Source organism: Rhinoderma darwinii, chromosome 1 (assembly GCF_050947455.1).
Source record: "Rhinoderma darwinii isolate aRhiDar2 chromosome 1, aRhiDar2.hap1, whole genome shotgun sequence".
Lineage (NCBI taxonomy): Eukaryota > Metazoa > Chordata > Amphibia > Anura > Rhinodermatidae > Rhinoderma > Rhinoderma darwinii.
The window spans coordinates 554,073,603-554,145,691 of record NC_134687.1 but is presented as its reverse complement, the minus strand read 5'-3'; the positions used below and the strand labels follow the sequence as shown (position 1 = coordinate 554,145,691).

Below are 72,089 nucleotides of genomic sequence, written 5' to 3'. Positions count from 1 at the left end.
GCACTGTACTAATGAGCGGCGGCAATGAAGACAGAACATGGCGGGCGCACTGCAAAACACGCCCATGTTCTGTCTTCAGTGCTTGAACCGCCGCTCATTAGTGCAGCGCTGGCCACATCCCCTCAGGCTGACCACCGCGCGTGCACTTACTGTCAGGAGCGGGGCAATGGCTGTAACACAGCCACAGTCCCGCTGTAACGGCGGAGATCAGAGAAACGTCTCATCTCCGCCGCTATTTCCCTGAATGCTGTGATCAAAGCTGAATGCAGCATTCAGGGGAAAATGAGAAGGGGGGATGCCATTTGGATCGCGTCACAGGGAATTCCTGTGACACGATCGAGGGCCACACCATATATGGGCAGACAGCCCAGGGTCCATTGAAGGCCCGCAGGGCTGGCCTACCAAATTTCCTGTTGTTAGGGCATGCTTAGGTATGTTCTAACTACTGCCTGTGTACTATCCGTACACAGGCTAATGTACTGGAATATAGATATATACCAGTACATTAAAGTTTAAAAATAATAAAGTAAAAAAAAAACAAAAGTAATGTTACATTTTAAAAAAAACACACACTACAATAAAACATTAAAATAAGTCTCGATACATAAAATATACATCCATTCAGTATCGTCGCGACCGTAATAAGACTTTTATAGCGTCGTTCATGTTTACGCTGTTATAAAATTAAATAAAAACTGCTTTCTTTCACTTATTAATGTGAGGCACGAGGTGTTATGAATTTTGTACCTCCATGTGCTTCACATTAATAGTAATTAACCCCATCATGTTCCTCACACATTAACCCAATGTTGTCCATTATGACTGAGGAACATAATGGGGTTAATTACTATTATTGTGAGGCACTTGGAGGTTAAAAATTCAGGCAGATTTAAACAAACTAAGTGTTTGGGCGTCCACTTGGCAAATGAAGTTTAATGTAGATAAATGTAAAGTTATGCACCTGGGTACGAACAACCTGCATGCATCATATGTCCAAGGGGGAGCTACACTGGCGGATTCACTTGTTGAGAAGGATCTGGGTGTACTTGTAAATCATAAACTCAATAACAGCATGCAATGTCAATCAGCTGCTTCAAAGGCCAGCAAGTCCATTAACCTCTGTACACATAGATCGAGACGCGTCGGTACGGACCTTGCTAAATAAACTGAATTTCCCTCAATTGTCAGACAGCGAAAGTGCATCCCTGTTAGCTCCCTTCACGCTGGAAGAATTGCAGACTAGTCTATCTAGCATCCCCTCAGGGAAATGTCCAGGGCCGGACGGCCTGCCCATTACGTATTACAAAAAATTCTGTAACATACTTCTCCCACAATTTCTAGAGGTTTGTAATTCTCTTCTAATTGGTGCTTCCCTCCTGCCGCAGGCTCTGGAAGCCTTCATTACTCTCATCCCTAAAGAAGGAAAGAGTCCTGACGATTGTGCAAGTTATAGACCGATTTCGTTGTTAAATACTGATGTGAAGTGGTGGGCCAAATTACTGGCTAGTAGGATAGCTAAATTCTTACCGAAATTGATAGAGGAGCAGGTGGGTTTTGTCCCGCGGCGGGAGGGGAAGAATAATATCTCTAGAGTTATCAATGCGATACACTTTGCACGAGGGAAGGGAGTGCCTCTTGTTTTACTGGGAACTGACGCCGAAAAAGCCTTCGATAGGGTCGACTGGAGGTTTATTCAGAGCGCCTTAGAAAAATTTAAGTTTCCCTTGCCCTTTATACGAGCTATATTCTCCCTATACTCAAAGCCCTCAGCCAAAATTAGAGTAAATGGATTGTTGTCCGCCCCTTTCTCCATAAAAAATGGTACCCGACAGGGTTGTCCTCTCTCCCCGGCTCTTTTTATTTTAGCACTGGAGCCACTGCTATTACATATTAGACAACATGAAGAGGTTAAGGGAGTGAAGGTTGGGGCTGTAGAGCATAAAATTGCAGCATTTGCAGACGACCTCCTTCTTTTCATCACTAACCCGTTGTCGGCCCTACCGCACATACGGACACTGTTCGATGAGTTTGGTTTTGTCTCCAATTTCAAAATAAATCTTAGCAAGTCGGAAGCGCTAAATATTAAGGTTTCCTCCCAGATCATCCTTAAATTGCAAAGTTGCACCCCTTTTAAGTGGCCCCCTAGGGCTATAAAATTCCTTGGGGTTATGATACCTGCTGACCGGAGGGAGCTTTTTAGTCTTAATTATAAGGTCCTCTTTGCCAAGATCCGGAAGCAATTGTTATCCATCAGTTTGCCATTTCTGTCGTGGTTTGGCAGAAAGAACTTACTCGCTACATACATACTCCCGCAGATTATGTATCTGTTGTGTGCTTTGCCAATAGCTGTTCCGAAGAGCTACTTTCGGAACTTCAAGTCCCTGTTCATTTCTTTCTTATGGGATTCTAAGCGACCCAGATTAGCATATTCCTTTCTGATACAAAAGAAGGAACAAGGGGGCATCTCCTTGCCCGACCTGGAAACGTATTTTATAGCTAACCACTTAGTCCGCTGGACGCAACTAGCAGATGGGGGCAATACCTCTTTATCTATGGTTATGGAAAGAACTCTTATGGGATCTGGGTTGCTTAGTTTGCTCTGGGTTCGATCTGCCTTGCACTCTCAAAAGGGGAATTTGAGCCCAGTTACTAGGGGGACGATTGAGGTGAGTCACAAGGCAAGAGCCTTAAACATGTCAGGAAAGCTCCTTTCTCCCCTTGCACCCTTGAGCGTCCTGCCCTCCTTTTTGGGTAGAACACCCGATAAAACAGCAGATTTTTGGCGACGTTTACACAAGGTACGAATATCAGAATTGAGGGGGCCGGACGGGCCACCCGATTTGCCCTCGGTTTTTTGGGGGCAGGATTTGAAGCAACCAAATGCGATACAACTGGCAGATTACACAGCTACCATTGCCATGTTTAAAGCTCAGTCAACACCTCTAACAGTAAATCCGACCTGGTTAGAAAACTGTATTTTATTGCCGGCCACCCCGGCTCAAGTTTTGTCTAAATTATATAAAGGCATTTTATTGGAGACGTCCTCTCAAAAGCCCCATTTTGTGAGAAAGTGGGAAAAGGAGTTGAGATTGGCTTTCTCCAAATCTGAAGTAGAGTTTATATTGAAAGCCGCCCAGGGGTTTTCTACATGTGTGCGCATGCAAGAAAATTCCTACAAACTTGTTACGCGCTGGTATCGAACCCCAGATTTCCTATCCTCTATTGGAATAGTCACTGATAACTCCTGTTAGAGGTGTCATGAGGGACCGGGCTCCTACCTTCACATTTGGTGGTCCTGCCCCAAAATGACAAGTTTTTGGAGGGGTGTTGAAAGAGTAATCAACGCCGTCTGCTCTACAAATATTAAACTGACTCCTGCACGGATATTGCTTTGGCTGCCCCTACCTGACTTCACTCCGTCTGTACATAATCTCCCGACTCACATGATCTCCGCGGCTAAATTACTGGTCCCTACCTTTTGGAGACAATCTAACCCGCCAATGGTGGAGCTATGGTTAGATAAAGTGCACCAGATTTGTAGATTGGAGGAATTGGCTGCCTGGGTAAATCACTAGAGGGAAAAATATCTAAAGATGTGGAACCCCTGGCTGGCCAGGGGGGAGGGGGGTTGCAAGCCCTATCGTGAACTGCTTGTCCGCTCATCTCTACGTGTAGATAATGTGATCTCTGTATTTTCAGACTGTTTGGGGAAGGGGCCTGATGTATCTGAGGGGAGAGTACATAGTGCATGTTAAACTATCTGAGTACAGTGAGTGCTTACTATATTGTCTTCATGAACCCACACATCTTGTTATTCATTTAGTGGTCTCTCAAGTTCTGTTTGCATCTTTTTGTCGAATGTAATATTGTAATACAGCTTAAGTGCGTGATACCGGATATTGCCATTTTCGTGTTTTCCCTGTGTTAGGTTTTCTCTTATCTCGAACCTGTATTGTGATGCATGTCAGCTCAGGAGATTTTGGGTTTAGCTGGTTTTGTGCGGATGATGTATCCTATGCGGTGCCTATACGGCAACATCTTCAGATTTATGTATTTACACCCAACATATGTATTTATGCTCTGTTACCTTATTGTACAACCTGTTACCTGACTTGCATTGATTGATGTCTTCCTGTGTATGTATTGTTATCTTGTTCAATAAAAAGAGATTTTGCAAAAAAAAAAAAACAATAGTAAAAAGAAAACATGGGGAAACAATAGTTGCAAAACATTTCTTTGAGGCAAAACATAAGGTCTACGACATAAAATGGTGCATTTTAGAGGAAATAACAGGCAATGATTATGAATCTATAAGAAGAAATCTCTTACAAAGAGAAGTATATTGCATACATACTATGAAAAGCATTAATCCAACAGGTATGAATGAAACATGCAATTTTGGAGTATATCTATCTATAATTCCCTTTTTTTCATCTAGAACATAAAATCTTGTAATAACATCGGTGCCTTATATTTTCTCTAGACTATTACATAGTCTTTAAAGGGAATGTGTCGCTAGAATTTTTTTTATTTTTTTTTAGTTAAACAGTTAGTATATAAATGATTACACATTGTTCGAATTTTTTTTAATTTTTTCACAAGTCAGGAAATATTATAAATTAGATTCTAATTTATAACATTTCCATGTGCTGGTCACTAGAGGGAGCAATTCCCAAAATTGCAGCATTGGCATGTGGTAAAGCAACCTTATTGCTTTATGCTGCAAAATTGGAGAAGACACACTCGCTCTAGTGTCCTCACACAATCCCCCCTCCTTTATCCTGGCTAGTGCCAGGAAAAAGGAGGGGGTTGAACGTTCAAACCTCCTACACTGTGTGCCGCCATTTTTTGAGTGAATGCACAGTGTAGGAGGATGCTGCTGCAGAATCAACTGTAGCCTCTGGTGCCGATGTGTCCTCGCTCGTCCGACACGATGCAGGACCTGGGGCAGGAAGTGACGTCACAGCGTGATCTCTCGAGAACACGCTGTGTGTCTGTGCACTGCCAGAAGCTGGGTGGTAACGAAGAGAAGTGGATGATGCTGATTTGTCAGCATCATACACTTCCATTCACAACGCCCAGCTAGTAAAAGAAGTAAAAACGCCCAGATGTACACACACAATACACGCCCAGTTGTACTTTAGACAGCCTCATTTGCATAAATATAAAAATGGTCATACTTGGCCAAAAATGCTCGTTTAAAAAAAAAAAAAAAAAAAAAACGTTACTGTAATCTACATTGCAGCGCCGATCTGCTGCAATAGGAGATAGGGGTTGCAAAATCTGGTGACAGAGCCTCTTTAAAGAAAAAAGCTGGGACTGCGATTTTTTTTTTTGAACAGCCTAAGGCTACATGCACACGTTGTATATTTTACTGCGGAAAATACGCAGCAAAACGGCAAATAATTAGCAAGAAAAAAAAACGCACCTGAGGTGCGTTTTTTACATTTTGATGCATAACTCGTGGCGTTTTCACGCTGTGTGTTTTGCTGCAATTTTCCTCTACACTAGGCAGTTAGAATTTGCAAGCAAAACCGCAAGATAAATTGACATGCTACAGATTTAAAAATCTTCACCGCAGTTCAATTTACGTGTGGGAAAACACCGCGGCGCGTACATGAGATTTTCTGGAATCTCATGGTCTATGCTGGTACTGTATTATGATGTGGTTTTACACCACGTAAAATGCATTGCGTGCATTCACCCTAATATTCCTTTTTCTTTACTTTCTCTAAAGGATTAACACAAACTGGATACATTTTGTTATTGGAATTTAATGTATAGTATTTCCAGCACATTCGCATTTAGGCGGAAAAAAAACTAGAATGATTTTGTGCTTTATTTGCTTTTTTTTAACGCACTGCTATTTTTTGAACACTACCATATAGACAACAATATGTATTATACAACTATCTATGTATGCGTATCTTGTTTGTAACATATATTAAAGAGGAAAAAAAAAGTAAAAATATTTCAGTGGCTCTCCAGTAAGCCCTCTCATTATTATAATATATATATATATATAATTTACTAAAGCTTGTCACTCTGGAATATAGAGCATGAAGAACATGGATATCCCCACAACACACGTTACGAAAAAAACTAGTCCAAAATAAAAACCTCACTTTGCTGACAATAATGTCCACCGCGTTCGTCTTCCTCCAGCTTATTTTCCCCCAAGTACTGAGGAAATGGCCGTCCAGCCAGGAATGTTGCTTTAAATTGTGAAGAGCATTTCCTTGCTTTTTACTTCATGTCTGTCCATGATGTTGTCAACTTCTGCTGAATTTCCTCTGATTGTTTAAGCCTATGTGCAAGAATGCAGATGTGCAATGGCATGATACTTGTGTGGAAGTGACGAGAATCAATGATCGCCACAACAATGAAATTCTCTGGGCTCAATTATGGTAAATCAGCGTGTGTCACCTCTATTTGCTGCGGTCACCACTCAGAGGAAGGAGCAGGCCAACTAGAAGGACACAGTGCTGCGGAAGAGACTTGTGATAGGAGATCATGCCATCATAGAAAAACAATGTTAATACTCAGCGGGGACAATGCGATTAGTCTGGTTATAAAGCAAAATACCAGTTGACGTTAAACACTTTACGTTTATGGAATGGACAATATCGATTTTACCTAGGGCCTTATACAGACGGCCCTAGTGCAACCTCTCAAAACAGACTTCTTGGCTCTATCGCAGACACCTGTCAAAAGCAATATAAAAATGGAGAGAGGAACCAAAGACAGTTCCCTCCTAAAACCACTCTAGATCAGGATCTCCTCAAACCAAATTTATGCGGAGACTCCCTAAAAAAAATGAATCGGAGAATGCCTTTGCACATGCTCAACTAATCCGACAAGAAAAAAAACCCATCAACGACTAGATAGCCAAACAACGTATGCACCGGTGAAGAGCACAGAAGGTGGACACGCTGAAAGGGGATAAGGAGCAGCACTAGGGGTAGAAATCTGCCACCCCATGAACGTAAACAGGGTCTCCGCAACCCCATTCATATGCAACTTCATTAATGGAGCTAATCTGAGTGCGGATCTGTGCCAGAAATCAGTGTCAGCCTCAGATATCTGCTGTAGGTCCTCTAGTAAATACATGTTTATTAATTACATGCTCTGACATCCTAATTAGGAATGGATTCGTGGGATAATCTCAAACAGTGTGTTTTAAGGTTGTGACATCAGCAGGGTTTATTGCTCAACTGTAATGGGCGACACCGTCTTATATTTTCACGAGAGTCTCATGTACACAAACCATTGGCCATATAACAGGTCATTCATATGCCATTCACCTTTAATCTGATGGGTAAGTAACGACTTGTAAATCTGTGCGGAGTTCATACTGCCACCTAGAGGCTGTTAGGAAACAAAAGTTCTGGCACTTAAAACTTGTAATTATATTTCACAGAATAGGATCACCTCAAAAAAGTGACACGCACGCACGCGGGCCTGATGCATAAAAGTCTAGTTCCTTTGTCCAATTTCTTTCTAAGATATGTTACCTAAATAAAGTCAAGGATTTCAGTGCACTATGACTTTACAGAATACTTGACAAACTCAAGTAGGAATATCAGGAGTCTAAAAAGTGGTAGGCGAAGCACCACACATACTTCCTAATGACTTTTTTTTTTATTTACATAGGACACCCCCTCCCCCAAAGAACACCATTTAAATCACAAGTAGTGCATATGAGCCCTTCAACACACCCCTAAACAATTACAGACCACCTAAACAACTACAGACTACCCTAGACAAATAAAGACCCCAAAAAGTATCAGTATACTTCTAATAGAACGTGTTAAATTACTATGTGCCCAAATATTGAATCCACACACACAGATATTAGGACTTTTGGGCCAAGTAGGTTTCAATGTTGCATAACATTCATAAACAATACCAGCCAATATATCCTGGTACAGTTGAGGAGATCAGCCTTCATTTCCCAGCAGTGCAAAACTATTTCAAACTGAGTTTAGGGATTTTCCTAGACATTAACTTTTTTCTTGAGCCATTCCGAAGTTACTTTGGCCTGGTGTTTAGGATTGGGTATTTCACACTTTATGATGTTTTTCCTGTGTCTACATTGTCCAGTAATAATGTGGACCAGGTTTGCCACTAACAAAACACGACTGCACCAATCGCTAGAGAGGAAAATTAAGGGTATATCCACATTTGGGCATACCTTTTAATTGAAAAGACCCCCTTTGATGTCCTGCTGCTCGTTCCCTAAGAAATCAGCGGTCATAAAGTGTACAATTTACCGACAGCACCACCACAGGTGACACTAAGCATTGAAATCAATGATCTGTCCGCGTAATCTATGTGCTGGGTCCCTTCGAGTGAGAGTCACTTTTTATAGCCACCCTCTGCTCTGGTTAATATCACTCTGATCCCAGTTGTTTACCCACTTAGATGCCGTAAAGGTAACATACATAGGTAGTGTATTGCACCAGCGATTGAACGATCGCTTGTTTAAGTCCCCTGGTTAAAATTTATAGTAATGTCCAAAAATAAATAAATATAAAAAGTAAAAACAAAAGCCAACCACATTTTTCTCCTAAAGTAATGTAAAAAAGTAAACAAATTGTTATCGGTAAAAGTAGTCCGTAAAAGTCCAAACTTTTACGATATAACAATTTATGCTACATGGTAAATGTCGTAAAATAAAATGACAAAATTGCTATTTTTTGTTCTCACTACCTCCCAAATATAATGGAATAAAAAAAAAAATGTATCAAAAAGTCCTATGTACCGCAAAATGGTACCATTAACCCCTTCCCGACATTTGCCGTATGGGTACGCCATGGAAAGTTATGACTTCCCGGAAATTGCCGTATCCATACGCCAAATGTTTGGCACCGGCTCAGAAGCTGAGCCGGTGCCATCATCGCCGGATCTCAGCTGTATCTTACAGCTGACATCCGGCTATAATGGCGGGGACCGAAATTAGCTTAGATCCCCGCCATTAACCCCTTAAGTGCAGCGCTCAAACGCGAGTGTTGCACTTAAGGTGTTTTCAGCTCATCGAAACCCCAGCAATAAAATTTCCGGGGTTCCTGTGGCTGCAATGGCAACCGGAGGCCTAATACTGGCCTCCCGCTCTGCCTTGCACGGAAGCCGGTCAAGATCCGCCCGGCGGCGGAGCCTGATCGGCTTCCATAGCCGCCGGCAAGATAGCGCCGGCTCAGGAGCTGATCCGGCGTCATCAGCGGTGGAAGTCAGCTACATTTTACAGCTGACCTCCACCTGTAACGGCAGGAACCTGAGCTAGCTCCGATCCCTGCCATTAACCCCTTCGATGCAGCAATCAAAAGCGATTGCTGCATCGTAGCGGTTACTGGCAGATCGCCAGCCCTGACAGGCAATCAGGACTGGCGACTGCTGCTATGGCAACAGGAGACACAATGGCCTCCTGCTCTGCCATTACAGAAGTCGATTAGGCCCCGCCGGGAGGCGAAGCCTAATCGGCTTGCTGTCAGTGAATGACTGACAGATCTAATACATTGCACTAGGTAGGTAGGGCAATGTATTAGAAAAAAAACATCAGACAGTTGGAACTTCAAGTCCCCTAGTGGGACTTGAAAAAAAGTGTGAAAAAAAGTGTAAAAAAAAGTGAAAAAAATAAAAGTTTGAAAACAATAAACGTTTCAAGTAATAAGGGAAAAAGGGCGATTGTGTTTTATTTTATCAAGTCCTTTATTATTGAAAAATAATAAACCATACGTATTTGGTATCGCTGCGACCGTAACGACCTGAGGTATCAAAATATTATATTATTTATTGCATGCGGTGAACAGCGTAAAAAAAAACCCGTAAAAAAACTATACCAGAGTTTGTTTTTTGGTCACTTTGCCCTACAAATATTGGAATAAAAAAGTGATCAAAAAGTCGCATGTACCCCAAAATGGTACCAATAATAACTACAGCTCTTAACACAAAAAAACAGCCCTCATACCACTACGTCTATGAAAAAATAAAATTAGTTATGGCTCCAATAAGTCAGGAAATAAAAAATATGCAGTTGTGCCGGCCAGAGGGGAACATTTCTTTTGTTTCAAGAGGTGATTTATCAAGGACCTAAAATTAGGGAACCAGGAAGGGGAGGGCCCAAACATATCTGCTGGAAGCGAGGGTGCCCGTATTATACCAGGACACTTCCCAGCAAAATTCCTCAAACTGCAAAGGTGCGGAGTGTGGACCAAAAGGGGCATAAGAAAAGACGCCATATATCAGTGCGACACCGGCCTGTGCAGAAAGGATCACACATCTATGGATTATTTTATTGTTTTTTTTACCCCATTATTATACCACCTGACTATGCCCCTGATGTACTCTGCCCATTTTACATTTACCCCCACATTATAAATGGAAACACCAGTAATACTCAAACAAAACTACTACCAAGCAAAATCCGCTCTCCAAAAGCCAAATGACGCTCTCTCCCCTCTGAACCCTACAGTGTGCCCAAACAGTCATTTTCTTCCACATATATGGCATCATCATACCCGGGAGAACCCTTTTAACAATTTTTGGGTTGTGTGTCTCCAGTGGCATAAGCTGGGCATGACATATTTGCCACTGAAATGTTATATCTAGGGAAAAATATAAAAAATTTATTTGCACCATCCGCAGGGCATTCATTTATGGAAAAGACCTGTGGGGTGAAAATGCTCACTACACCCCTTAATAAACGCCTTGAGGGGTGCAGTTTCCAAATGGGGTCACTTCTCAGGGGTTTCTTTTTATTATTTCACATCTGAGCCTCTGCAATTGTGAACCAATACTTTGTAAATCGCCAAATTAGGCCTCAATTTCGCATGGTACGCTTTCACTCCTGAGCCTGGTCGAATGTCCTGGCAACAGATTAGGGCCACATGTAGGGTGTTTCTAAAACTGGGAAACACCGCATAATAATTAGAGAGCTGTCTTGTTATGGTGGCACAAGCTGGGCACCACATATTGGCATATCTATGGAAAAAATCCCATTTTCACTCTGCAACATCGAGTGCACACTAATTTCTACACCACTAGGTAAATGCATTGAGGGGGTGTAGTTTCCAAAATGGGGTCACTTTTAGGGGGTTTCCACTGTTTTCGTCCCACCGACGCCCAGAAACCAATCCAGCAAAATCTGCACTCCAAATGGCGCTCCTTCCCTTCTGAGCCCTGCCCTGTGCCCAAACAGCGGTTTATGACCACATATGGGGTATTGACGTACTCGGGAGAAATTGCTTTACAAATGTTGGGTTCTTTTTTTTCTTTATTTGTTGAGAAAACGAAAAATTTTGCGCTAAAGCTACGACTTACTGAACCATTCCTGCTAAATGTGATCTCCAAAAAGCCAAATGGTGCTCCATCCCTTCTAAGCCCTGCCGTGTGTCCAAACAGCCGTTTATTATCACATGTGGGGTACTGTTTTACTCGGGAGAAATTGCTTTACAAATTTTGAGGTGCTTTATCTCCTTTAGTCCTTGTGGAAATGAGAAAAAATTAGCTAAACCTATATTTTCTTTGAAAAAAATTTAGATTTTAATTTTCACGGCCTACTTCCAATAATTTCTGTAAAAACCTGTGCGGTCAAAATGCTCACTATACCCCTAGATAATTTCCTTGAGGTGTGTAGTTTTTGGGGGGTTTCCACTGTTTTGGCACCGCAAGAGCCCTTCAAACCTGACATGGTGCCTAAAATATATTCTAATAAAAATAAGGCCCCAAAATCCTCTAGGTGCTCCTTTGCTTCTGAGGCCGGTGCTTCAGTCCAGTAGCACGGCCACATGTGGGATATTTCCTAAAACTGCAGAACCTGGGCAATAAATATTGAGTTGCATTTCTCTGGTAACATTTTGTTATAAAGAAAATTGGATAAAAAATTTATTTCTGCAAAAAAATATGAAATTTGTACATTTCACCCCTACTTTGCTTTAATTCCTGTGAAAAGTTTAAAGGGTTAAGAAACTTTCTAAATGCTGTTTTGAATACCTTGAGGGGTGAAGTTTTTAAAATGGGTTGACTTTTTTGGGGTTTCTAATATAGAAGGCCCTCAAAGCCACTTCACTACTGAACTGGCCCCTGTAAAAATAGCCTTTTCAAATTTTCTTGAAAATGTGAGAAATTGCTGCTAAAGTTCAAAGCCTTGTAACATCCTAGAAAAATAAAAGGATGTTCAAAAAACGATGCCAATCTAAAGTACACATATGGGGGATGTTAATTAGCAACAATTTTGTGTGGTATAACTGCCTGTCTTATAAGCAGATACATTTAAAGAGGCTCTGTCACCAGATTTTGCAAGCCCTATCTGCTATTGCAGCAGATCGGCGCTGCAATGTAGATTACAGTAACGTTTTTATTTTTAAAAAAACTAGCATTTTTGGCCAAGTTATGACCATTTTTGCATTTATGCAAATGAGGCTTGCAAAAGTACAATTGGGCGTGTTTACAGTAAAAGTACAACTGGGCGTGTATTATGTGTGTTACATCGGGGCGTGTTTACTACTTTTACTAGCTGGGCGTTCTGACGAGAAGTATCATCCACTTCTCTTCAGAACGCCCAGCTTCTGGCAGTGCAAAGACACAGCATGTTCTCGAGAGATCACGCTGTGACGTCACTCACTTCCTGCCCCAGGTCCTGCATCGTGTCGGCCACATCGGCACCAGAGGCTACAGTTGATTCTGCAGCAGCATCAGCGTTTGCAGGTAAGTAGCTACATCGACTTACCTGCTAACGCCGATGCTGCTGCAGAATCAACTGTAGCCTCTGGTGCCGATGTGTCCTCGCTCGTCCGACACGATGCAGGACCTGTGAGTGACGTCACAGCGTGATCTCTCGAGAACACGCTGTGTCTGCACTGCCAGAAGCTGGGCGTTCTGAAGAGAAGTGGATGATACTTCGTCACAACGCCCAGCTAGTAAAAGAAGTAAACACGCCCAGATGTACGCACATAATACACGCCCACTTGGACTTTTGCAAGCCTCATTTGCATAAATACAAATATGGTCATAACTTGGCCAAAAATGCTCGTTTTTTAAAAAATAAAAACGTTACTGTAATCTACATTGCAGCGCCGATCTGCTGCAATAGCAGATAGGGCTTGCAAAATCTGGTGACAGAGCCTCTTTAAGTTGAGAAAAATGAAAATTTTTGCAATTTTTCGCTACATTTTGGTGTTTTTCACAATTAAATACTGAACATATCAAGCAAATTTTGCCAGTAACATAAAGTCCAATGTATCACGAGAAAACAATCTCAGAATCGCTTTGATAGGTGAAAGCATTCCGAAGTTATTACCACAAAATGAAACATGTCAGATTTGAAAAATGAGGCTGTGTCAGGAAGGTCAAAAGTGGCCAAAGAGAGAAGGGGTTAAAAAATACAACCCGCTCCAAAAACAACAAGCCAGCAACAGAAAAAAAAACCCAACAACTTATGGGTCTCAGAATATGGCAACACAAAACAAATGTTTTTTTCTTTGTAAGAGTCATCATAAAAAAAAAAAAAAGAACTATATAACTTTGGTATTGGTAATGAAAATAACATGTGGGAAAGCTCCCGACGTACACGATAAATGTGTTCATTGGACTCCATTATCCTGACGGAGACCAAAAGTGTCCCTTTTGACCTCCGTCGAGCTGCTATACCTTTGTTTATGGAGGATGTAATAGAGTAGAAGACTTCGCTATTCCATCATGAGAGATCCCACAAAAAAAATTATATCACACGGTGAACGTGTTTTTTTTTTTTTTTTTAAACATTGGAGCCTATGAGTGACAGATGCCACTATATGGTATCCGTCACAGGTATACGTTAACTTATACCTCAGGGAGCTCTCGACATCACAGTCTAAATATGGACAGTGTTGTCAGGAGCAGTACAGGAGTCGCCGGGCTTTGCTTTGGGACTCAAGCGATAGGAGACTCCTGACGTCAGGACACATACGGACAGTGACGTCAAGCGTTTCCTAGCGCTGGAGTCCCCGAGCAGAGTATCAGCTAGCACTCTGCCTGGGCACATCAGTACTGCTCCTGACGTCACTGTTCATACATGGACATTGACTTCGGGACGTATTCCACTGTATGCCATACAGTGGAATACGTTTGGGTCTTTCGTTGGAGATATACGTCAGATGTCTTCCCAACCTATATCTCTGATGGAGTGCCTAAACATAATGTGAATGGGGCCCTACCTTTTAAGAAATTATTTGCACTCTCGTCAGTCTGAATGGGAATTTGTCAGCTAGAATTTTCCAAAATTCCTTAAAATTAATGGAATGGAAACACTTGCACCTCAATTCGAACATCTATTTTGGCACGTAAAAACTTACAATGTATGTGGAATGATCACGAAAAACCAATGAGAGCAACTGATTTTTTTTTACATGAAATATTATACATAATTGTTTCCCATTACTGCTTCATACAATATCTATAAACGTAGCATTCTGGATGTTTCCTGCTACAAAAAGTAGTCACCAAGTTCACGAGAAGACCGAATTCTCCACAGTAAGAGCATTGTAGCCCGGGCGTGACCTGGATGTCATCTCAGCCTGCTTTAGGCAAGCTATTTTGTCATATTCCATCATCCAAACAAGGAAAAGCTATGGAGTCGTGTGGCAGTGCCAGGCAATCACCTGCTATACACATCATGTGATAATACCAGGCTCCCTACCAACTGTGCATGAACGTCGTAGACAAACCAGCAGTATGCCACTCAAAATAACAGGCAGGAAACGGAATGGAAGCGGGCAAGGACCTTTACCTGCATTCATTACAAGTCAGCCATCCAACACAGAGTTCATGTAAAAATAAAGTTGCCTCAAATACTTTCTTTAAAAGGCTGTGACAGTTCAACCCCCAGAAATATGAAACCGGCTACATGGGATTTAAAACAATGCTGACATTTGCTTTGGATCAAACCATCCCATTAAAAATATATTAAAACATGGTATAAAAAAAATACATGTCCACTGGTAATAGCAGGATCATGAGGAGGATTGTACAGCCATCAAGTTCTTTTTCTCTGGAATACTTGTTGGTTTGGTCTCTCTGAAGATGGTTTCTTTTTTGCTGGCCATAGTGGCAAAGAGAGTGTCCATCATCCCCAAAACTTCTAGGAGTTCTTCCTGGTAACTGATTTCTCTCTCTAGTGTGTCTTGGAGCCTCAGAAATAATTTATCCACTACAGATGACTGGTTTATGACAGGAGAATATATGTCTAAAGAAGAAAAAGGAAAACAAAGTTTGGACACTGAACACGCATATAACTGCACCAATACTGTACCATGTCATCTTAGCCACACACATTTTTACCTCCAACAAAATCGGAAGAAAATAATTTCCATTCAGGAACTGGAAAATTTAGGGAATAACTAGTTTCCCATTTAAAGAACATGGCTCGGTTGTTCCTTTAATCTTTTTGATCCTTCTGCTTTCATTCGATTTGGTCAAATTGCAATCAAAACTAAGAATTATATAAAGAATTCTTCTATATGTGTCCAGGGAGATCAACCACCCCCTCCCTCCCCCGCACTATCTTGTGTCTGGCTGTAAAACAACTGGCTGCAGAAGGAGCCTCCCCCGACTAGATATTTAGAGATTCGATAAGACTACACAGCAGCGGTCCTCAATATTTTTAGGCTTGCGAGTCACTTTCGAATAAAATAGATGGTATTGAGCCACACTAAATATCAAAAGGTTAAAAAGTCTATTAAGCATGACAGAAGTGCAATGCTTCAAACCATATGGTTTTGACCCTTGTACAAGGTCCTAGAATTGCTTTGGAATCTTTGGTACAACTAGTGCATAATACCGTGTTTCCCCGATAGTAAGACACCCCCGATTGTAAGACGTATCGGGGGTTTCAGGGGGGTCGGCTAATATAAGCCGTACCCCGAAAGTAAGACATATGTCTTACTTTCGGGGAAACACGGGGGTATTGCCGCCTCCTGCCCACTTCCGCGCCGCCCCCCTCTCCATACGTCACCGCGCCGTCCCCTGCACTTGCTCCTGCTGCAACTGCCGGAATCGAAGCGCGCGCCGATTCCGGCAGTTTAACCCATTAAATGCCGCTGTCAATAGTGACAGCGGCATTTAATGTGTTTGACAGAGGGGGGAGCTCCCTCTGTCACCCGATCGGCGCCCCCGCAAACAAATCGCGGGTCGCCGTCGGGTTTCCATGACAGCCGGGGGTCTAACAAAGACCCCCAGGTCTGCCTTCAGCATCTGCCTGTTAGGCGATGCCGGAGGCATGACCTAATAGGTTGCCTGTCAGTTTTACACTGACAGGCAATAATGCTTCGGTATACTAAGTATACCAAAGCATTATATATGCGATCGGCACATCGCATAGTGAAGTCCCCTGGTGGGACTAAAAAAAAAAATGTAAAACAGTTAAATAAAGTTTGTGAAAAAAAAAATAAAAATCGACAATTTTTTTACAATATAAGACATACCCCGAAAGTAAGACATAGTGGGGCTTTTGGGGATAAAAAGAAAGTAAGACACTGTCTTACTTTCGGGGAAACACGGTAGTATCTGAAGCCAACAGCTGAAAAGTCACATGCATGGGGCCTGGGATACTCATGTGGCCCCTGAGCCGCTGGTTGTGGAGGATCGAACTACAGTATAAACCAGTGCTTCACAAAATGAGGCTTGGATCACTTGTAAGGTGCTCCTCCTGCTGTTAGTAACTTTCGCCAGAAGTGATCCTATGATGCACGGGCCTTTCTATGGCTGCATCAATTATCGTCTAGTAACAGAACGGACTCCTTTTGTGCGTGTTTTAACCCCTTCCTGAAATCTGACATATGCCAATGTCATAGCTGGGTAGATGATAAGTATGGAGAGGGCACACAGGCTGAGCTCGCTCCATACAATGCGAGTGTCGGCTGTATGTTACAGCTGACACTTTACTGTAACGAGCAGAATCGCGCTCGTTTAACCCATTAAATATGAAACGAAAACCCATCAATGGTGACCATGGCATTAAACACGTTAGAAAGAGGGGGCGACCCTCACGAATAGCTCATGCCTCCTGTGATATGATCGCGGGTTGCCGATGGTTGATATGGCAGCCTGGGGGCCTAATGAACAAAAAGTGATCAAAACCTTGCATGTAACCCAAAATGGTACCACTAAAAACTACAGATTGTCCCCACAAAAAATATGCCCTGATGCAGCTCATATTGATGGAAAAACAAGAATTTGGCTACACAATAAATTTTACTTTTGAAAGTTTGTTTTTTTCCTTGTAAAAGCAATAAAATATAGAAAAAATATATATAAATTTTGGTATCGCTGTAATCGTATTGACACACAGAATAAAGTTAACACGTCGTTTTAATTGCATGGTGAATGCTGTAAAAACAAAGTGCAAGAAACAGGTTGTTTTTTTTTCCATTTTCTTCCACACAAATAATTTTTCCCCACTTTCCCAGTAGATTATATGGTACAATAAATGGTGCCATGAAAAACTACAACTCGTCCCACAAAAATCAAGCCCTCATACGGCTATAGCGATGGAAAAATAAAAGCTTGGAAGGAGGGGAGGAAAAACTGAAATTGAAAATCTGAAAAATGGCTGCGGCGGAAAGGGGTCAATGTTGCACTGGATTCAGGAGACACGTTTTGACATACATTTTTTGCCATTGAGTCCGACCAATGTTGAGGCCCAGGTATCAGTGCGTTCTGACTGCGGAGGCCACAAAAGAAAAAGATTGAGAAGCCTGATACAAACAGTGTTAACGGTAGCTGCAAGCGGAATCTTTTGTCTGAATTGCCACTTACCAATCACTTTTTCTGCCACATTTAACAATATTGGAGCATATCGAGGTTCCACCATGTGCCTATTATAAAAATAAAGAGGTAATCAATTATATTAAATACATGAAACAGCTATATGTCCTGCAGAGAAAATACAACTATTTTCTATAATACAAGAGGCATTACATTAATAATTTAGCCTTGGCAATAATAAATGATATATGATGGCTATCTGCATAGCAGTACAGAAATATATGGCAAAATCCCAAAGCAGATGAGTATTTTGGCAGCATACAAGGACCATTTCTGGACAGACGACGAGCTTTAACCCCTTCCCGACATTTGCCGTACATGTACGTCATGGAAAGCATTGACTTCCCGCAAAATGCCGTACATTTACGTCAAATGTTTGGCACCGGCTCAGAAGCTGAGTCGGTGCCATCATCGTCGGATCTCAGCTGTATCTTCCAGCTGACATCCGACTGTAACGGCGGGGACCGAAATTAGCTTCGATCCCCGCCATTAACCCCTTAAGTGCAGCGCTGAAACGCGATCGCTGCACTTAAGGTGTTTGCAGCTCATCGGAGCCCCAGCAATAAAATTGTCGGGGTTCCGGTGGCTGCAATGGCAACCGGAGGCCTAATACTGGCCTCCCGGTCTGCCTAGCACCGAAGCCGGTCAAGATCCGCCCGGCGGCGGAGCCTGATCGGCTTCCGTAGCTGCCGGCAAGATGGCGCCGGGTCAGGAGCTGATCCGGCGTCATCAGCGGTGGAAGTCAGCTGTACTGTACAGCTGACATCCACCTGTAACGGCAGGAACCGGAGCTAGCTCCGATCCCTGCCATTAACCCCTTCGATGCAGCAATCGAAAGCGATTGCTGCATCGTAGCGGTTACTAGCAGATCGCCAGCCCTGAGAGGCAATCGGGACTGGCAACTGCTGTTATGGCAACAGGAGACACAATGGTCTCCTGCTCTGCCATTACGGAAGCCGATTTAGGCCCCGCCAGGAGGCGAAGCCTAATCGGCTTGCTGTCAGTGAATGACTGACAGATCTAATACATTGCACTACATAGGCAGTGCAATGTATTAGAAAAAAAAAAATCTGACCGTTGGACCTTCAAGTCCCCTAGTGGGACTTGAAGAAAAGTGTAAAAAAAAAGTATGAAAAAAGTGTAAAAAAAAGTGCAAAAAATAAAAGTTTGAAAACAATAAAAGTTTCAAGTAATCAAATAAAACACAATCCCCCTTTTACTTTTATCAAGTCCTTTATTATTGAAAAATAATAATAAACCATATGTATTTGGTATCGCCACGACCGTAACGACCTGAGGTATCAAAATATTATATTATTTATTGCACGCGGTGAACAGCGTAAAAAAAAAACGTAAAAAACTTTACCAGAGTTTGTTTTTTGGTCACTTTGCCCTACAAATATTAGAATAAAAAGTGATCAAAAAGTCGCACGTATCCAAAAATGGTACCTATAAAAACTATAGCTCGTCCCGCAAAAAACAAGCCCTCATACACCTCCGTCGACAAAAAAATAAAAAAGTTATGGTTCTCACAACTTGGCGACAGAAAAAATACATTCTTTTTACAAAAGTAATTTTATTGTGGAAAAAGTTGTAAAACATAAAAAAATGCTATAAATTAGGTATCGCCAGAATCGTACTTACCCACAGAATAAAGTTAACATGTAATTTATAACGCATGGTGAACGCTGTATAAAAAAACCGAAAAAAGCTGTGCCAGAATTGCGTTTTTTTGTTTACCTGGCATCCCAAAAAATAGGATAAAAGGTGATCATAAAGTCGCATGTACCCCAAAATGGTACCAATAATAACTACAGCTCGTCCCGCAACAAAAAAGCCCTCATACCGCTACGTCTATGAAAAATAAAATTAGTTATGGCTCCAATAAGTCAGGAAATAAAAAAATATGCAGTTGTGCCCTTCTGTTTCAAGAGGCGATTTATTAAGGACCTAAAATTAGGGAACCAGGAAGGGGAGAGCCCAAACATATCCGCTGGAAGCGACGGTGCCCGTATTATACCAGGACAACACTTTCTCAGCAAAATTTCCCAAACTACAAAAGGTGCGGAGTATGGACCAAAAGGGGGATAAGAAATGACACCATTTATCAGTGCGACACTGGCCTGTGCGGAAAGGATTGCTTCACAGCGTAACACACATCTATGGATTATTCTTTTTTTTTTATACCACCTGACTATGCCCCTTATATACTCCGCCCCGCTTACATGTACCCCCACATTATAAAACACCAGCAATACTCAAACAAATATAGTACCAAGCAAAATCCGCTCTCCAAAAGCCAAATGGTGCTCCCTCGGCTCTGAACCCTACAGCGTCCCGAAACAGCAGTTTCCTTCAACATATATGGCATCGTCATACCCGGGAGAACCCTTTTAACATTTTTTGGGGTGTGTGTCTCCAGCGTCATAAGCTGGGCACGACATATTTGCCACTGAATGGCATATCTAGGGAAAAATATAAATTTTTAATTTGCACCATCCGCAGCGCATTCATTTATGGAAAAGACCTGTGGGGTGAAAATGCTCACTACACCCCTTAATAAATGCCTTGAGGGGTGCTGTTCCATAATGGGGTCACTTATCAGGGGTTTCTTTTTATTATTTCACATCTGAGCCTCTGCAGTTGTGAACCAATACTTTGTAAATCGCCAAATTAGGCCTCCACTCCGCATGGTACTCTTCACTTCTGAGCCCTGTCATATGTCCAGACAAAAGATTAGGGCCACATGTAGGGTGTTTCTAAAACCGGGAAACACCGCATAATAATTAGAGAGCTGTCTTGTTATGGTGGCACAAGCCGGGCACCACATATTGGCATATCTATGGAAAAAAAATCCAATTTTCACGCTGCAACATCGAGTGAACACTAATTTCTACAAAACACCTGCAGGGTTAAAATGCTTACTACACCCCTAGGTAAATGCATTGAGGGGTGTAGTTTCCAAAATGGGGTCACTTCTGGGGGGTTTCCACTGTTTTGGGCCCACAGGTGCCCAGAAACCAATCCAGCAACATCTGCACTCCAAATGGCGGTCCTTCCCTTCTGAGCCCTGCCGTTTGCCCAAACAGCAGTTTATGACCACATATGGGGTATTGCCGTACTCGGGAGAAATTGCTTTACAAATGTTGGGTTCTTTTTTTTCCTTTATTTGTTGAGAAAATGAAAAAATTTGCGCTAAAGCTACGTCTTATTGAAGAAAAAGGACTGTTTTTATTTTCACTGCCTAATTCTAATAAATTCTATGAAACATCTGTGGCGTCAAAATGCTCACTACGCCCCTAGATGAATTCCTCAAGAGGTGTAGTTTCCTAAATGGAGTCCCTTTTTGGGCGTTTTCATTGTTTTGTCCCCTCAGGGGCTTTGCAAATGTGACCTGGCCTCCGCAAATCATTCCTTCTAAATGTGATCTCAAAAAGCCAAATAGTGCTCTTTCCCTTCTAAGCCCTGCCGTGTGTCCAAACAGCCGTTTATTACCACTTGTGGGATATTGTTTTACTCGGGAGAAATTGCTTTACAAATTTTGTGCTGCTTTTTCTCCTTCAGTCCTTCTGGAAATGAGAAAAAATTAGCTAAACCTAGATTTTTTTTGAAAAAATGTAGATTATTATTTTCAGGGCCTACTTCCAATAATTTCTGCAAAAAAACTGTGGGGTTAAATCGCTCACTATACCCCTAGATAATTTCCTCAATGGGTGTAGTCTCCAAAATGGGGTCACTTGTGGGGGGTTTCCACTGTTTTGTCCCCTCAGGGGCTTTGTAAATGTGACATGGCCTCCGCAAACCATTCCTGCTAAATGTGAACTCCAAAAGCCAAATAGCGCTCTTTTCCTTCTCAGCCACGCTGTGTCTCCAAACAACCGTTTATTACCACATGTGGGGTATTGTTTTACTCGGGAGAAATTGCTTTACAAATTTTGTGGTGCTTTTTCTCCTTCAGTCCTTGTGGAAATTATAAAAAATTAGCTAAACCTACATTTTCTTTAAAAAAATTTAGATCGTCATTTTCAGGGCCTACTTCCAATAATTTATGCAAAACACCTGTTGCGTCAAAACATTCACTATACCCCTAGATAATTTCCTCAATGGGTGTAGTTTCCAAAATGGGGTCACTTGTGGGGGGGGTTTCCACAGTTTTATCCCCTCAGGGGCTTTGTAAATGTGACATGGCCTCTGCAAACCATTCCTGCTAAATTTGAGTTCCAAAAGCCAAATGGCGCTCTTTCCCTTCTCAGCCTCGCCGTGTGTCCAAACAGTCGTTTATTACCACATGTGGGGTATTGTTTTACTCGGGAGAAATTTTTCTCCTTTAGTCCTTGTGGAAATGAGAAAAAAATCGCTAAAGCTACATTTTCTTTGAAGAAATGTTGATTTTAATTTTCAGGGCCTACTTCCAATAATTTCTGTAAAAAACCTGTGCGGTCAAAATGCTCACTACACCCCTAGATAATTTCCTTGAGGTGTCTAGTTTCCCAGATGGGGTCACTTTTGGGGGATTTTTACTGTTTTGTCACTGCAAGAGCCCTTCAAACCGGACATGGTGCCTAAAATATATTCTAACAAAAATAAGGCCCCAAAATCCACTAGGTGCTCCTTTGCTTCTGAGGCCGGTGCTTCAGTCCAGTAGCACGCGAGAGCCACATGTGGGGTATTTCCTAAAACTGCAGAAACTGGGCAACAAATATGGAGTTGCATTTCTCTGGTAAAACCTTCTGTGTTATAAAAAAAATTGTATTAAAAATTTATTTCTGCAGAAAAATATGAAATTTGTAAATTTCACCTCTACTTTGCTTTAATTCCTGTGAAATGTGTAAAGGGTTAAGACATTTTCTAACTGCTGTTTTGAATACTTTGAGGGGTGAAGTTTTTAAAATGGGGTGACTTTTTGGGGGTTTCTAATATATAAGGCCCTCAAAACCACTTCACAACTGAACTGGCCCCTGTAAAAATAGCCTTTTGAAATTTTCTTGAAAATGTGAGAAATTGCTGCTAAAGTTCTAAGCCTTGTGAGGTCATAGAAAAATAAAAGGATGTTCAAAAAACAATGCCAATCTAAAGTAGACATATGGGGGATGTTAATTAGCAACAATTTTGTGTGGTATAACTGCCTGTCTTACAAGCAGATACATTTAAATTGAGAAAAATGCTAATTTTTGCAATTTTTCGCTAATTTTTGGTGTTTTTCACAATTAAATACTGAACATATCGAGCAAATTTTGCCAGTAACATAAAGTCCAATGTGTCACGAGAAAACAATCTCAGAATCGCTTGGATAGGTGAAAGCATTCCGGAGTTATTACCACATAAAGTGACACATGTCAGATTTGAAAAATGAGGCCCTGTTAGGAAGGTCAAAAGTGGCTAAAGAGGGAAGGGGTTAATTGCAATGGCGTACACATCAACAATGATCAACAAGCGAGCCACGTGAACAGCAAATAAAGTGACACGGATACTACTTACTTGATGAGGAAGGTGAGTATTACGCACAGTTGTTTCTCATCCCTCCCTGCTAGGGCGTTTTTAAGCGTTCCTCGTCGTTCAATTTCATGCATAACCGCCACAGTCAATTCTGGGGTTGAGGTTCTAACCGAAGTCTAAGACATAGGCAAACCAGATCAATTACATAATATATTAGAGTGACACTATAGGACAGGGGGCCATGCTACAAAAAAATACATAAGAGTGACTTTGTTCATGGCAGCTAATCAGATTTCAGCTGTCAGACTGCGATGAAAGTTGTGGAATTAATCACCTGATCTGACAACCTCCGCTTTCAGCAGAATGAAGGAGCGATGGCATTTGGCTGGACTGTGCTTTGCATGCGCTACACCCGCTGCGGCACTAACAAGAACGTCGTGGCCCCTGCATTTTGTTGATTAGTGGGGGTCAGAAACCCACCAATCAGACGTTGATGGCCTGTACTAAACTGCAGCTGCGAGGTAAACACTAAAAACCTCCACATTCCCTGGAGAAGGCCCACTATCCAGGTGCCTAGTGCCCAGGCTTCGCAGCACACACATGTACACCCCTTCTGGCCCCAGTTGGGCATAAGTGATCTAGGGCAATGTGCATATGAGGAATATCAGATATGCAGCATCAAGCATGTTCTGTATTCTAGAATGAACCAAACTTGCAGTAGGTACAGCAACATTACGATATAAAATGATAGCAGTCCAGCAAGCCGTGGAGGCCCGAAACACAGGTCATTCATCTGTCAAAGGAGCATAAGAAGACTATGGTCGCATAATTTAGTCATATAGTCAAGCAGATGTATATTCCCATTAGCAGCTTGTGGTCTCTTACCTCTAGCACAGCATCAAGGGCTGCAGAAACCTGGAAACCTCTGAGCAGCTTGTCATATTTCCTTAAGTGCTGGATTACTGGTTTACTGACAACAAAGTCATCCTGTAGAGAACGAGAGATAATCCAAAGAAAACTATTAGATCTCCGAAAGTAGCAAAGCATTAAACAGCAGTACTCTACTAGTCGTACAAACGGAAAGTGTCAGCTTTGTGTACATAGCCCGACCACCACCACCTTTCCTACGCTGGAGGATCATGACGTGTATTACCTGTTTAGGCATGTAGTCCTTCCCTTTCACAAACATCCGGTATCTTGGACGTCTCTTGGCTACTGGTTGATTTGATTTCTTTTCCTCAGGCTTCCGATGTTTTACATTCAAGACTCCATTGGTCATTCCCACGACAATCATCTCATCATCAGGCTGAAAAGAATAAAAATTCAGTCAATATCGTTAAAGCGCAAAGTTTTCTAAAATATTTGCGGGTTCAATATAGAATATCCTACATATCTAGCCGCTTCCCGAAATCATAGAAGTCATCAGATATTATAGGCTCTATTTGATGGTAAGAGGGCTCCATACTCGTGTTTCCTATGGCTATGCCCAGCTGCTCACATGGACAAGCACATTTAAGCGTGCCCCTAATGACACCAATAGTAAAACTAGAGACCCTTGACATATGGGAAATTACTAGTATACAAATCATACTTACAGCCAATGCCAGGCTTAAGATTGAAGCTGCATAATCAAAACTATGGACAACTTTGTAGTTCATCGTGCTGTAGACCTTCACATGTCTGTTAAGGGAAAACATACATTATAATCGGATTATTGTGTAGTAAATAGCCAAAGAGGCAGTCATCTGTGATACACGTTACTCTAAGGCTGGATTCACACGAGGTCATTACGTCCGTAACTGACGGACGTATTTCGGCCGCAAGTCCCGGACCGAACGCAGTGCAGAGAGCCGGGCTCCTAGCATCATAGTTATGTACGACGCTAAGAGTCCCTGCCTTGCTGCCGGACAACTGTCCCGTACTGAAAACATGATTACAGTACGGGACAGTTGTCCAGCAGCGAGGCAGGGACTCCAAGCATCGTACATAAGTATGATGCTAGGAGCCCGGCTCCCTGCACTGCGTTCGGTCCGGGACTTGCGGCCGAAATACGTCCGTCAATTACGGACGTAATGACCTCGTGTGAATCCAGCCTAACTCTACAATCACTAGTAATGAACAAAGATTACTTAGGCTTGTTGCTTAACCCTTTCATTGCTGAAGACGAATGGCTACAGCTTAGATCTTGGTATCCTATAAAGGAAAGAACCTTAGCTTTTGAATGACACCAGGATAAAGTGGGGGAGCAGGATAAAGAGTGTGTGTTGCAAATGATCGCAGGAAGTAAAAAAAAACGATACGACGATCTCTAGCCCTGTACAGCCTTCCAGTGACCTCAGGGGTGTGACACTGGAACTTTTGTACATGTCATCATCCCTCTTACCAGGTTATTTTTTTACTTTATATTAAAAGGCGCTATCCAAGTTGTTAAAATCTTTCCAAATAGCTGCTAATTTCCTAAAATAAAAAAAAATATTCAGCGCTCATCTACTTTTTCCCCAAGCGATCCAGCGCGGACGCTCCTCCCTGTGTTTGCTAACATTCACTCAGCATGTGACCGCTGCAGACAATCAGCCATGTGTTTTATTCCTGGCATAAACGCTTATCATTGGGCGCCATGATGCCAGAAACGTCACCGCTGAAGACTCGGATTGGACCGCAGGAGCATCAGCACTGGATCGCTGTTGGAAAGAAAAGGCGAGTACTGATTTCTGATGTTTTCTTATTTTAGGACATTTGCAGCTGTTTGTAAAGAATTTTAACAACTTGGATAAACCCTTTAAAGGGGTGAGAAGAGGAGTAATTGAACACAAATCCCCTGCTTCACCTAATCAGAACATTTGTCAACCCCCTGACTGACGTTTAGTGGTATCTGGGGATAATCGGATATTTTTGGTCTATTCAGTTCTGGTGATTTATGAAGATATCGGCTTGTAGAAATAGGCATGAGCGACATGTATAAACTCTGCACATACTGAACGTTTACTTTCAGGAGGTGTTTTATATGTCTAAGGCTTCAAAGTTTTAACCACAAACATGAATTTTGTTTCAAAACATTACACTTTGATGCAAAGATGAATGAAAGCATCCATGAGTGTAAAGTGTTGTGTAGCATTTTTACAATTTCCAGGTGTTTACTTTCCAATAATATAGGATTATGGAAGAGGGGTGTATAATACGATTTATTTTATTTCACAATTTAGGTGTTGTGTGTGTGTCAAAATTGTGAAAACTGTGCCGAAGCCCATGGCCGAAAAAGGGTTAAAGTCTTTTTTTGTTTTTAATTGATGGCCCATCAATGCGCGGAACCCTATTAAACAGCAAAACTATATAAGCTGCAGTACCAAACCCAGCCACAGTCGTAAGAATGTTGCTGTGCCTGGATAAATAATGAATTCTCCTGATTGTGGGGGTCATGGAAGTGGGACGCCCACAGATCACTCATCGATGGCCTATCCTAAGGAAAGGCAATCAATGGAAAATTCCTGAAATCCCCTGTAAAGGCGTGCTTCACTTGATATGAACAGACTTTTCAGCATAAAAAAAAACAAATTCACGTATGACTATTGCAGAACACCCAGTGCACAGGTGCTTTCTAGTCTATATCATGCTATGGCAGGAGCACAGGAAACGGAGTGCATGTGGACAGACATCAAATTTTAAAGGTGTTTTAAAAAAAACTTTCACTTTGAAACTTACCTGTCTAATGATCCAGACAGCAGTCTCTGACCAGAGCTACTAAGGCACAGACTAGTAACTGTTTTGTGATGATTTTTTAATGATACCAATAACTGCCCTCCTTTCAGTAAGTCCCACACTTTCACATATCTACCACCTAAAGGATAAAGAAAAGAAATTATATATATATATATATATATGGTGTTGTAACTGTTACAAAATTTCAATATTAAAAAAAGAACTCCAACATTATTATTTTTTGCCGATATAGTGCAGCATAGGCTGCCATTAAAGATAATGTAGAGGCTCCTGTCTATCCATTGTGTATACCGGTTTTATTTAATGTGCCATTTATAGCTTATCTGCCATCTGGATTTCTTCTTCTCCTCTGCTATCATTCCTCTAATTCAGCCTACATTTCCCATGATGCCTCTGGCTTTGTAGAAGCAGAGAGGGCAGTCTCATCACACCGCACTTGCTCTGCTCGGAGTCCTATCTAAGCGCAGCAAGTGATAGATCAGTGGCATAGAACTTCTGTCCTCTAATTGCATAGTCTCAATGTATCCTAAGTGATGCAGCTTCAGCCTGTCTCCTGCTTGTGTCAGTTTTTACACAGAGGCAGTGAGGAGCGGAATCTCATAGTAATACACTAGACTCTCTACACACAGCACTTACAAATAGTATAGACCATGTGAGTCAGGGGAGTTTTAGAACACTGCAGCTAATCATTGTACAGACTCACCTATTAAAATCACTGCACTCCTGCTCCTGTAGATAGGGCAGAAATAACCTCTTCAGCAGCACTATATGCAAGGACATACAGATGAACAAGGAGGGTGGAGTTAGGTGTCTAGGGGAGGGTTCTCAGCTGTGAGGAGGGATTTGATAGGTGATGTAACCCTGCAGTTCACAGGAATTCATCTACACAGGGGAGAATAACCACCTGTCTACACATGAAAGCATGGGCTATTCTGGTTGAGATCACATGACACAGCTGCCCATAATAAAAGGGTTTAAAATGTATAGATGCAACAGAGATGGGAAGAAAAATGACACTGCTAGAATATTACTGGCAAGTAAAAAAAAAAAAATTAGCTGGGTGTCTGCAAGTGCCAATGTACTAAAATCTATAGCCAAGTTGTAAACTGGCTACAGCTGAAAAGTATACTGCAAAAAAATAAAAAACGAGATGCAAAGTATAAACTGTATTGCCTATGGATTGGCATCTCTATTATTGACTTTCATTGTAGAGAAATACATTATATATATTTATTTTTTGTTGACATAAAACATGTAAATCCTACAATAAACCGTACATACTCTTGACATACACTAAATGGGCAAAAGTATTGAGATACCTATGGGAGCTTTTATGACATTTTCTAAATCCATAGGCATTACAATGGAGTTTCTTCCCCTCTTTGCAGCTAAAAAATGTTTCCACTTTTCTGGGAAGGTTCTCAACAAGATCTTGGAGTGTGTCTGGGGGAATTTTTGCCAGTTCATCCAGAAGAACATTTGTGAGGTCAGACACTAATATTGGACGAGAGAGAATTTTACACAACCTCCATTCTAGTTTATTCCAATGGTGTTGGATGGGGTTGAGGTCAGGTCTCTGTGTGGCCCAGTCAGGTTCTTCCACACCAAACTCACCCAAGCATGTCTTTATTGGCCTTACTTTATGCACTGGGAACAAAACATAAAAGAGCCTTCCCCAAACGTTTTTCACAAAGTTGGAAGCTACAATTGTCCAAAATGTCTTGGTAATCTGAAGCATTAAGATTTCCCTTTACTGGAACTAAGGGTCTTAGGCCAACCCCTGAAAAACAACCCCATAGCATAATCCCTCCTCTACCAAACTCTACAGTTGGCACAATGTAGTCAGGCAGGTAACGTCCTCCTGGCATTCCCCAAACTCCGACTCGTCCATCAGACTGCCAGATAGAGAAGCGTGATTCATCACTCCACAGAACACGTTTCCACTGCTCCAGAGTCCAGTGGCAGCATGCTTTACACCACTCCATCAAACACTTGGCGTTGTGCTTGGTGATTTTTTGCACAGATTTTAATCACTCGGCGTCCCTGCTCTGTAACTTTTCGTGGTCTCTACTTCATGGCTAAGTTGCTCTGGTTCCTAAATGCTTCTACTTTGCAATAATACCCCTCCCAGTTGACTGTGGAATATCTAGGAGGGAAGAAATTTCACAAACTACCGTTGTAAAAAGTCAAACGTAGAGGGGTAGAAAAAGGGGAGAAGTGGAAATGGCACTCCTCTAAAGATAATATTGTAGGAGTACAACACATCGATAGTTTGGGTTGTTTGCAAGTTACTCAGCTAGTAAGGTTGTGCAATTATAGGTACAATGCTACTGCTTAGCATCTGAGTCAGAAGACTTGTCAGGAAGCCGGCTGCCACCCACTGCTGTCCCTTGGAAGATAGGATCCTTGGTTCCGGGGAAGAGTAGTCATTCAAGAAGAGGCAGAAAAATCGGTGCAGCGATCTGGTCACGGCACCTGGCAGGTAAGTATTCAATGCGTTGCTTTTCATAAAATTGTATTTATATTATAGTAGGACTACGCGTTTCAGGACTGAACCAGTGCCTTCATCAGATGAACCTGATGAAGGGACCGGTTCAGTCCAGAAACAGGTAGTCCTTCTATACAAGAATTATAATTTAATGAAAAGCAACGCATCAGATCGTGGCACAGTCTTTTCTGCCCTTTCTTGAATAGTTACAATGGTGTCCTCTTATTACAGTACCACGCTGGAATTCAGTGAGCTCTTTACAAACATTTGTGAAAGAATTGGTCATTCTAAAGGCGACGTGCTGGATTTTATATGCTTGTGGCAATGGGACTGAATGAAACACCTGAATTCATAGATTAAGAGGTGTGTCCCAATCCTTTTGTCCATATAATCTATGTCTGTACAATAGAAGCCTACGGGTAAGTCGCAATATACGTCTGATGTGGTAAGAGGATTTAGCGAAAACTTACAGAAAACGTTGCAATTGCTGGGCAATTACAGGGTCGGAACAAAGACACTAGCCACATATTTGGGTTTTCAAAGTGTCTACATTTACTTCCTCCTGCTTGGTGCTCCGATTTCTTACCTGAATCCATGAGTTAAGCTTCAAGGAACAGTATAGGGAGTATACTGCGAAACAGAATCAGTCTGCACTATAGTAAGTACAGTTACAAGTCAGTGAGCAATGACCAATATACCATTTATGCCCATATAGCATTGTACTTGTTGCAAAACAGTTATCAGTTAGTCACTTCAAAATCACAGGTAAAATTAATGCCGAGAGCAGGCCAGTATTATTAACCCCTTAATGGTCAGGCCTTTTCGCGTGTTAATGACCAAGGATTATTTTTTGTTTTTTCACTGTCTCATTCCAAGCATAACTTTTTTTTTAATTCTGTTGACCTAGCCGCCGTATAAGGGCTTGTTTTTTGCAGGACGAGTTGTATTTTTCAATTGCACCACCTTTGGATGCATATAATATATTGATTAACTTTTATTAACCTTATTTTAGGAGGGAATTGAAAATAAGCAGCTATTCCAGCATAGTTTTTCACATTTTAAATTCATGCCTTTCACTATGCGGCGTAAATAACATGTTACCTATATTCTATGGGTCGGCACGATTACGGGGATACCAAAATATATAAAAAGGTTTTATATGTTTTCCTATGTTTGCACATACGTATAACTGCCGCTGATCTTGTGGGTACAGTGGCAGTACCCACGAGATCAGAGCGACAGAACTAGCTCCTGCTTTAGATGGATATATCCGTCCTACGTCAATAAGGGGTAAAGCAGCCTGACTGTAAACCACATAAGATGTGACCTCCATACCTGCAGAGACAAGAAGCCCCCCAGAAGGGAAGAGCAGGACACTTTCTACTGGCTGTTCATGTTCCATGGTCATCACACTCTTTTCTGTTCGAACATCAAAAACCTTCACAGTATGATCATAGGAGCCTGTAATAAAAAAACACCAACCACTCAAATGACCGGTACAGGTAATAAAGTGTTTACATTTTTATTTTAATTTTTAAGTTACCATATAAAACTACACATGCCAAAAAAACAGCCCCCCATCTTATGTGGGGACCACGTAGAGCAAGGCAGTTTTCACACAGCTGTAAACCGGGTGCAACGCTTGGACCTTTCGTGGCTCTACTGAACGATACTCAGATCACCATAGGGTGCTATACTCATCAGAGTCTCATTCAGTAGAGCTTCGAAAGGCCTGGACAATGCACCCATAAAACCGACACTAAAATGTGCCGGTATCACAGATGTAAAACCAGCCTTACGGGGAAAAAAACCGGCAGACTGTTTGTGAATTACTTCTGCTGGTCCCCTCGTTCGGGACAACATGGAGGTAAATCACTGTAATGTCACTCCACTGTATTGACAAAAGAGGAGCGGTGGTGAGACACAGGAGAGCCACTGCAGTGAAAAAGTGGACTACTAGTAATACAAATATAATAAAGGAAAGAGTGTCTTTTTTTTTCCTTTTTTGAACCGTGGCCACATGCGATTTGAAACCCTTTTCTAAGTTTATGTTGGCGGTTTACTTTGATGGTCTCCAACATATTGGAAAATGTTGCCGGTCTCTGCTTTTACTGCTCTATTTTGCCCCATGCACACGACCGTAAAATCGACTGTAATTACAGGCCCATTCCTTCCTATGGCCGACGGACACCTTCCCGTATATTTTCAGGAAGGTGTCCGTGCCGTAGAAACTCGCCGAAAAAATAGGACACGTTTTATTTTACGGACCGTGCTCTGCAACTTTATAATGGTAGCACGGCCCGTAAAAACGGCCGGCTGTCCGCAGCCGGCCGTGCCCGTAATTACGGGTTGTAATTATGGGCACGGTCATGTGCATGGAACCTTACTCAAATTGCTCCCTACTGTCTAAACGTAGAGAGGCTGTTGCTGTGACGTGTTGACAGCTCCATTGAGAAAACCACCCATGCAAATGAAATAGCTGTCGACCGAATACACATCTCGCCTGCCTCCCCCATAAACATGTACACTAGAATCAGCCACAAAAAGCCACAGCCAGATACCTCTAACAGAGTCCTATCTCCCAGGAGAACAAAAATCCAACCTGCCAAATTCCTCTTTGCCCCTTTGGCAGTCGTGTTGCCCCCATACATATTATGTCATTGGCCGATCCTTACAAAATTGGTGTGCTTGGTCACCATTTATCTAATGTGTCTGGCCAGCTTTAAGACAATGCTTTTATTCTTTAGATATTGCTGCGGAGATCAGATGGAAGGCAGAAAGTCAGGTTATGGAATAGGTAGAATTGCTAATAAACAAGCATCATAGTAACTTTAGCTGGATGCAACTTTCCAGCAAGGAACAATCACCCTTCTTTACAGAACCCTGAAAGCCATCAGATCAAGAGAATAAGCTTTCAATATTCAGACACACTCAGTTGACTGATGCCAGACTTTACTGGGTTTTAGGAAATATCTAAAATTTCTCTCAGTTATCAGGAAGACAAGCAATATAGTACGAAAATAGATTAATCAAAAAGACATTTCTAAGACTAGGTGGTAAAATAGCAGAGAATCGGAAATCCGGCATACCTGTGACAAACAGATCGTCATTGAGTTTACTTGCACAGCCGCAGCGCACGTAGTCTGTATGCTCTTTGTAGGTAGAGATTTCTGTGCCATTTGGGATGTCCCAGATTTTGGACGCATAGTCATCCGAGCCCGACACAATCCGAAACTTATCTGCAGTGAAGTCCACAAAGCGCACTGCTCTAAGGGAACACAGGCAATATTGTATGGTAAAGATACAGCGAACAGGGTTATGAACAGCATTATATTACCAAGTTGTAAGCTTAGCTGCCAACATTTATACAGACATTTCCCATCAACAAAACCTTATTTCAGAAACATACTCAGAACCTCCAATCCCTTTAATCAATAGGTCAACATTAAAATGGTTATAGAAGATTAGAATAAAATAATAATTTTCCCCCCAGAAACAGCAAAACTCCTGTGCATTGGCTCTGTCTGGTATTGCAACAGTTATTTAAATGTGACCAAGCTGCAGTACCATACAAAGCAATTTAAGAAGAGGGGCACTGTTTAGCAGTAACATTACCCTGTGTCAGCACATCATCGCTGCAGCAGGAAATAGAGACGGGGGACAGGTGAGAAGAGTTTTATTATATTTGTATAGCAATGTGACCTGTTTAACCCCTTTCCACAAATGGGCGTTACTGTACGTCCTTTTTAGTGGTGCGTTCCCGCAAATGGGCGTACAGTAATGCCCATTTACAGCCGACATCCCACTGAAACAGCGGCGATCACAGTTATCTCCGATTGCCGCCGTTTAACCCCTTAAATGCCACTGTCAATAGCGACATATAACGACACAGAGGGAGGGGGCTCCCTCTGCACCTCCGCAAAAAAATTGTGGATTGCCGATGGTTGCCAGGTACGGAAGCCTATTAGGTCCTGCCCAAGGCAGGATGTAATAGGCTTAACTGCCAGTTGTAAAATGACAGTTACAATACACTGCACTACACAAGTATATACAGAAGTAGTGCAGTGTATTGTACAGGGGATCAGAAGATCAGATCTTCAAGTCCCTAAGTATGTGTAAAAAAAATAAGTGAAAAAAAAAGTAAAAAAAAAAAAAAAAAAAAAAAAAAAAGGTTTTAGATAAGTTTTACGTAATAAAAACAACAATCTCCCTGTTTCCCTGATCAAGCCCTTTATAATTAGAAAAAAAATAAATAAATAAAAAAAATAAAATAATAAACTATACATAATAATAGGTATCGCCGCGTTCTCATCGGCCTGTCCTATAAAATATATCATTCATCCCGCACGGTGAATACCGTAAAAAATAAAAATAAAAAACAATGGCAGAATTTCCTTTTTTGGTCACATAGTTTCCCAAAAAAAATGGAATAAAACGTGATCAAAAAGTCACAAGTACCCCAAAACGATACCAATATAAACTACAGTTTGTCACGCAAAAAACAAGCCCTCACACAGCTCCGTCGACAAAAACACGGCAGTTTATGACCACATATGGGGTATTACTGTACTCTGGAGAACCCGGTTAACAATTTATAGGGTGTGTGTCTGAAGTGGCAAAATCTGGGCACAACACATTGGGCACTGAAATAGCATATCTGTGGAAAATTGCAATTTTCAATCTGCAACATTTACGGTGTACTCATTTCTGCAAAACTTTTGGGGTCAAGATGCTCACAATTCTAGATGAATTCCTTGAGAAGTGAAGTTTCCTAAAACGGAGTCACTTTTCGGGGGTTTTCACTGTACTAGTACCTCAGCGCAAAGCAACATGGCACCAAAACCCATTTTTGTAAAATCTCCACTCCAAAAACGAAGTTGCGCTTTTTTGTTTGGACCCTTGACATATGTCCAAATAGCAGTTTACAACAACATATGGGGTATTTCCCTACTTATGAGAAATTGTGCAACACATTTTGGGGTGTCTTTTCTCCTGTATTCCGTGTGGAAATTAAAAATTATGAGCTAAATCTACATGTTATTGGGGGAAAAATAAATTCATTTTCATGGCCCAATTCTAATAAAATATATAAAGCACCTGAGGGATCAAAATGCTCACTACACCTCTAATTTAATTATTTGAGGGGTATAGTCTCCAAAATGGGATCACACCTTCGGAATTTCTATTGTACTGGTACTTCAGGGTCTCTGCAAATGCAACATGGCCCCAGAAACTAATTCAGCAAAATCAGAAATCCAAAATCCAAATGGAGCTCCTTCCCTTCTGAGCCCTGCCTTGGGTCCAAATAGCAGTTTATTACCACATATGGGGTATTGCCGTAATCAGGAGAAATTGCTTTTCAAATGTTGAGGTGCTTTTTATCCTTTAGTCCTTATGAAAATTATGTGTTTCTTTCAGAAAAAAAAAAAAAAAAAAAAGTCGATTTTTATCTTCACAGACGAATTCAAATAAATTCAGCAAAAAAACCTGTGGGGTCAAAATGCTAACTATACCACTAGAAAAATTCCTTGAGGGACGGCTTCCAAAATGGGATCACTTTTAGAGGGTTTCCACTGTTTAGGTCCCTCAGTGCGTTGCAAACATGACATGGCACCGAAAACCATATCAGTAAAATCAGCGCTCCAAAATCCAAATGGTGCTCCTTCCCTTCTGAGCACTGCAGTGTGTCCAAACAGCAGTTTATTACCACATATGGGGTATATCCGTAATTGGGAGAAATTGCTTTACAAATGTTGGGTTGCTTTTACTCCTTTATTCCTTGCGAAAATTCTGTTTTTCCAGAAAAAAAAAAGAGATTTTCATTTTCACAGACTAATTCAAATAAATTTAGCAAAAAACCTGTAGGGTCACAATGCTAACTATACCCCTAGATAAATTCCCTGAGGGGTGTATTTTCAAAAATGGGGTCACTTTGGGGGGTTTCCATTGATTTGGCACTACAAGACCTCTTCAAACCTGACATGGTGCCTAAAACATATTCTAATAAAAAGGAGGCCCCAAAATCCACTAGGTGCTCCTTTGCTTCTGAGGCGGGTGTTTCAGTCCATTAGGACACTAGAGCCACATGTGGGATATTTCTCAGGTAAAACGTTGTGTTACAGGAAAAAATGTTTTACAAATGAATTTTGGCAAAAAAAAAAATTACATTTGTAAATTTCACCTCTACTTTGCTTTAATTCCGGTGGAACGCCTAAAAGGGTTAAAACACTTTCTAAATACTGTTTTGAATACTTTGAGGGTTCAGTTTTCAAAATGGGCTATTTTATGGAGGTTTCTAATATATGTGCCCCTCAAAGCCAATTCAGAACTGAGCTGGTCCCTGAAAATATAGCCTTTTGAAATTTCCTTAAAAATGTGAGTAATTGCTGCTAAAGTTCGAAGCCTTGTAACGTCCTAGAAAAATAAAAGGATGTTAAAAAAAACTATGCAAACAAAAAGTAGACATATGGGGGATGTTAATTAGTAACTATTTTGGGTGGTATTACTATCGGTTTTACAAGTAGATACACTTAAAATTAGAAAAATCATAATTTCTTCAAATCTTCTCTAAATTTTGGCGTTTTTCACAAATAAGCAATGAATTTATCGACCAAATTTTTCCACCAACATAAAGTGCAATATGTCACAAGAAAACAGTCTCCGAATCGCTTGGATAGGTAAAAGAATACCAAAGTTATTACCACATAAAGTGACATTTCACATTTTAAAAAATGGGGCTGGTCCTGAAGGGGTTAAATAATAATTCTTTATGTGATGGACAACCCTTAACCCTTTCGCTGACAGGGCATTTAGTTTTTCTTACACTTTTGACATGCATAAATAAAACCTGAATTATAAAATACAATTTTAAAAAAAAATCCTACCCATATATTTTCTGATGGAAGACACCTGGCACATTGTGAAAAAAAAAATACCAAAGTGTATTATTTAAAAAATAAAAAAGCAGCATAAAAACTCATGTTTGTGACTAAATGTCTGACCTAAGCAGAGCCTTAACCTGGCCATACAGAATAGATGTAGGTCGGCTGAACCTGACGATTTTGGTTGGACCGCCTGACCATCTAATGTGTATAGTGGTGTCCCAACTCTCCCCTGACATCTGCCCAATCCCTCTGTTCATAAGGAGATAAGCCGCTGTCTTTCTCCCTTCTCTTCCCTTATACACCGTCATGCTCGGCTGAGCGTGCAAGTGTTTTTAATGGAGTCGTTAGGAACAGCTGTTGGCCGAATGATCATTCGGCTGACAGAGATCCAAAACGTGTGGCCAGATTTAGACACACAACTCCCAAAAATAAAGGTTCAAGACGTGCACAGTTCATACGTGCCACTTATGCCTTGGGATACATGTCCATACGTTCATAAAATAATCAAAACGGAAGATAACAAAATTTCCATGATCCAGATGCCGGTAAACATCTGAGTCACAGAGTTGACAAATGGTCTTATTAGGCACAGGGAGAGATTACATTCTTACCCCTTTAGTAGGGTGACCACTGGGGTCACTGGAAAGCTGTACAGGGTGAAAGGCGACAGTATCAGTCTGTGGTCTGTCCTCCTGCTTGCAGCTTCCCCCATGTAAATCACACGCACCCATTGATTTCAATGGAGCCGTTCACACGTCTGAGTTTTCACGCAGTGCGAGTCTGTTGCGTGAAACTCACTGCATGTCCTATATTGGTGCGCTTTCACGCACCTACGCGCCCATTGAAGTCAATGGGTGCGTGAAAGCCACGCACATCCGTGTGCGGTGCGGGATTTGCAAATCAATTTGATTGAAAAAAAAATAAAAAAATAGATGTGCTTTGCAAGTGTGTGAATAACGCATGCCACTAGAAAAGCACACTAATGCATAAAGCAACACACAGGGACCAGATTCACACGCGTTTTTCACACGCGTGAATATGATACGCTCGTGTGAATGGGGCCTAAAACTTCTCCTTCTCCCTAAATATTGCACCTAGATTCAAGATATGTTACAATTCAGATGCCTCGTGCGCTAGTTAATTGCCAGTGATTTGGTTTTGACTATAGTGCAAAGTTTTACCAATACTATGACATCCCTGGTGCCACTAGTGCACAATAGTACTCAGGGCTGCCACCTGCTGGGGAGCCACATTGAGGTGCTGTAAACTACGGTCGACATAAGGGACACTTACTTGCTATGCCCGATGAATTGTCTCAAGGCAGCCCTTCCATTGATATCAAACAGCTGCACCACACTATCTTCACAGCCAGCAGCAAGCAACTTTCCATCAGCTCTGTATGTGCCACAATAAGCTGTATCTTTAAAGCGGGAATAGGTTTTGATAGGCTCCTGAGAATACCGGCCATATATGTGGATCTGAAGGAGAAAAAACAAATACGTATAGGACTGATGAGGATAAAAGGTTCCACACTAGAATTTTGTTGGTACTTTAGAAAAAAATAATTCTCTTTGTCTGCACCCACCAATGGGGAAAGATAAGGAGCTTCATTATGGAGTTCAATTAGAGCTGGATTAAGAATTATGCAGCGAGCGCTCCATACTCGTCGCTGCCTCCAGCCAAAATGTTATCATCTTTTCAAGGGGTATTTCAGCCAAAAATCTCTTATTCCTGAAAGGTGGCGGTCCTGCGAATCAGAGGTGGGGTCCCAACCGGTTATCCATAAATGTCTATAGGAATACCTTATTAAAAGAGACACTCCAGTGATTTTTTTTTTTTTTTTTACTTTTGACCCTCTTTTGTAAATTACACCCGGTAAAAGGTAGGGCAGGTGCTTACCAGGCGCTTTGTTGTCGAACCATTCCAGCCGCAATTATGTCCAGCGGCTGCATTGTGACCGGCCAATTCCTACAGCGTCTGCTGTGTGGAACGGAAGTCACTTTCACTATGTATTCCTATGAGACACTCAATGTGAGTCTCATAGGAATACATAGTGGAAGAGACTTCCGGTTGACACAGCAGACGCTGTAGGAATCGGTGGGTCACAGTGTGACAAGTCAGAAGTTTTGATTGGTGGGGGTCCGAGCACGGAGACCCCCACCAATCAATAAAATTAAGAGGCAGAAGTGCTCGTGTGAACACTCAGCCACTTCGTTTCTGTTCGGCTTTTTCCGGAAAGCTGACGTATCAGAGTAGAGGCTCCTATTGAGCCCGTACATCGATACATTGATTTCCAGAAAAAGCCAAACAAAAACAGTCTCTGACCGATTGGTGGGGGGGGGTCTCAGTGCTCGGACCACCGACAATCAAAACTTCTGACATGTCACTATGACAAGTCTAAACGTTCAACAAATCTACTGTTACCATTTAAGGAAAGCATGGAGCTCCAATTCCTGTAAAGCTATGTTAGGAATTGATGTTCATAGTGGTAGGTACACTTTAAGATCATTGAATGCGCTGCGGTATGTGAAGGCATGTTGTGGAATTTTATGCCATTTGTGAATCAAGGTTTGTTAAAACGTCATTCCCTTCATTTGAACTGTACTTAATTGCAGAATTTCACAACAAATATGTAATACCGAAGTTCCGAAAATAATATGCGATGTGTGAATCCAGCCTGGGTTGGGGGGGGGAAATCAGGAGAAAGAGCTCCAACATATAAAATCACCAGAATTAAAATAAAGTCAATAAAGTAACATCAGTGTGAGGAGGGGGTCTCCTCAGTGACAGATATTAAAAAAGAAGCCATAGTTAAAACTAAAAAACAATTTTAATCTTTTTCTAACAAACAATATTCTTGTAAATAGGAGTCGAGGCTTTTGATAAAGGGCTGGGTGCCTTTGGCTCTAAACATTTTTTTTTAGCACATTTAAGTGACATTCTATGAAATATAAGATGGTAAACCCCTTTAACTAGACTAACCAATTATCAGTACAACTCCACCGATTTCTACTTACCCTGGTCGAGGCCGTGACTGCATAATTACATGGCTGAACAGGTGAAAAGTCGACATTTGTTACAGCACCAAATTCCTTAATCTGAACAGGAGTCTAATAAAGACAAAAAAAAAATATGGAAAACCCACGCAACATAACCAATTGATCACACCATAAGGCTCGTCCTAGCCGAGAACTCGATTAAAAGTATTCCAGAATAAAAAGCGATCCTCTGGTCCCGGGACATTTTAAATGTGATGGTGTATATGGAGTAATGTTACCTGGTGCCCTCTAGTTGCACCCCTATGCAGTGGATCCGCCATTTTAGGGTCCCCTCTGTGAGGTCCAAAAATGGCTGCAGTGCTTCTTTGACTAGGAGTCTGAGACACTCCCATTTTTCTCAGATTGGCCAGAGCTCCTCACGTGAGCAGTTCGGTTTAATCTGTGAACAGAGGGAGTGTCTTAGACTTAATCTGTGAAGCGCTCTGGCCATTTTGAGACAACACAGAGGGGACCCTATAACGGCGAATCCACGGCAGAGGGGCACAACTGGAGGGCACCAGAAAATATTACTCCATATACCCAATCACATTTATAATTTTATCCTGAGACTGGAGGGTCACTAAGGAATTCGTCCGTACTCCCAAAGTTTCACTTACCTGAACGGCACCATCCATGCGATCCCCGCTGTGCTTAAAGAGTCTCTGTCACCACATTATAAGTGGCCTATCTTGTACATAATGTGATCGGCGCTGTAATGTAGATTACAGCAGTGTTTTTTTATTTAGAAAAACAATCATTTTTGACGGAGTTATGACCTATTTTAGCTTTATGCTAATGAGTTTCTCAATGGACAACTGGGCGGGTTTTACTTTTTGACCAAGTGGGCGTTGTACAGGAGTGTATGACGCTGACCAATCAGCATCATGCACTCCTCTCCATTCATTTACACAGCAGCATTGTGTTCTTACTAAAACATGATGTGCAGCCACATACACAAACAATAATCAATCAAGTGTCCTGACAATGAATATACATAACCTACAGCCAGGACGTGATGTGTATTCAGAATCCTGACCACTTCTCTGCACTTCTCTGTGATTTACAGCATAGCAGGGGTAGTCTCGCGAGATTACGCTGTAAGCTGTCATTTGTAGCGAGATCTCGCTGTGCTGTAGTCTCACACAGACTCTACAGAAGTGGTCAGGATTCTGAATACACATCCCGTCCTGGCTGGAGGTAATGTATATTCATTGTCAGGACACTGCAGTAACGTTATAGTGTGTTTATGTGGCAGCACAACGCCCACTTAGTCAAAAAGTAAAACACATCCAGTTGTCCATTGAGAAACTCATTAGCATAAAGCTAATATAGGTCATAACTCCGTCAAAAATTATCGTTTTTCTAAATAAAAAACAATTTTTTTCATTTTCACAAAGGATAAAGGAGAAAAAGCCGCCCAAAATTTGTAACGCAATCTCTCCAGAGTACGACAATACCCCACATGTGGTAACTGATTTTTTTTTTAAATAGAAATTAATTAACCTTTGCAGGACTTATCCTTTTCCATTTTAGTTTTTCACTCCCCGCCTTCCAAACGTCATAACTTTATTTTTCCGACAGTAGAGCGGCGTGAGGGCTTATTTTTTGCGGGAAGATTTGTAGTTTCTATTGACACCATTTAAAGTGCCATATAATGTACTGGGAAACTGAAAATAAAATTCTCTGCGGGGTGAAATTGGAAAAAAAAAACTGATTCCTCCATTGTTTTTTGGGTTTCGTTTTTACAGCTTTCACCATGCGGTAAAAATGACAATTTAACTTTATTCTGCGGGTCAATACGATTACGGTGATACCAAATGTATAGTTTTTTTTATATTTTACTACTTTTACAAAGAAAAAACGAATTTACTAAAAAAAAAAAAAAATAGTTTTGTATCAACACATTCTGAGAGCCATAACTTTTTCTTTTTTGGTTGATTGAGCGGTCTGAGGGCTTATTTTTGGTGGGACGAGCTGTGGTTTTTATTGGTACCATTTTTGGGTACATACAACTTTTTGATCACTTTTTATTACATATTTAGTGCGAAGGCGACCAAAAAAACAGTGATTTTGGTGGTTTAAATGCTTTATTTCTTATGGCGTTCATAATGCGCTAAAAATTACAGTTTTACTTTACTCTGCGGGTCGGTACGATTACGGCGATACCATATGTATATAGTTTTTTTTTATATTTTGCAGCGTTTGCACAATAAAATCACTTGTTTATAAAATAATAAATTTTCTGTGTCACCAAATTCTGAGAGGCATAACTTTTTTATTTTTCAGTCAAGAAAGCCGTGTTCATAAGGCTGGGTTCACACAGAGTTTTTTGCAGGCGGAAAATCTGCCTCAAAATTCCATTTGGAACTTTGAGGCAGATTTTGCTCTGTCTGCAAGCCGATTCTCGCTGCATTTTTCGCATGCGGTCGTTGAGCGCCGCAGGCAAAAAACGCCACGAAATACGCTTTCTCTGCCTCCCATTGATGTCAATGTGAGGTCAGAGATGTAAACGGCCGAAGTTTGTGCATGTTGCTTCTTTTTCCCGTGAGACGGTTTTTCCGCTGGCGGGGAAAAAACGCCTCTGCCTCCCATTGAAAACAATGGGAGGCATTTTCAGCTTTTTTTTTTTTTAACACGTTTTCCGACGCGGTTTCCGCATAAAGAAAAAAAACTCTGTGTGAACTGGCCCTAAGGGACGGGTTGTAGTTTTTATTGGTACTATTTTGCAGTACATGGAATTTTTTGATCACTTTTTATTCTATATCTTGGGAGGGGTGGTGACCCCAAAAAAATAGTGATTCTGGCATTGTGTTTTTTTTTGCGGTGTTCACCGTGCGGAGAAATAACAGTTTTATAGTTTGGGTCGTTACGAACGCAGCGATACTAAATATGTGTACTGTTTAATGTTTTCACTTTTTTACATTAAGAGACTTATTATAGGGGAAAAAAAATCTTATTTTTTTTACCTGCAGCTCTGATCGCTGCTAGAATACATTACACTATCTAGGTAGTGTAATGTGTTCCAGCTGTCAGTGTGATGTCACAGTCACTCTGACAGTAAGTCTACGTGGACCAGCCAGAGGCTGATCCTCATAGGCTTGCATACATGGCAGACCCGGAGGCCGTTGTCTGGCTTCCGGATGCCATCACAAGCATCAGCAACCCCCACAATTGCATGGGGGCTGCTGATGTGCTACAAACCCCCTACATGCGGAGATAGCAATCGAGCACCGCATTTAACAGGTTAATTGCCGAAATCAGCGGCGATGAGCCGCTGAACAGCAACAGTGGAGTGTCAGCTGTCGGGGACCTCCCGGTTCCCAATGTACACTGTCACCAACAGTGTGCATCGGGAACAACACAGTGACTTCCTGTCACTCTTGACAGGAAGTCTATCAGGAGGCTGGTCCTGATAGGCTTCCGTACATGGCAGACACGGAGGCCATTACTTGGCCTCCGGTCGCCATGCTAGCCATCTGCAAACCTCACGATTTCATTGTGAGGTCTGCCGATGTGCTAGAATCCCCTAAAATGCGGCGATTGCAATCGACCGCCGCATTTAAGGGGTTAATTGTTGATATCCACTGATCAGCAACAGTGGAGTGTCAGCTGTCGGGGACAGCGGACGTCCCGGCACTGACAGTGTGCACCGGGAACCGCGCAGTAACTGTACGTCCTCGTGCGCGAAGACACTGGCCACAAGGAAGTATAGTTGCGTCATGGTGCGCCTAAGGGTTAAAAGGTAAGTGAAACACTGGGAGCCAGAAAGGACTCCAGAGCAGTGGCTGAATTGCCCACTTAGGATATTTTATACAGTAAAGTGTGAAATCCAGCACGTAATATGTTGCAGACTTTTGGTGCAGAATTTATCTGAGCGTGGCCTGAACAAACTTTTACACGGGAGCGACTGAACGAGCGTTCAATTGAACACTTGTTCCCGATCATTGCCCTGGGTAAACAGGTCAAAGATCAGTCGATCATTGGGATCTTTTACGCGGTTAAAAAAAAAAAATGTTGCTAGTTGGCAGTACATCTTCCTGTGTAAACAGGGGACGCGCTGCCTAAATGATGCAAATGTTTGGGAACAAACGATCATAGTAACAATCGTTCGTTGCCATAGTAATGATTGCTCCATTTGAATGGAGATAACAAGCGCGACTAGCAAGCTGTATCTTCGATTGGCGCTTGTTTAAAGGTAGTAAACACGGCCGAATATCTGCCCGTGTAAAACCACCTTTAGATTTTAACCCGTTAGTGACCGCCAATACGCCTTTTCACGGCGGTCACTAACGGGCTTTATTCTGATACATAAGCCTTTTCACGGCACTGCATCAGAGTAAACAGAGCAGGGAGCCGTTAATCCTCCCTGCTCTCGGCTTAACAGAGGTAGCGGAGGGCTGGGGGTATCCCTGCTCGAACGGATGAGATCGATATCAGTATCGATCTCACCCGTTTAACCCCTCAGATGCGGCGCTCAATAGCGAACGCCACATCGGAGTTGTTTTGGAGAGTGGGAGGGCGCTCCCTCTCTCTCCCACCGACACCCAGCGATAAGATCGCCGAGTGTGTCTCCAATGGCAGCCGGGGGCCTAATAAAGGCCCCCAGGACTGCCTGCAGTGAATGCCTGCGAGGTCATGCTAGAGGCATGACCTAGCAGATGCCTGTCCGTTTTAAACGGACAGGCAGTAATACACTGCAATACAGAAGTATTGCAGTGTATTATAATAGCGATCGGAGGATCGCATATTAAAGTCCCCTAGTGGAACTAGTAAAAAACAAGGTTAATAAAGTTAACTTTTTCCCCTTCCAAAATGTTTTATTATTAAAAAAACAAAATAAAGTAAAAACGTTACACATATTTGGTATCGCCGCGTCCGTAACGACCCTGACTATAAAGCTATTACATTATTTAACCGGCACGGTGAACGCCGTAAAAAATAAAATAAAAAAACAATGGAAAAACTGCTGTTTTCTGTGAAGGTCATAGGTTACACTTCTGGGTCCCAGCCAATTACATAACGCACAAAATGCTCTAGAATTAAAAAAAAGTAAAGATACAATTTTAAATAAAAGCGTTCTAGTATAAGGGACCAGGAAGATTTTTATGCCAAATCCTAAATAAACAATTTGGATGGACAGAGAGACCGTTCTGATATCTGTATATCCCTCCCAAGGGTGGCAATAAAAGTAAATGGCACTCACAAATGAGGCATTTATAGTTCCACTCCTGGTACTCCAACATATCAGTAGAATTGGGGTCTCCTGCACTCCCGGGAAGAGAAGACAAGGTGGCTGCACATGCATGCAACTGTCTCCATTGTAGTTTATGGGAGTTACAGAAACAGCAGAGCAGGTCATACATCCCATAAACTACAAAGGAGAGAGCAACATGAATGCAGAGCCACCTCCCCACCTTGTTTCCTTCCTTCTGGAGTGACATTATGGTAGATCTTGTGGATGGGAATACCCCTTTTAAAACAAATGGTCATGGTCTGCAGCAGCCATAACACAGTAACCGCTTTACCTGGATTGCCCCTTTACTCTGCTTAAAATACAATTCATACAGCCTTCAGTAGGATGAGGCTGTCAAAAGACATCTGTGTCTGCCTGGACAAGCATATACACATATAGTTAAAAAGATCTAAAAAGAAAGTACGAGTAAGCCTCTGAAAGTTACCTTGTAACGTCTCCAGTACAGCGTATCCTGTGTGATCTTCTCCCCAAGTTTAGGGTAGGATGGGATGGGAACAGGCTTGTAACCAGACATCTTCCTTTCTTAAGGTATTCCCAAGGTAACAGTTCTGGTCTTTTCCCCCTGAACACCTGGAGAATGTATAGAATTGGGAAAAGTAATAAAATACTTTCCGGGCATAACATTAATTGAAACAAGTGCAAAAAAAAAAGGACTTAATCCTATATACTACTTTGTTAATTGACATCTAAAGTTTGAATGGAGCGCATTCAAAAAGACCAAACAATCATTATCTCCCATCAGCCACACTGGGCTTCACAAAAGGAGACCCAGCGAGATTGCTGGATTGCCGGGGCAAGGATAGGTAAGTATTGCTTTTTTGTTTTATTTATTTCATTTGCAGCGCCTAAGGCTTCGTTCACATCTGCGCTAGGGCTCCGTTCCGACAGAAAGATGTGAACGAAGCCTAAGAAAATATTTTCACTTCCCAGATAACCCCTTTAACCCCTTCCCGACTTTTGACTTACAGAGCGAGCCCACTCTATACAATGCAGGTGTCGACTGTATGTTAAACCCGTTAAATGCCGCGGTCAATAGCGACCGCGGCATTTAACGGGTTTAAAGGACGAGTGTCACGAAAAAAAAAAATTCGGTATCAATTTGCATTTAGTGTTTTATTATAAAATCTTTTTTTATTTATGTGTGTGTTTGTGTTTTACTTTTTTTATATTTTTTAACTTTCTTTATGGGGGCTGCCATTTTTTTTTCCTTCATCTCTGTATGTGTCGATTAACGACAAATACAGTGATGGAATACGGCACATACATCCCCATAGAGAATGCGAACGGGAGCCGTTCCATGCACTATAGCGTACGCCGTCTGTGTGGGAGCGGCGCATGCGCCGCTCCCACACAGACCAAAAGTCAGGTCTTCGCTAGAGCGAAATCCGGCGCCATGTTCATGTCGACCGAAAGCCGCGGCCGGACTGTGAGATGACGACTTCCAGTCGCGGCTTCCGGACTTGTGTTCTGAAGCAAGCACGAGGAGTAGAGGGAGCAGACCGGAGCGGACGAACCGGAGGGAGCGGCGGCGGCAGGAGCAGGTAAGTGATTTCTATGTATGTTCGTGTTTTACTGTGTGTTTACTACTGTATGTTAACCTACTACACTGTGTGTTAGCTCAAAAAATGGCGACACAGTGTGGGAAGTTAGACCGTTCAATCCCCTCGTTTCTCCCGGCACTAGCCAGGATAAAGGAGGGGGGGATTCTGAGAGCTCACTAGAGCGAGTGAGCATTCCCAAATTTTGCAGCATAAAGCAATGTGGTTGCTTTACCACATGCAATGCTGCAATTTTGGGAATTGCTCCATCTAGTGACCAGCGCTGGGAAATATTATAAATTAGAATTTATAATATTTCCTGAGTCGTGAAAAAATTTGAACAGTGTTTAATCATTTATACACTGTTTAACTAAAAAATAAATAAAAACATTTTCTAGCGACACATTCCCTTTAACATACAGCCAATAGCGACCGCGGCATTTAAATCGTTAGAAAGAGGTGGGGTGAACCCCTCTAGCAGCTCATCACGCCGCCCGCAATGCAATCACAGGGTGGCGATGGCTGCTATGGCAGCCTGGAGGCCTAATGAAGGCCCCCAGGTATGCAATCTTTGTGCTCCTATAAGCGATGCCTCCGGCAGGGCTTAATAGAAGCATGTCAGAAAGACAATATACCGCAATACATTAGTATCGCAGTATATAATGCAAGCAATCCAACGATCGCTGGTTGAAGTCCCACAGGGGGATTTATAAAAAAATAAATAAAATTATTCGTAAAATAAAGTTGTTTTTTTTACGTAAAAAAAATAAATAAAAAATATTAAAAGTTCAGAAAAAACCCTTTTCCCATTTTTCCCCTAAAGCAATATAATTTATTTTTTTTAAATTGGTATCGCCGCATCCGTAAAAGTCTAAACTATTACAATATATCATTATTTCACCCGCATGGTGTACACCGTAAAAAAATAAAAATAAAATGTAAACACCAGAATCTCTATTTTTTGGTCACCTCATCTCACACAAAAAATTGAATAAAAAGTGATCAAAACGTCGCATGTACCCCAAAACTGTATCATAAAAACTACAGCTTATCCCGCAAAAAATAAGCCCTCAAACCACTTAAATCGACGGAAAAATAATAAAAAAAATATTGCTCTCAGAATTTTGCAACACAAAATTAATTCTTTTTTCCTTGTAAAAGTAGTAAAACAGAAAAAAACTATATATATTTGGTATCGCCGTAATCGTATCGATCCACAGAATAATGTAAACACGTTTTAATTGCACAGTAAATTCCGTAAAAACGAAGCGAAAAAAAACAATGGAGGAATCTGTTTTTTTAATTTTCTACCCCACAAATAATTTTTTTCCCGTTTCCTAGTACATTATATGGCACAATAAATGGCGCTACGTAAAATTACAACTCGACTAGTAAAAATCAAGCCCTCATAGGACTATATCGATGAAAAAATGAAAAGGTTATGGCTTTTGGAAGGTGGGGAGGAAAAAATGAAAACGAAAATCTGAAAATGGTTTACGACGGGAACGGGTTAATGACCTATTCAGACAAGCGATGTTCACGTCCGTGTGCTGTTCGAACGCATAAATGACAGCACGCAGACTAAACCCTTACCCATTAAAGACAATCGGCTCATTCACATATCCGATGTTCCGCACGGACCATCAGGCTGTGCAGAGAAAAATCGCTGCGTGCACTAGTTTGGTCCAACTCTGAGCGCAGTCCGTTTTTCACTGACGGATTGCTAGAAGATGCTGAAAAAAAAAGTGTCAGTTTTTATTGAAGGACGTGAAAAAACGATGATCACTGATGCTACACGGACGATAAAAAATTATACACGGAACGCACTGACACAATACTGAATTATTACAACGCTCGTCTGGGAAAACTCCTGAAGTCACTATGCATGGAATAACGCTATTCCATCCTTAAAAAAAAACGAAAAACAAACAAACAAAAAAACGACGCATACCAGTCGAACGCGGACCAAAAGAACACTTTTTTTGGTCTCTGTCTGGATAATGGAGCCCTATGAACGCTTTTATCGTGTAGGTCGGAAGCTTTCCCGACTGACATGATAAACGCAGGGCAATAACGTAATGTCAATAGGACCTAAGCCCCACTGTATAAACAAGCGCTCCTACTCTCCATATAGGGAGGAATAGGTACGAGAAAAAAACTAAAAAAAAGTACTGTACATAGAAAAATTTGTGGCAACCAATCAAATTACTTCTCTCATTTTCTAACCTATTCTGTAAAAATGAAGCCTGGCATCTGATTTTGCAGGGGAATCATATTAGTTTGAACTAGATCTTATACAAGAGGTGTTCTTGTGAATGTTGGCTGCATGACCGGCAAAACGACAAGTCCGGTGCACAACAGAGACAAACAGAAACCACGGGCACCGGATCCGTCACCATTGAAATAAATGGTGATGGAAACGGAAACCTCTGGGCTCCGTCGGTGTCAGTTTGTGTCTGTTAGGGGGGCCCCATTTGACGGAACGGGACCCCAACGCAGATGTGAACGAAGCCATACAGGGAGTGGTTATGCCCAGTTGTCAATTTATTCATACATTTCTAGGAGGAGTAACGGCACAACGCAGAGTTTAAAAAATAAAAAAAAAAACTTGCTCCAGAATTGTTATTTCATTGGGGAATCCAAGTATTTACTAAAATAGACATGTCAGGAGAGGTGACTGGTCCGCTTTACAGGGGTTGTCCCCAGATAGACATTTATAACCTATCCACGGGATATGTGACAAACGTCTGATCGCTGCGGGCCTCGCCGATCACTAGAACAGAGGTCCCGATCCCGCAGTGAGGAGGAGCTTGAATGGAGCGGCGGTCGAGCAGGTCTCATGTCTATGGGGCTGGCGGAAACAGCCAAATGTTGTACTCCGCTGTCCCGGTCAGTCCTCTAGGCTGTGAATGGTGGGGAAGAACTCATGCATGACCACCGATTAAAGGCAAACTCAGGACTGTGATGGTGCAGTGAGGATCCCAGTCCTAGTGATAGGTAGGGGTCCCAGCCATCAGACATTTGTGATCTACCCTGTGAATAGGATATAAGTGATGATCTTGGGACAGACCCTATAACATATCACTTGAAGGATCAATAGTGTATGGCAGCCAGGAATCGTACAGCTGCTGCACCACGTGACCACACGGCAATACAGGAGATATTACAGAATCGCCCGCATATATCAGGCCACGTCCGGGACTAGAAGACAATGTATTACCAATAATAACAACAACGATCCCGACCAATCCTGCAAATACAGAAGTACCGGTAGCTCCCTTCACATACCCCAGTGCCTCTCCGCCAGCATACACGTCCCGTCTCCCTCACCACCGGGTAGTCACGTTGCCGGAATCACACATGTGAGCGGCCATCTTGCCTCATGACGTACTTCCGGGAAGGTCGCGATGGTAATACGTCATTGCCTAGGGCTGGATGGGGCGGCAGGAGTTCTGTGTACGAAGAGGTGCAATACTCCTACTCCCCAGAAGCAGGGCGGACAGATGGCACAGCCCGCACACTTACAGCGCCCCTAGGAACAGGAGTACAGCAGAAGGAGAACGTGATGGCCGGGTGTCGAGTCTCGATGACGTAAGACAGGAAGTGACGAAGAACAACACTATAACAATAGCAGACAGCTAAGGTAAGTGATGGGGATATAAGATATTATCACCTGTGTGTGGCTGCCATTGAGTAGCACTGCGGCATTTTTTTTTATCACACGTCTGCCTGTGAATTGCGCCAGTTCCTCATACTTCACCTGTGATTGGGGATTGTTTTGTCTCTCCTGATATTACACGTCTGATGTGGACTGCACTGAATCCTGCTGGTCTGTAATTACTATCATACTGCTAGCTGATGCACCAGACATGAAGACAACGACTTTGGCTTCATTCACACACTTCAGGTGGAGTCAGTTTCCTACACCGAATGCCAAATGCCCTGTGTTCTTAAAGAGGAAATCTAATCAAAATGACACTCACGTCGGAATCTAATATATGAGCGTCACGTCGGAATCTGATATGTGAGCGTCACGTCGGAATCTGATATGTGAGCGTCACGTCGGAATCTGATATGTGAGCGTCACGTCGGAATCTAATATGTGAGAGTCACGTCGGAATCTAATATGTGAGAGTCACGTCGGAATCTGATATATGAGCGTCACGTCGGAATCTGATATATGAGCGTCACGTCGGAATCTGATATATGAGCGTCACGTCGGAATCTGATATATGAGCGTCACGTCGGAATCTGATATGTGAGCGTCACGTCGGAATCTGATATATGAGCGTCACGTCGGAATCTGATATATGAGCGTCACGTCGGAATCTGATATATGAGCGTCACGTCGGAATCTGATATATGAGCGTCACGTCGGAATCTGATATGTGAGCGTCACGTCGGAATCTGATATGTGAGCGTCACGTCGGAATCTGATATATGAGCGTCACGTCGGAATCTGATATGTGAGCGTCACGTCGGAATCTAATATGTGAGAGTCACGTCGGAATCTAATATGTGAGAGTCACGTCGGAATCTAATATGTGAGAGTCACGTCGGAATCTAATATGTGAGAGTCACGTCGGAATCTAATATGTGAGAGTCACGTCGGAATCTAATATGTGAGAGTCACGTCGGAATCTAATATGTGAGAGTCACGTCGGAATCTAATATGTGAGAGTCACGTCGGAATCTAATATACGAGCGTCACGTCGGAATCTAATATACGAGGGTCACGCCGGAATCTAATATACGAGGGTCACGTCGGAATCTAATATACGAGGGTCACGCCGGAATCTAATATACGAGGGTCACGCCGGAATCTAATATACGAGGGTCACGTCGGAATCTAATATATGAGGGTCACGCCGGAATCTAATATACGAGGGTCACGTCGGAATCTAATATACGAGGGTCACGTCGGAATCTAATATACGAGGGTCACGTCGGAATCTAATATACGAGGGTCACGTCGGAATCTAATATACGAGGGTCACGTCGGAATCTAATATACGAGGGTCACGTCGGAATCTAATATATGGTCGGTGATCTTGGACCAGCACTGATTTCTATACAGCACTCAAACCCCTTTAATGCTTTTCAGAGATTTCTGCTACTGCAAATGTGACTGCACATTATAAACAAGCAGCCATGATCGTGGCTGTACACAGATCAGCCATAACGTTACAACCACTGACTGGTGACGGGAATGACATTGGTTGTCTTGTTAGGTTGGATTCACATGGGGCAGACATTTCTTCAACTGAAAATTCATTCCATTATCTGGTGTTGTTTCGGCAGTATTCACGTTACCACAAGTTTTAGTCATATGAATGCAACCAGTTTCAGTCGCAGAAATCTCTGCAACAAAATCTGCCGCGTGCGACTGCACTCTTACAATGGCGGTCATGGGGTGGCATATGTTAGGCGCCAAGTGAACAGTCAGTTCTTGAAGTTGATGTGTTGAAAGCAGAAAAAAAAATGGCAAATGTAAATAAAGATGGGAGAGGCAAGCGAAGGCTAGCCCGCCTGGCCCGATCTTGCAGAAGAGCTACTGTAGCACAAATTGCTGAAAAAGTTAATACTGGCTATGATAGGAAGGTGTCAGGACACACGTGTGCGTCAAAGTAGGTCTGGGTGATTATGACCTAAATCAAAATCACGATTAATTGAACAGGTAACCTCGATTACAATGAATAAAATATTTTAGGCCACACCCCTTTGCATGCCACGCTCCCTATTTGCATGCCATGCCATTTAATTAATATAGATCCCCTGAGCCTGCTGTATACTACTGTATATAATATACCCCCCTGACACTGCCTCCACAGTATAATGCCCCCATAGCTGCCCCCCACGCAGTATAATGTCACCATACAGTTTCAATAGTGCCGAACAAAAATAATAAAATATATACTCCTCTAACCCCGTTCCAACGACGAGTGGAGGAGATCCCTCTGCTCCTCCTGTCTGTGTACCTCGGCGCATGTTTTCAGGTTCCACTGGACTTCTGGCATATACCAGTGTTTCAGGCACCCTATTGGTCTATGGTGTCCTCAATGCCCACCCTCTTTTATTTATATATATATATATATATATATGGGGATTATATACAGGGACCCCCATCATCCATGTATATAACCCCCATCATCTGTGTATATGCCATTAGGGCGGGCATTGAGGCTAAACAATAAATAAATGTGATGGGCATTGAGGACTCGCCAGTATATGACAGAAGGGCAGCTGGCTCTGAATACGTGTGCTGAGCCGCTCACAGCTCAACACAGACAGGCACGAGGCAGTAATGTCTTCGCACCTGTTTGCGCGTTATTCAGTGAATAGCAGAGCAGGGAACTGACGTTCCCCTTCTCTACTATAGGATTGAACTGTATGTGCGTCCTGAGTGGGTGTATCACACACTCCCCAGCATTAGTGTTGGTCAGTACAAGTGAGAAGAGATCCCTCATGAGCTGTAGAAGTGGAAAGCAGTACAGGAATGAGGCTGTGCTGACACATGAGAGCTAGTGAAGGCAGCAGCATCCTAGACACACAGACCTTAGGGTATGTTCACACGGCCAAATTTCAGACGTATACGAGGCGTATTATGCCTCGTTTTACGTCTGAAAATACGGCTCCAATACGTCGGCAAACATCTGCCCAGTCATTTGAATGGGTTTGCCGACGTACTGTGCAGACGACCTGTTATTTACGCGTCGTCGTTTGACAGCTGTCAAACAACGACGCGTAAAAATACAGCCTCGTCAAAAGAAGTGCAGGACACTTCTTTGGACGTTTTTGGAGCTGTTTACTCATAGACTCCAATGAAAACAGCTCCAAAAACGGACGTAAAAAACGCCACGAAAAATGCGAGTTGGTAAAAAAACGTCTGAAAAGCAGGGTCTGTTTTCCCTTGAAAACAGCTCTGGATTTTCAGACGTTTTTGTTGACTACGTGTGAACATACCCTTAAAGAGGCTCTGTCACCAGATTTTGCAACCCCTATCTCCTATTTGCAGCAGATCGGCGCACATAATACACGCCCACTTGGACTTTTACTTTTAAACACACCCACTTGGATTTTTGCAAGCCTCATTTGCATAAATACAAAAATGGTCATAACTTGGCCAAAAATGCTCGTTTTTTAAAAATAAAAACGTTACTGTAATCTACATTGCAGCGCCTATCTGCTGCAATAGCAGATAGGGGTTGCAAAATCTGGTGACAGAGCCTCTTTAAATCCAGCATGTATTATTGGGAGGGACATAGCCACATGAGAAAGTCTGAAACTAGGACCCGGTTGCAAATTAAATATCAGAATGTCTGAAAATAAAGGAAAGGATGGAGATTGCAGCCTAAAACTTAGTGCAATTGTTTTGTTTTGTTTTTTTAACTCCAGGTAACCGGTATCATGTGTAAAAAGAATTACAATAAAAATCATGATCTCTTCCTATTCTTTATACATTTCTGTCCTATATCACAATCCAAATTGATTATAAAATAAAACAGGTCTTCTATACGTGTTCCATTTTACCTCACAGATCTCAGACTAGATCAACCTCTGGGTGGTTGGCAACCTACAGTTGCAGGAACCTTCCCCAATGCTCTGTCCGCAATAGGAGACCACCCGCCAGAGCAAATATGAAGAAGATAGACTTTAGTGCCTCATATCACTGAGGTGTTGGCAGAATGCCTGTATTATTTCAATTTCATCAGTATTTATTTTACATTCTAATTGATTACAGGATCAGGACTGCACGATCCTATGATGCAGAATTAACAATTGAGGCTGTAAATGAGTCACTGCTTTACCATGTCCGCCATGAACAATCTGGAGGGCTCGGCCGAGCTGTCGGGTGAAGAGTGTGTTAGCTTCTGTCTATCCAGCATGCCTGACATCAAAGTGGAACATGTGATGGAATCTAACCCAGAGGAAGGAACCGCTCAGAATGTAGCAATGGGAATGAAATTTATTTTACCAAATAGATTTGATATGAATGTCTGTTCTCGCTTTGTCAAGTCGTTGAATGAAGAAGACAGCAAAAATATCCAAGATCAAGTAAACTCTGACCTGGAAGTAGCCTCCGTCTTATTTAAAGGTTAGCAATTTGCGAATATTATGATTATATGCGTTTCCGTTTTATGTGCAGTTTTGCAACCATTTTTTTTTTCTTGCTCCAATGCATCTGAACTAAAAATGAAGCCACATTGCAAATAGTCTTGATTTAAATACAGTACAATAAAGTGTATACAGCTCCTATGCAGACCTATGTGCCTCCATGGTTACAGACTACATACAAACCTTATGTGTAGTCTGATGCTGCAGTCATTTGATACACCATTGTGACTGTCAAAAAGCAAAGATATCTCAGTGAGCATGTGGTGGGCTAGTACTTCTACCAGGCAGCAAATATAAACAGGCAGAGTTGCAGTATAAGAAGATGAGAGATAACTATGAAGATTAAAGAAAATAAGATGAATTAGAATTTCAAAGATCCCAGCTACACGCCTGCTTTTAGTAATGCCACATATTAATTAATAGACTGCATTTCAGATTTTAAAAAAAGACGCAAATAAAAATCTTGATTAAGGGTATGTGCACACGGGGTGGATTAGCTGCAGATTATCCGCAGCGTATTACAGTAGTGACAAAGTAGATGAGGTTTCAACAAATCTTATCCACACGCTACGAAAAATTTCCGTAGAAAAGACGTGCGGAAATTGACTTGCGGTGCCAATTCTTAATCTGCAGCATGTCCAATTCTCTTACAAAAACGCTGCAGCATTTCCGCACAGAAAACCGGGTGTGAAATTCTGCAGTGTTCACGCCATGTGTGGACGTACTTTTAGGCCTTATTTACACGAGCGTATTTTACGTCCGTGAAAATCACGCGCTTCGCACGGACCTATGTAAGTCAATGGGGTCGTTTAGACATTCTGTGTTTTTCACGCAGCGTGTGTCCGCTGCGTAAAACTCGCGACATGTCCTATATTTAAGCGTTTTTCGCGCATCACGCACCCATTGAAGTCAATGGGTGCGTCAACATCGCGCACGGCTCACGGACGCAATTCAGTGTGCCGCGCGTGATTCGCGCTACAGTTTACGAAATAAAGGAAATCATAAAACTACCTTCTTCATTTATGTTTCTAAACATTAAAACCACGTGTCATAACGAGGCCATACGCTCAAAAAACACGCAGCCACGCAATAAACACTGATGCCACACGGAACTGCAACACGCGCAAAATGCACACGGTCGTGTGAATTTCGCCTAAAAGTCACAGCGTGCTCATTCTTCATCAACAAGGTCTCCAATGCAGAAATCTTACAGCACACAATTGTTTCAACGTGATGTTCAAGCTGGGAAAGGAAACGGATACAGTAACTGTTGAGTTACATCAAACTAACGTCTCTTTAATATCGGCAGAAGTCCAAGACTGCTGTTAGGTTGTAATAGCCCTTGAAGAACTAAGACATTTGTGGCATATCAACAGAATATTTTGTCATCTGGGAAACGGGTGCCGTAACCCCCGTGTAGCAATGCAAGGTGTCAGCCAGTGGCGGCAGAGAGAAGCTGGCCACGTACCTACCAAGAAGCCTTCATAGTTGACGTGTTTGGCTCAAACAGGAGGCTGTTTAACTATAGAAGAGCTGGAGAGAGCTCCTTGCTGGGGAATCTTCAACCCACAGTGAAGCATGGTGGGGGTTCCTCACAGGTTTTCCTTGGCCCTTAACCCTTTCACATCGTATATCTGTAGATTTACATCATGAAAGGGTATTCTAAATATAATGGCGCTCAGAAGCACAGCAGGCACCTTAGCCGCCGGGTCTCTGGGGCTCTGCTGTGTTACACAGCAGGGACCCAGCGGCAATGCTTGCGATCAGAAGAGTTTCTGGTCGCAAGTATTTAACCCGTCAGATGCCAGTGTCAGATGTGACCACCGGCATCTGAGGGATTTTTACTGCCACTTTCACTTCAGGGCCAGTCACCGGCTCCCGCGCAGCGAGATCGCAGGAGCCGGTGTATTCCTATAGCAGCTCAGAGCCTTCTGAACGCTCCCTCGCCTGCTATAGGAAGATTGCTATTGAGACCTGTCTGTGGCAGGTCTCAATAGCAATGCACTGATTTTGCCATAGACTGCAATATTGTGATATTGCAGTCTATGGCATAAGCGATCTAATGATCGCAGGTTCAAATCCCCTAGGGGGGCTAAATAAAAGTTTTAAAAAAATATATAAAAATTCTAATCTCCCCCCTTTCCCTACATCACATATAAAAATAAATAAACAATAATAAACATAAACACATTAGGTATCCCCACGCCTGAAAATGGCCGAACTATAAAAATATTTATCCAATACGGTGAACGTCGTAGCGGGAAAAAGGTCAAATTTGCTAAATCGCAGGTTTTTTTTGCCACTTCATTCCCCCAAATTTTTTTATAAATAGTGATCGAAATGCCCGACATTCCCCAAAATGGTATTAATAAAAACAACATCTTTCCACGTACAAAAAGTCGCCGTACACAGCTCTGTACACCGAAATATAAAAAAAGTTACGGGGTCACAATATGGCGTTGCAAAAAATGTTACGTTTCTTTCAAACTTTTTTATTTTTTTTAAAGGTACTAAAACATAACGAAAACTATATAATGTGTGTGTGTAATGCGTCATTTTCACTGTATAGTGAATACCGTAAAAACGAAATCCATAAGAATATGGAGGTACTGCTGTTTTTTCCCAATTCCACCCCATTATGATTTTTTTTCCAGCTTCCCAGTACATTGCACATAATATTAAATGGTAACATTAGAAAGTACAACTTGTCCCGTAAAAATTAAGCCCCCATATGGCTGTGTCAATGAAAAAAACAAAAAAGTTATGACCCTTCGAAGTCGGGGAGGAAAAAACAAAAGCATAAAAATGAAAAATCGTCTGGGCCTGGAAGGGTTAAAGGTGTTGTAAACATTTTTTTTTTAAATAAAACAACGTATTACAGGATTTAAAAAATTTTTTAACTGTTTTTTATTTTAAGAAAACAATTTACTTTTTGAGATACAGCTTCTATGTATCCTGAATACATAGAAGCTGTATCTTGTGATCAAACCTGAATCCGTCAGGTCAGCAGGACTGACGGCTTAGTTTACAGCGGGTCCTGCGTGTCTCTGACACCTGTTATCGATCACATCTACGTTCATGACGGTTACCTCAGCCAGCTGCGTCTCTCCGTGCCTGATGGAAGATCGCAAGTAAAGTTTGTGTGGGAATAACTTTGCTAAAAAGTTATTCCCATAATCTTATAAGCTGTTTAATATGTTTTCGTTAGAGGATTTTACCATAATCAATATTTATCACCGATCCATAGGATAGGTGCAAAATATCAGATCGGTGGGGGTTCAAGCACTATCTTCAACAGCACCATAGAATTGAATGGAGTGGTGGCCAAGCATGCGCAGTACCACTCCATTCCTATAGGGCTCACAGGGATGGCGGGGAAAGCCCGTTCTCGTGCTGGATAGGAGTCCCAGCGGTTAGACCCCCATAGATCAGATATTTATCACCCATACTGGAGATAGTTGATACATTTTGATTATGGGAAAAACCCTTCAATGATGCTTTTTTCTTTTCAGCTGAATGCAACATCCACACATCCCCGTCCCCCGGAATACAAGTCAGACACGTGTACACGCCATCAACAACCAAACATTTTTCTCCCATCAAGCAGTCCACCACACTGACAAACAAACACAGAGGCAATGAGGTGTCGACTACTCCCCTCCTGATCAACTGTAAGTACTTTTATGTGATGGATGTATTACTGCCTGCTATATTATCATTCCGCTCAGACTCATATAGACGTAATGCACTTTGCTTTTCAATTCCTCACTATTTTGAAGATTTTTGCTTGCTATCAGTGAACATGGGGACATTCTTCTTAAGATAAAGAGGCTGAAAATCTATACAGATGTAATACTTGTCATGGCTGAGAGGGGGACACGTCCAGCTTCCCGTCTGTGAGCTGCACCGCCTGGACTCCAAACTGGTCCATTTTACCTGCACTGATACAATGTAGGGGACTATCGGGACATATGAGAGATTTGTGCTGATGTAGACCTCACAGCGTATTCCCTAGACTGCATACAATTCCCATTGTTTCATGGGCTGTGGAGGCGAGGGTTCACTATTCCATATCTGGTGGACTTGGGGTACGCCGTTTCTGGATACACTCCTGTTATCTTTTACAATCAGTGACACGCATGTCCCTCCATTAATCCCTTTAGGAAGCATTACTAAATAAATTTGTTCCCGATATCCCCAAACACACCTATTTATGCTTCTAGAATTACAATAGCCAGGCATTGAAAACTCTTTCGTTTCGTTTAGATCGCGTGAAACTAAAGTTATCCTGGATCATGGTCCATGAGAAACTTGAGGATAAGGTTGAATAGTTTGAGACGCTCTGGCCCCCCTGGATTCTACACTCCATCGACTTGAAAATAATCTCTGCTCCTGCTCGCTTGTCAGATGGAAAGAACTCTATTTGAGCTCTTGAAATGGCAGAATGATCAGGGGAATCGCTGTCTGTCTCTCTGTGAATACATCCCCACTATATCCACTATACTATATCCACTATACTATACCCACTATATTGAGTCACGTGTTGCTATTTGCTCCATCTTGCTCCGTCCTGCAGGGTTATATTGACTCGTTGACTGCGTTTCTCTTTGATTATTTAGTCAAAATGTGTTTCACATATTTCCTTTAATAAAGTCGATGGAAATATAGCCTGCAAGCAATGGCATCCTGCTCGCAGCTGGAACAGGACTAGGTCCCTACAGGTTTTTAGCCTCTGGATGAAAATAACAATACTTTAATTTAGGAACAGCAAACCGATCTTGAAAATAGGAAGGGGTTGAAACAAAGTATATTAGAAAGTTGCAGAACTTTTAATTATAGAATGATTGTTTTATGTACATCAAATAAAGAAAACCCCTTTAAAAGAGAGAGTTCTCCTTCCTCATTGGTAGATTAGGCATATCCTTACTGTTAAGTAGTCTGGGAGGATTTTATTACGAAGGGAAGTGATACCAGAATCATAATGGCCATAAACTGCATGCGTTTTGTACTGTACGCTTTGTCTTGCGATCTAAACTCCGTTTCTGTCCCGTCCGCAGCACTGTCCGTTCACCAGCTGGCTGCTCAAGGCGAGATGGTGTATCTGGCAAGTCGTCTTGAACAAGGTAATAGATAATCCAAGCTCCTAAGAAACCCTCTATTAAGGCCTCGTGCACATGACCATAGTGTTCTTTACTTTCCGCAAATACGGATCCGTAGTTATCCGCAAGTCCACCGTCATTCTGACACGCTGTCCGAATATACGGTCCGTAGTGCATCCATAGTGCAATCGTATTTACGGATCCGCGGGAAAATAAAAAGAGAGGCTGCAAATTATGTAACCAACATGTCCCAACCCCTTGAGAAGGTCACATGATCGCTAAGGTGCCATTTTATTGGGGAATACCGTGCCGTCACATTACAACGCTTCCGCAATTCTGGACAGCTACAGATGCACATCTGTAGCCGTTCACAATTTTACACGGGTGCCTATAGTTCTTAGGGCGAGTCCATGTCGCAATTGCGGATGGGAATAGGACATGTTCTATGTTTTGCGTATCATTTATACGCCCTGGACACACATCCGTAAGTATGCGAAAAGGTGTCTTTGGCCTATGGAAATAAATGGGTCCGCAGATTATCCGTAATTACAGATGAAAACCGCAGGCGTGTGCGTGGGGCCTAAGACGTGAATAAGACATCACCTAAACATAAAATGGTTGCACTTTAAGGGTATCTGTCACAGACCACGCACTTTAATTTTGGGGCAAGTTAAGTGGCCCCCTAACTGCATGTGCTCTATGTAAACTATTCTTGAGCCAAGTGCAGAAAGTTCCCGAGTGTCGGCACCTTCCAGTTGTACAGATGCGTTCAATGTTATCAAGGACTGGACCATGGGATCATTCATCAGGGCCGTCCAAGTGTAGCCATACATGTTTAAATTATACAACCATTCCGTGAATTTCGGGGCACAAATATACCTAAGTTCCCACCAGTTGAACTTGACGATCTCCGGAGCCAAGCAGCTAATGCACCTCCATGTATTGTGTTTAGTATCCTCGATTTATTCTGTGCTTGTTGACAATTTTTTTTCCATTTTTTTTTTTTACCCTCCTTTCAGAAAACGTGATTAACCTTACAGACGAAGAAGGTTTCACGCCACTTATGTGGGCTGCTGCTCATGGACAGATAGCCGTTGTGGAATTTCTGCTTCAGAATGTGAGAAATGGGAAGGGCTTCAAAATAAATTATTTCTACGTTTTAGATACAAAAGGCAAAATTGAAGCTGTAAAAATACGTTCATACACAGAAATCTGTCCTTTATTTAGGGTGCGGATCCTCAAGTCCTCGGTAAAGGTCGAGAAAGTTCTCTGTCACTGGCTTGTAGTAAAGGCTACACCGATATTGTGAAAATGCTGGTGGAGTGTGGAGTGGATGTCAATGAGTATGACTGGGTAAGAGCACCGCTATAACAAAGGCTTCTACTACAAAGTAGAGAAACGTTTTTAATAACCCAATAATGTTACGTATTCTTTTTTACAGAATGGGGGAACACCCTTGTTATATGCGGTTCATGGCAATCATGTGAAATGTGTGAAAATTCTTCTAGGTGAGTATACACAGTGCATAGATGTAATACCAAGTCACCAGTATGTTTTCAAGCGTATATTCACCTTTGAAAACCATATAACACATTACAATTTACATAGAAAGTTACGTTTCATGAAGCCGTGTTCACAAGTTCAGGATTTAGGCATTTAGTTCACATGCTAAAGTATCTGCGTGACTGCTCATTATTGCCGTGGATTGCGCACTAAAAAGCCGCGGACTAGCACCATTTAATTACAATGGGGCTTACCCACGTGCAGGTCCGTGGCAGAAATCGAAATGTCAGCCTATGGCAAATCCGTTCTGTGTGAACATAGCCTTACTTATTCTGTAGTGATCCTGAGTTACAGCCCGTAACATAGACCAGAGCTATTCTGCAGGTGAAATCTCCCAGTGTTCCTTGTCGTCTACCTAGTGATTATTTGCTGTAGTCTCACCAGACACTGTACAGTAATTTAATATAGAAAAAATAACAACTCCTCTGCATAATAGATCTCAGCTAAGCTGTAAGGGCTGGGTCTGTCAACACACTTGTCGACTGTTTCCAATAACAACCAGCAGATTTGTGAATTCAGCTCTGCTTCATAGAAGAGAGTTACATTTTCAAAAAAAATAAAATAAATTAACTGACAGCTTGATCAGGTAAGTAGAAAAATGCAGCGCTGGTATAAAACACAGGCCTTAACTCTGTCTGTATGTGAACTGTAATATGGTACCCAAAGGTAAACATGTGTTTGATCCTACCGCTACATAATTGGTTAAATTGTTTCAATGTGCATGTAGTCCCATAGAACAGAATATATTACTCTAATGACAATGACTTTCTTGGTGAAAAAGGATTTGGGAAACTTTTAGACTTATTCAATGTTGCTAATTGATAATTTGTTATGACTGGCAGAGAATGGGGCAGATCCGACCATTGAGACAGACTCTGGATATAACTCCATGGACCTGTCTGTAGCTCTGGGCCACAGGAGTGGTAAGTTATGTATTTACAGCCAACAACCCTCTCGGTCTAGGTCCAAACCTATTCAACTTATGTACATAGAAGTGATTATATTTCCTACCACATAAACAGCAAGCACGGCATCATGCTCCTTATTGTCCGTATCTGCTCAACATGTCAATATTGCGAAAATGCTCTAACGTCACTTACTAAGTCAATAGAAAGCCATGCAGTAAATATCATTTAAGGGCATGTCCTTACTATATAATAGAATATTTATGGTTGAATTCCTATAGAGAAAATGCAAACTGAATGTCTGTAAACACTATGTGTGCCGTTGCTCATATTGCCCAATGTCAAACGCCACCATTGTCCAGTACTTTCTAAAGCTTTCCCCTATGGTGACCGTTGATTGTTATGAGTTTCGGCAGCTGGACCTGGGGTGATCAGATGATTGCATGGGACCGTTTCCTTCTGAGAAGAGGTTTTACGGTTGAGACTACCCCTTCGATATACACCGATCAGCCATAACACCACCTGCCTAATATTGTGTAGATTCCCCTCGTTCCACCAAAGCAGCTCTGACCCGTCCACACATGGACTCCACAAGACCTCTGAAGGTGTCCTGTGGTATCTGCCACCAAGATGTTAGTGGCAGATCCTTTAAAGAAGCACACCAGCAATTAAATTATATATTTTTTTGCCTATATAGTGCAGCTATTATTAAAAAATAGTGTAGATGCCTTGTGTACACCTGTTGTAGTTGATGTCATTTGTAGGTTGTCTGCCATCTTGGTTCCTTCTTCCCCTCTGATATGGTTCCCCTAATGTAACCTACATTTCCCATGATGCTTTTGGCTTTGTAGAAGCAGAGGGGGCGGAGTCTCATTACACTGCACTGCTCTGCGTCCTATCTAAGTGCAGCAAGTGATAGATCAATGACGTAGAACTTCTGTCCCATAAATCCCACTGCAGAGTCTGTTCACCCTGTCTCCCCTGCCTCCTGCTTGTGATAGGTTTCCCCATGTCTGTTTTTACACAGAGGCAGTGAGGAGCAGCATCTCATAGTAATACACTGGACTCTCTGCACACAGCACTAACAAATAGTATAGACAGGAAGTGTGAGTCCGGGGAATCTGCAGCTAATCATTGTATATACTCCCCTATTATATCACTGTACTGTTAGATAGAGCAAAAATAATCTCTTCAGCAGCACTATGTGCATAAAGGACATACAGAGCAACAAGGAGGGTGGAGTTAGATGTTTAGGGGAGGGGTCAGCTGCGAGGAGGGATTTGACTAGTGATGATGTAATCCTGTAGTTCACAGGAAGTCATCTACACAGGAGAAATTACCTACTGTCTACACATGAGAGCATGGGCTATTCTGGTGGAGATCACATGACACAGCTGCTCATAATGAAAGGCTTCCAAATTTATAGATGCAACTGAGCTGGGAAGAAACATATGAGACTGCTAGAATATTGCTGGTGAGTTAGCATGATATGTGCAAAAAATCAATTGCCGGAGTGCTTCTTTAAGTCCTGTAGGTTGCGAGGTAGAGCCTTCATGAATTATTTTTTTCCAGCACATGCCAGAGATGCTCGATTGGATTCAGATCTGGGGAATTTGGAGGCCAAGTCAACACCTTGAACTCTTTGTCAAGTTCCTCTAACCAGTCCTGTACAATTTTTGCAGTGTGAGATGGCACATTATCCTGCTGAAAGAGTCCACTGCCACTAGGGAATATCGTGGCCATGAAGGATGTACTTTGTCTGCAATGATGATTAGGTAGGTGGTAAATGTCAAAGTGAAATCCACATGAATGCCAGGACCCTCCGGCTTGCCGTTCTCCCATAGTGTATCCTGCTGCCATCTCTTACCCTTGATCAGCGACACACCTGGCCATCTACATGATGTAATTGAAAATGGTATTCATCACAACAGGCCACCTTCTTCCTTCCAGTTTTGACACTCATATACCCATTGTATGTGGCTTTGGTGGTGGACAGGGGGTCACCTTTCTATTATAACTAGCATTAACTTTTTCGGTAATTTGTGCTACAGTAGCTCTTCTGTGGGATCGGACCAGATGAACTAGCCTTCACCCCCCACATCAATGAACCTTGGGTGCCCATGACCCTGTTGCCTGTTCACCTGTTGTCCTTCCTTGGATGATTTTTGGTAGGTACTAACAACTGCAAACCCGGGGACACCCCACAAGACCTGTAGTTTTGAAGATGCTCTGACCCAGTCGTCTAGACATCACAATTTGGCCCTTGTCAAAGTTGCTCAGATCCTTACACTTGCTCTTTTTTCTGATTCCAACACATCAACTTTAAGAACTGACTGTGCACTTGATGCCTAATATATTCCACCTGGTGTCAGGCGCCAATGTAATGAGATAATCAATGTTGTTCACTTCAGCTGTCAGTGATTTTAATGTTATGGCTGATCGGTGTATATATATCTGTCTGTAAAAGCTTCTCTACCCTGCTTTCATTATGTTATTGGTGTAGCTTGTGTACTAACCTTGCATTCCTAGCAACAGGATTATTTTAATGAATAAATTGAAAATTGGGTGCTACTATTTCCCTTCTCAATAGGATGTGACACATTATGGTATTGTCACCACTGATTGGACAGTATCAGACTTTGTAAGGACACACCCCTTTTACAATAAGAATGGTAACACCCAGTTGTCCATTTATTCATGCATTTCCAGGAGGTGTAACAGAGGAATAGCACAATGCAGAGTTCTAAGAAAAGATGCTCAAGAATTTATGGGCAATACAAGTATTTACTAAAACCGAAATTTCAGAACATTTGATGGGTCCTCTTTAAAGGGGTTTTCCAGTCTTAGGAAGGGATGGCATACCGCTAGGATGACCCCCACAATCATGTGAGGGTCTGACCGCAGGGTCTCCCATCTGTTACAAGGGTGCTCCTTTCGCATTTTCTCTGCACGCCATCTGGATGGGAGTATTGCGGGACCTTCATTATAGCACTTATTGGGTGTCCCATAGGTCAGACTCCTACCAATCCGCAAATGACACTATATCCTAGCGATATGCCATCAATGGTTCTAGGGGCTCCATGAAGTAGATTACCTTTTGTTTCTCCTTTTTTTAGTTTTAGTTTTTTACCCTCTCAAATTCTCTTTTTCCTTTTCCTAATAGGTCTGAATAAATAGAATCAGACCTTTTCTTACACTGTGATATGAAGATGTTTTCTGTATAGGTGTTACATCGGTCTAATACACTTATCTTTCCCTGTCTTCCATCAGTCAGTGGTCTCCACACACTAACCAGCCTGTCCTTACTGTTTCAGTTCAACAAGTCATCGAGAATCACCTTTTGCAGCTTCTTCAAAGTATTAAGGAATAATGGACACTTTTATATGACAAACAGAAGATTTGGATAGTTTGTATCATGCAGTAAAGTGTTATTATTGCTTTTACAAAATTGAATATATAATGTTTTTATACATGTATTTTCCCACTGATGCTAGACTGTAGGAGCCACGGCTCATCTGTTGATGTACCACGGTGACCTCTTCTGCCAGAATCTGACTAGGAATAGCACGGGGAAAATTGTCACTCAGTCCACTTTGTCTAATGTAAGTTATTGCTCCTGCTCATTACCAATGCTACACCCTTTTATTTGAATTTTTTAAATAACATTTCAGAACAAAGCTAGATGGCAGATCTAGTAGATTTCAGTAGATCTACGAACAACAATAGAGGCTTCCAGCAATAAATTCCCTGGCTCCGAATGTTTGGGCGGACGACAAGGAACTGGCTGGTTGGATTTTTACCTGTTCATTCTTCTTGTTTCCTTTATAGATTAAGAGTGCTAGAGTTGTCTGCCAGCTATTTATCTTCCCTCTTATTGACATAACATGAGCGTTTCACTGCATTAAATGTGGTCATCACGACTGTTGGGGCCCCACCGAATTATCATTTGACCAACCTCAATCTCGTGTCCAAGGCCACGACTTGAAGCCCAAGCAACATTAGCGTCCGTAATATCAGTGACACATGTACAGTTAAATAACCTCGTCACAATATAATAGTTTGGTGGTGCTGAAAGTCTTAGGAGACTCTAAACTTGTGGTTTATAGACCGGTAGTTGTAGTTTTAAAACCTCTATTCATAACTGGGTTGGGCTTATTTAAAGGTTTCTCATCACAGGCAACCCCTTTAATATGTGAGCCGCCTGATCTTACTGAAACTTAGTATTACATGGCAGCCATTCAGATAAATGTAATACATGGACAGCCTGAGTCCGCCAGAGCAAGAGCTGCTAATTGTTAGCGGCTCTTTCCTTTGGACCCCCTCTATGACGTCCATATACCCATATAGAGCATTCGGACAGGGCTTATCCTGATTAAACAACCCCTTTAATACTGTGGCATTGCCCCTATGGCGTCACTGTTTACTGTTACACTTGCCTGTCACAAGAAATGGGATGTTATTATAAGTAAGGGCACCCAAAATGTTAAAATGAACTTTTACCTGTAATCTTCCTCACTGTACCCCACCACATCTGTTTACAGGTCGGCTTGATGATGTGTCCTTCCTGTGTCAGTGGGCTGGCCAATCTAAGCAAGGGCATATGAATTACATAGAAAAGGGGTCCCCCGTTCCGGACTCCACTCTATATTAGCCAGAGTTCAGAGCCGCTAACAAGCAGCAACTCTGGAAGACGGCTCATCCGTGTATTACATGGACAGTCAGTTATTGCTACAAATTAGCAGCTGACCGCAACTTCCCGACTCTCATATTAAAGGGTAGTCTGTGATGAGACAATCCTTTCTTTAACCTGAACACTTTTTTTTGCACCTTTTAGCATAATGTTAAATATGCTAAACTTTTCTATTATTTAAAGCGTTTAAAAATGGAGTCACCACCTTGTCCTGCTCCTTACCCCTTGAACGACACATTTTATGGCTTACTGTAAGGAAATGAAATGATGCATTATTTATTTTAATTTTGCACAATGTTAAGTTATGTTATTTATGTAATTTAGAAAAATGCACTTTTAATAGTATTCATGTTTTGTATGTAGTAAATTGAGAGACTAGCATTCATTAGCAGATGGAGGGTAGACTGATATAGTGTTGCTGGACCTTCCGGTTGTGAAGTGTTTTATGTCGTGTAATATGGAAATGTATTGTGTTCTCTCCAACCTTGTTTTACTGTGTTGCTCCGTGTATGTCTGTGTTGCTTTACATGTATATATGACTGCTCTATAATAGTGTATGTATATAGTGTGTATGACATATATTGCCAGTGTGTATCTTTGCAAATGGAGATGCAAATATAAAGAACTTTTTCTTGAATGTGCTTTTTTATCATTTATTTGTGGTTATAGGTTTCAGACAGAAATCTTTTTTGGCCTTGTACAATCACTGTAATCTTTAATGGCACATGTACACCTCTCATATTCACAGAATAGTGCCCAGGTATTCAGAAGAAAGCATTGTAAAATATGTAAAGGGCTATGTACACTTTTGAAACCATTTTTTTTTCTATTGCTCCAATGCATCTGATATAAAAATGTATGCAACTTTGCAAATATCCCTTTGCTTTATTTTATTTTTATTTTTATATCTACATATACATATATATAAAATATATATATATATATATATACACACACTACAACATTGAAATTGCAACACCAAGAAGGGCAAGCCGTAAGGTTATGCAAATCGATGAATTAGCAGGTGTCGCTAAGATCTGCAAATGGTCAAATTTTCACGCTCCTAGCTCCAATCTGGCATGTGGAAGGGGCATAAAAGCCAAATTGAGTGCAATGTTTTTTGGCCACATGAAACCTTATTTTTCTATTAGGTACATACATACGGGGGCATTATACTGGGTATGGGGGGGCTCATATGGTAGCTGCTGAGGGAGCATTATACTGTATGGGGGCATTATACTGTATGGGACAGCTATGGGGGCATTATACTGTATGGGGGGCATTATACTGTATGTGGCAGCTATGGAAGGCGTTACACTGTATGGGGGCATTATACTGTATGGAGCAGCTATGGGGGGGCATTATACTGTATGGGGCAGCTATGGGGGCATTATACTGTATGGGGCAGCTATGGGGGCAGTATACTGTATGGGGCAGCGATCGAGGCATTATACTGTATGGAGCAGCTATGGGGGCATTATACTGTATGGGGGCATTATACTGTATGGGGCAGCTATGGGGGGCATTATACTGTATGGGGCAGCTATGGGGGCATTATACTGTATGGGGCAGCTATGGGGGCATTATACTGTATGGGGCAGCTATGGGTGGCAATATACTGTGGGGGCAGCTATAGGGGCATTATACTATGGGGGCATTATACTGTGTGGGGGCAGCTATGGAGGGCATTATACTGTGGGGGCATTTGTGGGGCAAGGCAGCTGGGTATAGGCGTGTGCAGGGGTCTAGGGGAGGGGGCCCCAAGTTGAATTCTTGCACCAGGGCCCATGTGCCTTTAGCTACGCCCCCGGTCCAGGGCAGTGTGCTAGTAGTGCTCTGCCCGGGACTATGGCTCTGGGGTTCAAAAACACAGAAACGGCCATACTTACTAAGTGGGTAGGTGAAAACCCATTCCCAGCAGGGCGCAGACAGGTCAAAAATGCTTCAGACCCATTTAGTAAGTATGGCCTGTTCTGCGTTTTTGAAGTTTAGCTATGTCCCATATTTTTCTGCCTATGGCTCTGGGGTTGCCCCTGACAACACTGTCCATATATGGACAGTATAGTCAGGGGCTTTTCTCCTGAAGCGGAATCCCCAGCCAAAGAGTCGGCAATGCTCTGGCTGGGGATTCCATTTCTAGAGGGAACCCCAAAGGCGCTACCTACCACCACTTGTCGCAAACTGAGAAGGGCAGAATCCTTGAAATGAGAGACCTTGGTTTATCACTCTGACAGATCGCTACATGCCTAGGACGAGATGTCAGCACTGTTCAACGTTGCGTGTCTCGGAGGTTGGGAGAACGACGAATGGGAATGACAGCAAGAGGTGCGCAGAGGCGAACCTCTGCATGGGCGGATCACACAGATTTGCAGTCTGTAACCATGGAGACACATTGGTCTGCATGGCAGATGTAGATCTAAAATGGTAGGATATGCTTTAAATAGGACATGATTTATTTAAATTTTTGTAAGCATTGAAGAAATAAAAAAAATAGTTATACATATCCTTTAAGCATAAACACACAATGATTTTGCCACCAATGAGACTAAGGGGGCCTCCCAACTGCCCCCTTTCAGCAGATTTTGTCGTCGAACCAAGGATAAGGTGTCTTGAAAGCCTTAGTTCTACTGCAAGGTAAGCCAATATCAGAAGTAGTTTATTGATAACCATGCACACGCATTTGAGTGTGTATGTTGGGAGGTGGGAGGGAGATCTCTTGTGTGTAAACAGCTAAACACCCCATTAACCCCTCAATGACAGGCCATTTTGCACGTTAATGACCAAGGATTATTTTTTGTTTTTTCACGGTTGCATTCCAAGAGTCGTAACTTTTTTTTTATTCCGTCGACATAGCCGTATAAGGGCTTGTTTTTTGCGGGACGAGTTTTATTTTGTAATTGTACCATTTTTAGATGCTTAGAACATATTGATTAACTTTTATTAACTTTATTTTAGGAGAGAATTGAAAATAAGCAGCTATTCCAGCATTGTTTTTCACGTTATAAATTTACGCCGTTTACTATGCAGCGTAAATAACATGTTAACTTTATTCTATGGGTCGGCACGATTACGGGGATACCAAATATGTAAAGGTTTTATATGTTTTCCTACGTTTGCACAATAAAAACCCTTTTAGAAAACAATTACTTGTTTTTGCATCGCCGCATTCCAAGAGACGTAATTGTTTTATTTTTCCGTGAATGTGGCCGTATGTGGGCTTGATTTTTGCGGGACAATGTGTAGTTTTCATTAGTACTATTTTGGGGTACATAGGACTTATAGATTGATTTTTATTTATTTTTTTATGGGGGGAATGGGAGAAAAGAGAGAATTTTGCCGTTGAATTTTGCGGTTTTTTTGGACGCCGTCATCTGGAGGTTTAATTAATGTGTTCATTTTATTGTTCAAGTTGTTACGATCGTGGGGATACCATATATGTGTATGTGTTATTTGTTTTGACACTTTTACTAAATAAAACCACGTTTTATTTGATTTTCACTGTAATTTTTTTTTTTTTTTTTTAACAAACTTTATTTAACTGCTTTTACTTTTTTTTTTTAGTCCCACCAGGGGACTTCACTATGCGATCGGCTGATTGCATATATAATGCTTTGGTATACTTAGTATACCAAAACATTATTGCCTGTCAGTGTAAAACTGACAGGCAATCTGTTAGGTCATGCCTCCGGCATCGCCTAACCGGCAGTTGCTGAAGACAGACCTGGGGGTCTTTTGTTAGACCCCCGGCTGTGATGGAAACCCGACGGCGACCCGCGATTTGTTTGCGGGGGCGCCGATGGGGTGACAGAGGGTGCTCCCTCCCTCTGTCAAACACATTAGATGCCGCTGTCACTATTGACAGCGGCATTTAATGGGTTAAACTGCCGGAATCGGAGCGCGCTTCGATTCCGGCAGTTGCAGCAGGAGCCAGGCTGTGTATAACAGCCGTGCTCCTGCCGCTGATCGCGTGGGTAAACTGTCCTCCTGCGCGAACTAGCAGCTGCAGAGGACGGATAGAGGTTAATGACCAGGCCATTTTGCACGTCAATGACTAAGGATTATTTTTTGTTTTCTCACGGTCACATTCCAACAGTCGTAACTTTTTATTTTTATTCCGTCGTCATAGCCGTATAAGGACTTTTTTTTTTGTTGCTGCGGGACGAGTTGTATTTTCAATTGCACCATTTTTTCCGTCAATGTGGCCGTATGTCGGCTTGATTTTTGTGGGGCAAGGTGTAGTTATTAGTACTATTATAGGATACATGGGATTTATTTAAATCACTACATTTTGTATTGAACTTTTGTAAAAATTTTCATATGAATCCACATATAAAGAATCTCATGCATTAGTTACATTGATGCATTGTAATACAGGTAAATTCCAGAAAACATTAAGAATCAGTGAACAAGACCACGCTCTGTTAGGGTATGTTTACACACAATGTTTTCAGACGTAATTCGGACGTTTTACGCCTGAAAAAACGCTCCTAATACGCCTACAAACATCTGCCCATTGCTTGCAATGGGTTTTACGGTGTTCTGTTCCCACGAGGTGTAATTTTACGCGTCGCTGTCAAAATACGGCGCGTAAAAAGACGCCCGCGAAAAAGGAGTGCATGTCACTTCTTGGGACGTTTTTGGAGCCGTTTTTCATTGACTCCATTGAAACACAGCTCCGATAATGGCCGTAAAATAGGCCGTGAAAAACGCCAGTTACTACAAAAACGTCTGCAAATCAGGAGCTGTTTTCTCCTGAAAACAGCTCCGTATTTTCAGACGTATTTTGCTGAGCCTTGTGAACTTATGCTTACAAGATATAACTTCCATGCACTGATGCTATATGATAGACAGATTGATACAGTTACAATCTTATCTTCTTGTGTAGCTCATGTAGTCAACAAAGAAAATAAATAGAAACAAAATAAAAACGGGAACGTAAGTACCACATATCCAAGAGTCATAACCTAAAACTTGACATAGAAGGTACAAAACATATCTTGGGCGAGCAGTCAGGTGCAATTTGTGGATAATACATTTGTAATACAATGATATTCTATCATGAGCACTGCGAAGCCAAGGACCCCATGATTTCTCATATTTCGGAAAAGACTGATATTTGTATGCTATCATTGTCTCATGAGAGCATGTGCTATTAACATGAGTAATCATGTCTTGAAGAGGAGGAATCTTTGGACTTTTCCGGTATCTAGTTATGTCCAATTTCATTGCAAGAAATACATGAGCTGCTATAACTCTATACCCTGTTGGAATGAGGTCAAGATTTAAAAAGAGTAATGCTAAGGACGGGGCGAAGTCATTTGCATTCCCACTATTTGCAAGATTAATCCAAAGGAGGATGTCCATAGGCTGACAAGCAGTGGACATTCCCACAGAGTATGGAGAAGAGTGCTCCTACCTCCACAGGCCCTCCAGCATAAATGAGATGTTCCAGGGAACATGTGGTGAAGTCTATCTGGTGTATAGTACCATCTTAGTATAGTTTTCATTGCCGACTCATAATGAAGTGTACATTGCAGAAGTTTTGATATAAACTTAAGAGAAT

The 72,089-nt window shown here is 41.9% G+C and overlaps 2 protein-coding genes across 7 annotated transcripts; one reads left to right on the top strand and one right to left on the bottom strand.

Annotated features, from left to right (window-relative positions):
- Window positions 1-14,743: 14,743 nt before the first annotated feature.
- On the bottom strand, window positions 14,744-49,721 carry UTP15 (UTP15 small subunit processome component). 3 transcript variants are annotated; one of them, XM_075838123.1, is made up of 14 exons: window positions 49,443-49,718; window positions 47,748-47,887; window positions 45,041-45,186; window positions 39,342-39,434; window positions 37,618-37,802; window positions 32,530-32,708; window positions 30,776-30,901; window positions 26,935-27,070; window positions 24,831-24,915; window positions 24,389-24,541; window positions 24,121-24,222; window positions 23,278-23,411; window positions 17,791-17,849; window positions 14,744-15,220 (listed from the first exon to the last, which is right to left on the bottom strand). In XM_075838123.1, the coding sequence occupies exons 3-14, from the start codon at window positions 45,128-45,130 to the stop codon at window positions 14,988-14,990; spliced, it is 1,575 nt and encodes a 524-aa protein (XP_075694238.1). In that variant the 5' UTR covers window positions 45,131-45,186; window positions 47,748-47,887; window positions 49,443-49,718; the 3' UTR covers window positions 14,744-14,987. The 3 variants fall into 3 exon arrangements, with proteins under 3 accessions (XP_075694238.1, XP_075694230.1, XP_075694247.1); XM_075838132.1 differs by lacking the exon at window positions 47,748-47,887 and adding an exon at window positions 17,641-17,695 and having other exon boundaries at window positions 15,132-15,220; window positions 49,443-49,721; XM_075838115.1 differs by lacking the exon at window positions 47,748-47,887 and having other exon boundaries at window positions 49,443-49,717.
- On the top strand, window positions 49,561-67,163 carry ANKRA2 (ankyrin repeat family A member 2). Of its 4 annotated transcripts, XR_012850612.1 has the most exons (11): window positions 49,561-49,797; window positions 53,896-54,249; window positions 57,782-57,940; window positions 59,327-59,392; window positions 60,388-60,485; window positions 60,596-60,721; window positions 60,810-60,876; window positions 61,774-61,854; window positions 63,144-63,310; window positions 63,409-63,611; window positions 65,151-67,163. XR_012850612.1 is itself a non-coding variant. In XM_075838146.1 (9 exons), exons 2-9 carry the CDS (start codon window positions 53,946-53,948, stop codon window positions 65,204-65,206), a joined length of 957 nt encoding a protein of 318 aa, XP_075694261.1. In that variant the 5' UTR covers window positions 49,562-49,797; window positions 53,896-53,945; the 3' UTR covers window positions 65,207-67,163. The 4 variants fall into 4 exon arrangements, 2 of the variants coding, with proteins under 2 accessions (XP_075694261.1, XP_075694270.1); XR_012850611.1 differs by having other exon boundaries at window positions 63,144-63,611; XM_075838146.1 differs by lacking the exons at window positions 63,144-63,310; window positions 63,409-63,611 and having other exon boundaries at window positions 49,562-49,797.
- Window positions 67,164-72,089: the final 4,926 nt, after the last annotated feature.

Bases quoted from the DNA above. Each gene is read 5' to 3' on its own strand.
- UTP15 (XM_075838123.1), bottom strand. From the start codon at position 45,130: ATGTCTGGTTACAAGCCTGTTCCCATCCCATCCTACCCTAAACTTGGG. The intron at 37,803-39,341 runs GTAAGTAGAAAT...TTTCTCCTTCAG, and splicing joins CAGTCACGGCCTCGACCAGG to ATCCACATATATGGCCGGTA. The intron at 24,542-24,830 runs GTAAGTATGATT...TATTCTTTTCAG, and splicing joins TCTTAAGCCTGGCATTGGCT to CCTGATGATGAGATGATTGT.
- ANKRA2 (XM_075838146.1), top strand. From the start codon at position 53,946: ATGAGTCACTGCTTTACCATGTCCGCCATGAACAATCTGGAGGGCTCG. The intron at 60,722-60,809 runs GTAAGAGCACCG...TCTTTTTTACAG, and splicing joins ATGTCAATGAGTATGACTGG to AATGGGGGAACACCCTTGTT. The intron at 61,855-65,150 runs GTAAGTTATGTA...TTACTGTTTCAG, and splicing joins AGCTCTGGGCCACAGGAGTG to TTCAACAAGTCATCGAGAAT.